We start from the raw sequence: 68,332 nt of genomic DNA, 5'->3' as shown, positions 1-68,332 counted from the left end.
GGGAATTTCGCCCCATCATGAGTCACGATAGAATCCAATCCGTATCTTGTATCCTTGCTAGATTTGATAACAGCAACACTTCTGCACAAAAAAGACGAATAAAGGTTCAGAACAACACAATTCAGTGAGAGGACAACAAGGCCGCTTTTGCGCCAATGCAAGTTGAGATATTAGAATTAGTTCTGAATTTCCTACAGCCATTAAGAGCATAGTAAGTGCACAACTTAAGTAGACGTACCTAGTTGTTGGGTTTGTGACAAACTACGTTGATCTAGTGAATGGGAACTACTTTGTATACAAATGTGTGCACTCTAAGCACTCAACATCCATGCTATATCGGCCCTGTATGTTAGTGCATCTGCCAAGGCGAAGCTGATGGCAGAGTATTTAGATGATAAACTAGCTCCAAATCGTTAACAAAAAAGTTCCATATGCAAAAGAAGACTGGACATCATAAGCTCTCGACATTGACTGAAAATGCAATGACCAAGCATAATCAACCACCAGCCGATAAATTATGCATGAAAGCCCTCATACCTCATGATCTGCAATATTTCCATGAATAAACTTCATGGCTGATACACCCGACCAGTATGGGGAGCAGAAGGGTGGTTCAGCATTATAAGCTCCTTCTCCCTAAGTCAAGTTAATAAGCACCTAAGTCAGGAACAAATCCAATATCCTCCAAGATGCATGTCACTTGTTTAATCATCTCACGTATCTCTCTGGCTGTCTCATGAGAGCGTTCGCCCTTGTGGAAAACATGCATCTTCTCTTTCACTTCAATTCTGCTATAAGCAGGCTCTTTCATCATGCCTGTATTCTTCATTACTTCCCAAACATCTGCAACCTTATCCCATAAACCAAAGGTAGCATAGCCATTAGCTAAGACAACATATTTTCCAGCATTTTCTGGTTCTAATTCTAAGTATCTTTTAGCAGCAATTCTTAAGAGGTCCATGTTTCCATGAGTCCTACAAGCCCCAAGAAGTGACCCCCATATTACTGGGTGCTCAACGTAGGGAGAGTTCAAAACTAACTCATAAGCCTCTGCCAACCTACCAGCACGCCCTAAAATATCCACTATTATGGCATAGTGTTGCCCCCTAGGTTGAATGCCATACTGTTTAGCCATCAAGTTGAAGTATCCCCGACCTTCATCGACCAAACCTCCATGGCTGCATGCAGAAAGTACGGCAAGAAACGTAACATAATTTGGCATAAACCCTTCATCTAGCATCTTTTGAAAGGCATTCAAAACTTCTGTTACTTTACCATGTAGGCCATATCCAGATATCAAAGCAGTCCAAGTCACAACATTTCTCTCCAAAGATCCATCGAATGCTCTGTGTCCATCAGATAGACTACTGCATTTGAAGTACATATCAATGAGTGCACTACTGACTACAACATTTTCCTTTATATGACTCTTTATCATAACAGAATGCGCTCGCTTCCCATGTTCCAATGTTGCTAATGTCGCACACGCTCGAAAAACTGATGCAAAGGTATATTGATCCGGAGTCAAGCCATTGCTTCTCATCTCATAATAAAGATTCAAGCCAACTTCCAAACCACCCTTTTGCACATACCCTGCTATCATGGCATTCCAAGAAATCAAGCTTTTACTGTTTAAATCGCTGAACAATATGTTCGCAGTATTCAGATCTCCAAGCTTAGTGTACAATATCAGCAATTTAGTCGTCATGTATACATCTGGAACATATCCAACAACCACCATTTGGGCATGGACTATCCTTCCATTCTCATATGCTTTTCTGTATATACATTCTTGCACCAGAAGAGCATATGTTGCTGGATCCACCTGAACCCCAGTATTACAGAGGAGCCTGACAGCTTCTGTCAGCCTTCCACGATAACAAAGACCAGTCAATGTTTTATCCAGCTGGAGGAAGTCCTTTCGAGGATCAACCTGTAAGCTGGGAATATCTTGTAAGTGACTACGGCACTCCACAAATGGAACAACATAACAGGAAGATCTTTTGTTTTGGAAATTCTACCACCACATGCGCAGAAGAAAGCATATTGAGCTATTTATGAATAATTCTTCCTCAACATGGACCAGAGACTAGATATATCCCCAGTTCACAATTACGAATTTCAGTGCTTCTCAATGTAGCGCAGATATCTTGTCAAGGACCAAAAGGATTAAATTTCGGTCTTACTTACTTCATTAGATCCTGATGACTAGTACTATCATGGAGGTGATCCCGTGGTAACTGCCACAAGATTTACCATATCTTGTGGCCCTTAATACAGTCACAAATCATCAAAAGTATTCATAGAGTACCTTGTGAAGGTAATTGTCTAAATCTGTCGGAATCCATTGCAAAGAAGATTGCATTGACTGCTGAAAGTTTCCTAACTAAAAGCAAGACAATTAAACACCTCTACATTCCTATATTTCAGAATGCTTTCTCATGTCAGCTTGCTGGGAGATATGCTTTAGCTGATAATCTGAACTATGACCATCCATGGCACAACAATCAGAAAATGAAGGAGCACCTATTTGATAATACCACAGAGTCATATTCATTTGCGTGAATTGGCTATCCTCTTCCCATCCCCTCAATATACCAAAAGGGTAACAGCGCAAAGAAGTACTGAGTCCATCCAAAATCCAACTTTACGGAGAGCACAGTGAGAAACAAGCTAAATAACTGTGTACAAATTTACAAGCAGTAAGATGAAGCCCGTTACAGCTTTAACATTACTAGCCAGTTATACAGAAGCAACCTCAAACATTGATAGCAAGAAAGCTAACAACATTCAACACCACAGCAAATCAATGGCCTAACAACGAACAAAAAATTACACGAACAAAAAAAAGGAGAAAAAGGTTCAATACCTCCCACTGCTGCTCTCTAATTCGACCCTTCGAAGAAGGCTGGTGGTCTTCCCGGCGAACATAGGACCGACGATGACGTGAATCTCGCCGGAAGAAGACGAGCGAGGAGCACCCATTTGCGAGCTCTGATGAAGGCAGCGAACGGGGGGCTTGTCCGAGCATGATTTGGGCCCGAGACTGCGAAAGTTCAAATTTTGAAGAGCGAAGATGGACGATTTAGAGGATGAGAATGAAGAGTGAGGAAGAGAGACGGTGGGTCTGCACAGGTAAGGAGAGAATGCAGCGAAGGTTGGGGAGACGAGAGTCTTCATCCTCAAAACAGATGACATGGGAGCAGAGACTAGAGAGAGAGTGATAAAGAGAGGGGCTTTGGTTTGGTTGTGCTGGAATGTTGTTAGGGTTTTAGGATGGAGGGAAAGCTAAGAACGAGGAGGAAGAAGAAATTCTTCATAAGAGGGGTCGGCAAGATGGACCCATGTTATTAAGAATTGCCCGGACCTGATCGGACCGATAGGGTTGATTCGATTATGAAAGCTATCAATCCGATCTCCGGTTCCTCAAGAAGAAATCGGTGTTCGAGCAATTGATTCTCGATTTTAGGAGGGAACCGGATCGATAGACCGCCCATCCGAACGAAATAATTTTCAATTTCTTTTATTTTTTAAATGCACAACTTAATGCTGACCAAAAATAAAACCTAATATTTCATAAAACTAAGAACAGACTTTACTGTTGAGTGTTGAGGAGCACCATGGACAAGAACTAAGTAAAATCCTGATAGAAATTCTTCCATATCCAAGATGATCTTCCGCACAAAAGTCTCGCCCACAACGAAAAGTGAGCGCTTCATTTATCCTCCTTTTGAGGTTTTTTTTTTTCCCTTTATTAAACAAGTTAAAGTGCGGGAGTTAATAATATTCTTTTACTTTTTGTTTTCGTTTTACCGATTCTATTCGACCACCCATCCGGTTTCAAGAACCTCAAGTCCGGTCCTCGATTCTCAAAATCGAGAATCGGGATCATCGATGTGGTCCCCGATTCTTGAGAAAGCCGGACCAACTCAAACAATGCTTACTTCTAGCGCATAAATCACTCTCTTTCTGACCAAATAAATTTATTATGGATTTTTCCTATTGGAAACGTGATGTATCCACAGTTCTTTCTGGAAAAATTTATCCTCTAAACAATTTATCTTTACACATCGATGATATTATTCCGATAGAGTCGTCACTAACTTTATTTTTAAACTAGCTACTTAGCTCGTGCTTTGGAATGGGGCGTTTGTATATAATATTTGGTTCCAACTTATTAAATGCAACTGTCTATTCAATTCTTTTTAGCGGTAAAATAAAAAATCGAGGCCAACTCTTTTACATTCATTTCAAAAGACATAAGCTGAAGTACACAATATCAGAAAGATCACACGCATAAACTATAAACTATGTTCGTCATCTTTGTCAAAGAAGGTTCTATTTTTGGAAATTTGACCAAAAAAACTATTTTTGGACAAAAAATATCAAATATTTTTCCAATTTCAATTGAGATTAACAATATATCATTCAAAGTAAACTAAAACATTAAACTCACATAGTTTCTAGTATTTTACTATTTAGGTATTCTTTTTCCAAAGTACATGGGAATTGTTTTATGTCGACTATACTCATTTTGTTGAAAGAGGAGGCAAAAGGAAGGAACGCTACTGACGGAAGGGTGAGGGAAAGAACGCCATTTCAGGGTCAAAAATTGGGTCAACACCCTGTACTAAGAAGCAAGAAGAAAATCAAGAGCACAGAGAGTCAAAAGGAGCAAAAGACGGTGTGTTGCAGAAGTTCAAGCTGAAGCAAACTTCAATAGAATCCACAAATCTAAGAAGACAGTACACAGGCTCACCGTAAAGCAGCTCATCAAGGCTCAGAGTATGACTACAAAGGGCATTCATTGCTTGCGACAATCTGTAGTATCAACATCAGTTACATTACCATCACTTCCACCCTTTGCAATACTAGCCAACCCATTAGAAGCTAAGCCCACATCTCCAACTCATCCAACATTAGAATCACACCTCCGCAACTCTTAAGAGGGTCCTAATTGCGAAGCCGCCAACCACTTGAAATCGAGTCGTCAACATCCCTAAACTGAGAAATTCATGTAAGAATCTGCAGGAACTTGCGAGTCCTGTCTTTAAGGAGGAAATATATCTCCCTCTTATAGCAACATAGTTCCCATATACAAAATTGTCCATGCTACACATACAAATTGCCAACAGATAAGACTATTTTGCCAGTTTAACGTATGATCCCCTTATCAATGTTTTTTTTTTTTTTTTTTTTTTTTTTTTTTTTTGCTACGATTGTATTTTCTCTCCTAGAGTTTCATCCTAAACACTAAGTGGAAAAATCAGTTGGACTTGTCGCAGTAGGGTTCCTTAAGAGTCTGCAGAAGTTCGGCATACTGAATCGACAATATACCTTTGCGATCGACCTAAAAATAATATACTCTTCCATGTTCACGAAGATGACCATCCTCTGGCCATAAAAGAAGCATGTTGCTGCATTACTTTGTCTTCCTGTTCCAGCAATAATGGCTGTAATTGTAATATTGATCACCAACCATCCTTCAACGTGCGTTCTTTCTCTAGAATATACATTCCTTCTTTATATTTTTCACTGTCTTCATAAGCTTTCTCCTGGAGATAAATAACAATTGAAAAAGGTTTCAAGGAGAATTCAGCAAAAGAGAAAGAATCATGAGAACAATAATTCCCTTCCAAACGAAGTTTCTGTCCCTCAACAAATTGAAAACAAGAGAAAACTATAGCCCAAGCATGCTTTGCTCTTATTAATGTACTAAGCACATACTTGGACAAATTCAATTTAGCTGAAGTGTCTTTCTTAAAAAGTTGCAAAATCTTGACTTTTGAATGCAATTCGTATTTCTTGAAGTTCAGACAAACTGAGGTACTCTCTTCCTCCACAAGGGCTGGTTTCATGCATAATCAAGTGAGCTAAAGCATCTTAGACCATGACATAGAATAGTAAGTTGAACTCACATATCTCCATCCGAGTAACTGTTGGCAAGAGCTACAATAAATATCATTCACGGTATGTAATCCGCTAGTTAAATGACGTTGTTCCTTGGGTCCAATGGAGATGTTTACCCTGTAATATTGAGCAATAGCACATTACAACATACAATCTGATCCTTTTCAAGACGCAAGTATTCAATCTAAGAATTAGAGTTGAAAGAGCAATTGCCCAAATTGAGCAACAAAATAGTTGGGAGTTCAAGTTAGGATAGGAAGCAAAAACAGGTCAGCAAAGGAAAACGTACTTTTCCTAGTGATGAGAAAAAGATAATAAGCTCCACATACTAAGGTTCCCATTTCGACCAAAAAGAAAGGTTCCCCTGGATAAGCAGCCAGTGAAAGCATTACCAGAGAACCAACTGAACAGCAACAATATTAAACACTAAAACCTCACAGCATGATAATACGACAGCAAAGCTAAAGGCCCATCAAATTAGTTTCTGATAGCAGCACGTAGACATTGAGTCTCCTATACCAAGGCAGTTAACCAGAGAATGGTGGGAACACCATTTCGAGTGAAGTAAGTTATCACTTGCTTTGACATCATTTCCGACACAACACAACACCGAGTCATCTTCCTGTAAATTGTCGCTTGTTTACAGGCTCCACAGAGCTAATGTTCACCAAACGAAAGCCTGCTCCTTCCGAATAACACCAAAGATACTGCCACTTGTTCACACGAACTGGTTCACAGAGAGACGTGGCTGACTTCTTTAATTCTTCAATCACTAATTTCCTTACTAAGAACAGCGAATCTCTCTGCCACACACACTCAAAGACCAATCGGTTATTTACGGACCATCAATTCAAGGCTACCAAAAGCAATTACAAAGAACGATCATCGATTATCAATGTCTCTCGATCATCAGTCAATCATCCCCATCAATCAAAACAACAATCCTTCGAGATTGTCCGGAGTCACAGGCTAATGCTCCAAAACACAAACAACAGTTCAAAATGCATCCTCATATGATCAGCGAAAAGCACACTGAAAGCACAACCAAAAGGTCAAAAAAGTCCGATCTTTGTCAATCACTAACTGAAAAAACAGTGAAACACGAAATGGGAAAACTTCAAATTACATTAAAAAGCTCGTCGATCGAAAGAAATCTGAGAAGGAACTCACACATTTTTCATGAGATAAGCGCGACCATATCGTCCCTGAAAATCCTTGGAAACGATGTCATCGTGAGACGCCGAGTCCACCTTGCAAAACTTGCACTTGTATATCTTTTCTCCGCTCAGGTGTTGTATGTACAGTCGCCCCATTTTTTGGCGGGCACGAATTATCCCGGTTTCGATTCCAATGGAGACGCCTAACCCTAATCCCCAAACCGACGGACTCATACGGAGGCTCCAAATCAAGAAGATGATAACTTTTTATCGATGTGGGAGAATCTTGGATTTTCTTTCCATTTCTCGGTCAAAGGGAGTACCGTGGTCACGCTGGTTCTGGTGCGTGCGTCTGTATTTCACCCTAGGAGCTCCACCAAATGGCATCTCGACACGTGGCATTTTCCATTTTTTCCCCCCAAGATTTGATAGTAAGTGTAAAGATATATTACGCTTTTTCATGTTTGATTCTCCCGTCAAGGCAGATCCTCTCTCGAGATTTTCTTAATTTACTACTGACTTAAACATCGGATGATCTCCATAGATAAAAGTTAGGGAGCTTTCTTCGCTTACGGTGCGCGCGCAGGCCAACCCACTTTGCGATAAGGTTCGAGCCAGCTCGAGAGGGGTCGGAAAAATCCGCACATCTATCGCTTCCCGACGAGAAGTCGCAGACCTACCTTTGAGCCGCAATCAGATCTGTTTCTATGCGAAGAAGACACTTCTAATGAGAGAGCTCCTACATATCCACTGAAGGTGAAAGCTTGAATGGATCCCTGTCTTGTAATAATCCTTCAAAGACAAATAGAGACCGTAGCAACGTCTAGGAGACCACAACAACACCTCAAAATCCACTGTCAAAAACCGGTTTGGAGCCACTTCTTGGGCCGTATCATACGTTATCCTGCACTGGCTGATTCTCTAAATACAGACATTTCTGGGTTTTATGCCCCCATTTAAATCTATTTGCTTTTCAGATGTTAAGAACCCATCTATAAAGGAAGGGACGAAATCCCAAAAATCGAATGGTTTGATTCTCAATTCCAATTTTCGGATACAGAATACATAGGCCGACCCGAAGGACGCATGCACACTCCCATGCACAACATAGCTCAGGAAAAAAGCACAATGGTTGCAGAAGAAATTGGCAGGAATAAAAACTAGAGTGTTCGATGAATAACCAAGAGCGGCAAGTGGCATAGCAATAGCATTTCAGCTCTATACAGAAAAAGAAACCTCTATGTGGAAGAGTGGTGGGACACAGAAAACATAGAATGAAATCTTGATTCTTGAGATATCAACAATAAGTTTCATCTGCTTTGGTCGTCCGGATCAGGAATATTTACATAAGATATTTCCCTCCTCGTCACCTTCAAAGGGAATTACAACCGTCTTCAAGTCGAGCCTCTTCCACAGATCGTATAAAATATGAGCATTTTCTTCCTCGGGTAGCTTCATAGCCTCTTACACAAAGACCCGCTCTTCCAAGTATGGATTCCTCGTTAAGATAAGAAAGCCTAACATGGTATTGAGCAGAAACTGTCCACACGTTAGGCATGATGATTAATGAGGAAACCGTACTTAGAAGAGCAGATCGTTTGCGTAAGAGGCTAGTAAACAACCAGAAGAAGAAAGCCCTCATCATTTTAGACAATCTGTGGGAGAGGCTCGACTTGATGGCAGCTGGAATTTCCTTTCAAGGTAACAAGGAGGGAATTTCTCATACAAAAATTCATCATCCAAACGACAACGACGGATCCACTGTTAGTATGAACTACAGATTGCAGCATACATTACACATCCACCACGGGTCATATACATTCTCTCTCCCCTCATATCTCTGCTTCAACGATCATAAACCCCCCAAAAAAGTGAAAAAAAGAAATCAGTATTTACTGAGCATTTTGAACAGGGGAGGAAGAAGAAATTGTGTGAAATGATAAGGCTAAAGCTTTAAACCTATGTAAAATCCTAACTAGAACAACACCAAGCTTTTCTGGGTGCTGCATCGGTTTCCTGATTACCATCACCCTGTAAAACAACAGTCTTTCCATTACCTATTGATATTGGATCCTGCTTCTTCAGTTCTTGAGAAGCCATGACTTTCCGGCTTAAAATTCTGTGTATCTCTTCAACCACCATCCTGAAAGCAGAAATAACGTTTGAGGAATCAAGGGCTGAAGTTTCCATGAAAAACAACCCTTGAGCTTCCGCCAAGGCTTTTGCTTCAGCAACTGTCACTTCCCTTGCATCCTTAAGATCGGACTTGTTACCAACAAGTATAGTCACAACATTCATGTCGGAATGAGCTGTTAGATAATGAAACCACATTTAATTCTCCATAGTACACGTTAATCCAAGCATTTTTTTCCATAGCCATAATGAATAAGGAAACAGAACAACTTATAGAAACGTACAAAATAATACTTTTAGTTCTCAGTAGTATATACTAATGCAAGCACTCCTTTTTTTCCCCACTCCAGTGACATTGAAAATATGGAAAGAGAACAAATACATGCTATTATGCTCCAAGTGGCATGAGTTGTAACTGATGAAAGGGAACATGTGTTTACTTTAACTGAAAGAGGATAAAAAACAAACAAATAACAATGTCCTAAAAGTAAACTACAATTTATTATCTCTTCACGAAAATGGAATGACATTGATGAAACTAACTAATTTTCTAGAATACTGCTTCAGGATTAGCTCCACAGAAATCAATGGCCATCAATTTCCACCACACACTTTTTCAAAAAGACCATAAACATCCAAACCAATGTACTCAACAACCAGAAACATGTCAAACTTGAAATAGCCCACTTACTGTGAAGTTCATTAAGCCATCTACCAACGCTATCAAATGTTTGGTGTCTGCTAATATCATAGACCAAAAGAGCTCCAACTGCTCCTCTATAATATGCAGATGTAACAGCCCTGAATCTCTCCTGGCCGGCTGTATCCCAAATTTGCGCTTTCACCTCCTTTCCATTGATGTCCATCTTCTGCGTTTGGAATTCTACTCCTATAGTTGACTTTGAATTGGGGTAAAACTCATCCCGGGCAAATCTTGCAAGTAAGTTTGATTTTCCAACAGCTGAATCACCAATAAGAACTATCTTGAACAGGTAATCCTCCGTCTGCCCATCTTCACCACTAAAAGCCATATTTCTCTCGTCACAGTTTGGGTATCTACACAGCCATAACAATCGAGGTGCTCAAAATCATAGTCAAAGCATTTTCCAATCCCAAGAGGAGAGTAAACACTAAATTACCTCAAAAAGGGCAATCGAGGCAGATTAAATAGGAAACTTCCAAGCCAGGCAAGGAATATCCAGGAAAAAGCAGCAAAACATTACTTGAAGCAGCATCAGGAAAGTTGATCTGAGCTCATCTCTAAATGCAAATGTTGGACAAGTGCCCTAGAGTAATATGACTGGCAACTCCACTCAAGTTCCTTCACACCATGCAATACTGCTGGAGGCTTTTAAACAGTCAACTTCAAAGCTGGTCCAAACGGTCAATCTCCTGCAGGAAAATAGCTAATCAGAGTCCACAAAGCCTTGCATTGACAATGATAGAGAAGATAATTGCACCATATGCTCTAAAAGTTTAACAGCAGGAGCTATCCATTGGATGCAAAAACTTTCTGCCACTCTTGATACTCGATGAGTGTAATCCGATCAAAAACAGATCACTAGAGTAAGCTAAAGCTGAACAGAATCAGCATATGACATGCATTTGAGCCTTTCACCAAAACTCCAAGTCTTTCCCCTACTGCAACAGAAACTTCCGGAGTAACAGGCTCTGTTAAACTGATAGACGAGGGTGGCCCCTATTTAATCTTTGAAATTCTTCAAAAATCTGACCATCTCCCTCAAAAGCAAAGGTCAAGAATCCTTAAAATCACGACAACATTCCTCTCCTTAAACGAATGCTTCTTCCTCTCTCTGCTAAACTAGAAAAACTTGGAAATGGCTCTCGATATGGCAGCTTTCGCTACTTGATTACCAGAAAAATCAGCACTTTACTGTAAGTAAGAGCTCGCCGATGTCAAACTTCGCTCGCGACGACAAGTGCAACGCAGATCCCATCAAGCCTGAGGCGAAACTAACACAGCAAGAAAACCAAAACAAAGACCACGCGGAGAGGTTTTGGAGTTTTCAGACAAAAACCCACAAACCAACCAACAATGTCGACTCCGAAACAGCACAAACGGGGGGAAAGACAGAGAATCGACAGATCATCAAAACGGAAGCTGCCACCAACAATGTTGACTCCGAAACAGCACAAACGGGGGGAAAGACAAAGAATGGACAGATCATCGAAACGGAAGCTGCAATCAATCAACACTCGGAAACCCAGAAGAAGGTACCTAATGGGACACCGCAAAAGCATACCGATTACGGAGATCGAGCGCGTCCTCCTCCTCCTCCTCCTCCTCTCTTCTTCCGACCAGTATACGACCGAGTCCCTCTTCGGATCGTCAATGTGGAATCGAAAACGGATCGTTCCGACAATGCGTCGATTGAATCTGGAACGTTAGGGTTTGGACAGACGCGGAGAGAGAGAGCGTGAGAGAGAGTGAGAGACCCCGAATTGACCGAAGGGTGTGATTCGCGTTGCGGTTTCCACCAGATCTGATGGATGCTTCGCTACGACTTGCTTAGTGACCACGTTCCCTCAAGTCCACATTAATGAACAAACCCAGATGTTGGATGTCCTGCTACTTCACTCTCCAATGATTTGGGAAAGAAGCTTTGATCCAATGTCGGAATTTCAATTCACCTTGTCGGTAGTGCTCGTTGCTCCGGCTACGCACCTGTCATACAAAGTACTATAATCGTTATAGTTCAAATTCAATGTCTATCGAGGGCTACTCTTGAATTTGTGACGTCTAATTAGGATTGTTAATATTGGGATCGTCCCTTTTAATAAGTTCGACTAATCTTGATCGGAGTCATCTATGAATGATTCTTTGTTGAGAGAAGCCTACGACTTGATACTGCTAGGGGTGAGCATGGCCGAGTGGGTAGGCTCCGGACCTACACCTTCAACGTTTATCAAGGGCTACTCTTGAATTTGTGACGTCTAATTAGGATTGTTAATATTGGGATCGTCCCTTTTAATAAGTTCGACTAATCTTGACGGAGTCATCTATGAATGATCTTTGTTGAGAGAAGCCACGACTTAATACGCTAGGGAGCAGGCCGAGTGGGTAGGCTCCGGACCTACACCTTCAATGTTTATCAAGGGCTACTCTTGAATTTGTGACGTCTAATTAGGATTGTTAATATTGGGATCCCCCCTCTTTAATAAGTTCGACTAATCTTGATCGGAGTCATCTATGAATGATTCTTTGTTGAGAGAAGCCTACGACTTGATATTGCTAGGGTGAGCATGGCCGAGTGGGTAGGCTCCGGATCTACACCTTAAAACCGATCATATTATAATCGGTTTCAATTTTTTAGAACTTAGAATCTGCCATGTTTGTCCTGGAACTTGTTTTGAAACCTACTTAGTTTTTTCAGTTGGTTCCAAGATCTACTCGAAAACCTATTTTTCTTTTTCTTTTTTCGTTTTTTCAACAAAATAATATGAGTAGTAATAAAATGATTTAAAGTAAAAGATGAATAATAAAACTCAATATTCATCAAAAGTAACAATCCCTAATATAAGTAATAGAAATTACAATTCACCAAAAATAGAGAAGATGAGGCGAGCGAGACTAGATTTTTTTTTTTTTAACAGTAGATAAAAATTGATTTCAAAACCGGTATGATCTCCGATTCCTAGGTACTTAGAATAGAGAATCGGCCCAATTTCAACCGGTTACCAAAATTTAGAACCAAGTCTCGGTCCGAACTTTAACCTAATGTTCAATGTGGTCCATAGACTTTTAGTGCATATTCAATGTAATCCCTAAATTGTATGAAGATATTTGATATAGTCCTTTTATTAATTTAAGAGTAGGGATCACATTGAAAATTTCCATACAATCTATGGATGGATGAAATTGAACATGTACCAACGACTCATAAACTACATTAAACAAATTAAAAATTTGGGGATCACGTTGCACATTGTACTAAAGTTCAGTGATCACATTGCACATTGGGTTAAATTTCAAGAACCACATTGCACAAATTAAAAGTTTGAAGACCACATTGCACACTGGACAAAAGGCTTATGGACCATTTGTGTCATTTTCCACGAAAAAATTCATGACAAAAATCAGAAACCTATGAGTTATATGGAACCATTTTTTTGTGTGTAGATTATTTTGTGTACAATACAACCTTGCTGTAATATTGATACAAAATATTACAATATCTTCTCACGCAATATCTATGTGGGTAATAAAAAAGTGAGAATTTTCAATAATTACTCATTTACAGCATTAAAACTCATTAAAGGTGATTTTTTTTTTAATTGAACAAAACCTTTGGTATGGTATGAGGCAAGCACGAATCATAATGTCAAGTAAAATGAGTAGAGAGTGCAAGAAAGAAAACTTCTTGTATGATATCTATGTCAGCTTCATAGACAATTTATCATATACAAACCTGCGCATTTGGCGGGAAAAAAATGATAAATAGAGTTGTTTTATTGTAACTCACGCAAGTTCATATATGGTGGATTATCTGTCAATTAGGAAATAAAATTCGACCAAAAGAAAATTGGGAAATTATCATTGTATATAAATATATACACACAATAATTCGGACAAATACGCTACTAAATTACAGCACCCGTGGCACTACTAAGATGCAGATCGAGACTAAGTTCCAAGCTAAGGATCACTTGTACATAGAAGCATCTTTTCCACAGTGAAAGATCAAAGATGATGAGGAAAAACGAAAGCCCCGTTTTTCTATACAGAGATCTAAAAGTAAGAATCATCGGAAAGACACCTTGAAGGTTAAATAAGATGGAGTAACCCAAAAATCTGATTTTGTGTGTACGAATCTCTGAATATGAAAAAGTCGTATTCTTTTATATCTAATTCGCTCATTATACATCCATCTAAAAAAAAATAAAAAAGGTTGATACTAGAGGTGAGCAAATCGGACCCACCGAACCGAAAACCGCCCAGACGGACCGGACCGGTAGTCCGGTTCTCGGTTCTAGAGGAGTTTGGTCCGATTCTCAATTCTTAAAATTGGAACCAGTGGCGACCATATCGCCCGGATTGGACCGGTCAATTTTTTATTTTAATTTTTTAAAGGTAACCCTAATGTTTACTTGTTTGGAATTAATTATCTTAACTTACAATCAAACCAAGGCTCATTTAATTAGTCATTATAAGGTAACTTTTCCTTCCTAAAGGAGCTGTCTCTCCGTGAAGAACTTTCTCGTCATATTCCTATAAAGCCAGCTCAAGCGGGTGAAACTAGTATACTCTATTCAATCTTCAACAATTCGGATAACCAATTAGTCCTATCAGTATGGTAGGAATGGTGTCGGAATGGTAAATGTTTTTTTTTTTTGGCATGTTACCGCTCCAATGGAACCGCTCAGGAACCGGGTCGAACCGGTCGGTTTGATCCGGTTTCTAGGATCGTCGGTCGGGTTCCTAGTTCTCGAGGGAAACTGGAATGGATCGGGAACCGATCACCCATAGTTAATATCACGAAAAACTCCAAAAGGGTACATCTGTGATAAATTTATCACAAACTATTTTTTTAACCATTAAAAGCCATAAACCGGTACATTTGTGATAAATTTAGCCTAAACTAATTATTTTTATTATGAAAAATTTCAAATCGGTACATTTGTGATAAATTTACCCTCCATTAAATTGGATTAATATCATGAAAAATTCCAAATTGATATACATGTGACAAACATAGGGTAAAAACCCTAAACTGATATATTCGTAAACTAGCACATGTTATCCAATTCAATAATTTGACGATCAGATTTAACAAAAATCAATGGAGGATAAATTTATCACAAGTATACCAATTTAGGATAAATTTTTCACAAGGGTACTAGTTTAGGATTTTTTTGTGGTCAAAAAAATAGTTTGGGATAAATTTATCATAAATATAACTGTATGGGGTTTTCCAATGGTGAAATTAGAACTATGGCATGCAATAATACAAGAGTAGGGTTCCTTTTTTTTTTTTTTTTTTTGGGGATAACATTGAATGTTGTTTGCATTGAGTAGTAATGAATTGGACCATGCCCTCCTTCCCCGGCTCCCCCCATTTACTTTCTTTGGTCCTTTCTTTGTCAGTGCTTTCAGAAAAGTGGCCCATTCTTTTCATCCTCCAGGGTTTGCTGCTCATACGGAAAGAACACCCATTAAAACCAAACAAGAACAAAAACACACACAGAGAGGGAAAAAAAAAAAGAAATTTAATTCTTTTGGCATCTTTCTTCGACAATATAATCTTTCCTGCGTGATTAATGAGATTTATGAAATAGAGAGTGATGCATGGCTAATGAATCTAAGAAAATTCGGTAACAATAGTTAGCATGCATGTCCACCTGATGCATCTGAGCCGTTGAAATCCTGCATAGGGATCGATATTTCACTTTACAAAAGGGCTCGAGAGGCTCGCCCGTCATTGGGATGAGCTTAGACACAAAGTCTGGTCCGTTGGGTTCGACCTAATCGAGTTTGAAGACATTAAAAGTTAGGCTTGAGTGCCAAAGTTCAGAGGGTTTTGAGTAATTTTACCCTCAAGATGCCGGGTGATATATATTTGTAGACACGCTGCTCTTAGGAAGCAGTGCTGGAGCACCTCCTACTATATTAAAATTAACAGGCTTGGGCATTGAGATTGGCCCGGCTCAACAGGAATTAGAAAATGGGCCTGGAAATTTCAAAATTGTGGGCCGGGCCGGTTCCAAAATGTCTGATGGCTGTGACTACCTAGATTTGGCAAACAAGCCGAAGATAGATCTGCTCTTTGGCCTATCTGGGTTTCATTGGTGATTGAGTTTGACAAAAAGAGGAAATCTATAAATTGCCCCGAATCAAAGACAAATTGTATTGCTCTCTGTCATTTTGCTGCAGGCAAAAAACGCAAAAAGTTGGTAAGATCAATGGTCCTTCAACTTTCACTTTCACTGATTATTGTAAGAAATTCTTAATTGGACAGTAAAAAAAAGTCTAAAACCCCGTGGTTATGTAGAGAAACTCGAATGTTCACGGAATTAAGGATGGAGTGCATAATAATTTGCGCAGCACGGTGCATGAGATGGGGATATGGCAGCTCCGCTAATTGTGGGGCGAGGCAGGAATAGGGGCGGCTCCGCTCCATCCCCGCCCCATTGTCATCCCTACTGATAATTACCTTTACCGAAGATCAAGTTAGGCAATTGTTGTTATCTTCCCACTCTTGCCTTTTCCATCATATAAAAAACCTGCCCTTTTTGAACTTTGAGGGAATATTATTTTTAATGTTACTATAGTCTATATGCATTTGTCAATTTCTAAGATTTATGCTAGTTGCATGTTGCTATTAAGGGCAACTTGATGGAATTCTGAGCCCCACTTAGCACTTTTTTCTTTCGTCTTATTTTCGAAAGGAATCAAAATGAACTCCAACTCCAACGTGGTTTGGAACCCCAGTGGAACGAGGAAAAACAACCAAGGACATAAAATATATATATATATATATATAATTTATTTAGATCTTTTGTGATTAAGTCCACCCGAGTTCAGTCGATAAATCGTAACGCATCGAAATGCCTATCATGTCGCGACTATTGACACGAACTCAATTATAATCTATAGCCAAATCGGAATAGGATTCTATGCCGGCAATGCCACGCCAACATAGTCGTGCCAAATGGATTGAATTGGCACAAATATATGACCAAATTAGCCAACAAAAAAAAGAAGATTTAGGACTAAACCGACACAATTGCAATAGGACAAGTTTTTTTTTTTTGGTAATTTCTCCACTAATTAATGATATTTATAATCTCGTCCGACCAGTCCGGCTCAAGACACACAACCGAAGAGATCGACTATAGTTTCTTGTCTTTTCTTTTCTTTTCTTTTTCTGTTGGTTGTTCCAGAGGAGGATGTGTCTCTATTCCCTACAATGGCCATTTGGTTCGCATTGTACATTTCAATTTATGCGATGTGGCACAAGCATTTTTCCAAGAGTAGATTAGGACAATGCAAGTGGAAAAGGTCCGACTCCACTAAGAAAAACCCTAAGATTCACGTTGGCCGGCGCTCAATGAAGTGGAGTAGGCAGGTTGGTCCAAGTGCTTGTAAAAAGAGTAAAACTTCATCATATCGAATGAGAAAGGTCGTACGTCGGGTCACACCATGCTAAGGACCTAATAAATATATCATTAGAATGCAAATTTTTCTTTGTTTTCAAAATTCTTGTTACGAAACTGAACGAGAGAAGTGTAGCTTTCGATCTACCCGATTTTTCCCATAATTTGAGTAGTCGATTGGATTACTGGGTAATTAGGCCCGATTAATTAGTGTCTTGGGGACAATCGTAGCGGACACCTCTCGTCGAGAGGTCGAAATCCACGACCCATCTTGTTGGTCCAGGTTGTAGTGGGATGGATATGACATCTCGGGGACACGATTCAGATTCGAGGAGAAGAGATCTCGAGACGGAACAGAAGCCTCTTGATGAGGTATCGGATTCTCATAATTGAAATAGTCGAGAGATGAACACTCGTTGTCGAATGTAATTTTCGTTGATTACAGTCACGTGAAATTTCTTCCATGGAAGCTCGAACGTCAAAAGCTTTGGCAGGTAAGAGTCGTTGGAGCTCACCTCTTCTGTTGCAGAGAAAGAAACCGCCATTAGACTTTTATTCCCATGTTTTTAGTCATGGAAAAAGACGTGCCCTTTTTTTTTCCCCTAGCAATAATGACACCTTGTACAATTGAGTACATAATTTTTTTTTTCTTTGGTTCAATCGAGCATCTCGGCTTTTCAACGACGGATTAAAATCAAACTCTATTAAGATCGTGGACAAAAAAAATTGCCAACTTGGATACCGGCATTAAGTAGCCTTAATTTTAATGCCCACGCTGTTAAATAGCCTTTAATGTAACATCTTGAGACATATTGGCATCATTTATGTATATATATATATATATATATATATATTTACATATATATATATATATATAAAGAGCGACTCCAATCGTCCAAAAAGGCACGCACTCCAGCTGCTCATCGCCAATGTCTAATTGGAGATGACACAATCTTTGCTAACTGAGTAATTAAATTTCACTAAGTATGCGAGCTGCGTCGGCAAAATCACATCACATGACAATTCATTTGACTCATGCCACACATTGAGCCAATGAAAAAAGAAATGGAGATACTTAATTGAACACATCTAAAGTTTAGGTAGTTAATTGCAGTACAAATGAAAATTTAGGTATTTACGGTGTCATTACCTTCTTTATGGTGATTAGCAATAGTGAGAAGCTCACAGCACAGCAGATGCCTCAGTTGCCTTTCCACCTTTCTTTTGGTGCGAGGATTTTCCTACAAAAATCTATTAATCAACTGATTTTTCCCCATATCTCTCCACAATCAAAATCTTCTTTCCAAGACTTACTCGACACACAATAACAACGAAAAGAAGCATATTTAAAGAGATGAATCTTCGATTTAGTCTTGCAATCCTTTTAACTAGGAAATCATCAAAACCTTTTGAAACACGTAGTATCAACATTGAACAATAAGTAAATGAGAGTTCTATACTTTTGCAGAACTCAAACAGAGCTTTCCTTGGTGGAAATTTTGAAGGGAAAAAACATAAGAAGTAACTAGCATCGACAAACAAACGGGCTACACCACCATCGTCGGTGAGAATGGACAAGATACATGTGGGATTTGCGGGGATATGAATGGCTATATTTCTGAGAGCGAACTCCAATTCTTCCTCTTTTCATAATCATACTTTCCATAATGAATTTCATATCTTCCGGCATTGCTCTTTTTTCTTGGCAAGAACGAGAGCCTGGATTTTGAAGCCCGGAGGGAAAGAAAGCCTCTAGTGGGGGGACTCCTAAAAGAGTTTAACAGAAAGGCAAATCTTTCGGTTCTAGGTTCGAGTGATGATTCACTAGTAAGAGATCAACGAAAATCAAGCCTATCCTGATAGATAAAAATAATATTTTACGAGAAGCATAAGGCAGCAAAGAAGAAACAAAATGTCTTCAAATAAAGAGGAGCTAAGCCTTGAAAATCTTAATATCCTGATGCCTTTCAAATCTTCCTAACCATTGTTACACTGCAATAATTCTTGCCAAGAAGAATGCCCTTGATGGGTAAAAAATATACCGAAGTTACATTTTTTATTCTTTTCCCGGAATCAGCTAGTGCACGAGAATTTCATATCGCACGGCTTCTAAGTGGTTTCTATTCTTCGTTCGGAAAAAAAGGGGCTTAAAAAAAAAGATCATTTTCATTTTTGTCAACATTTTGTCAGACTGTTGCTGAGCAATTTTTTTGGATGTGAAAAGGACGGACCTCTCTTGAAAACGACGAAAATAATTTGTTCTTAGCGTAACAAAGAAATTTCAAAAAGTTTCCTTGCCAGAAGAGAATTCCAGCCACTCCATCTTCTATGTCGTCATAATGAATCGCACAAGAATTCGTTCGTTAACCAGCACAACCAAAAAGGTGCTTCTTTTCCGGTCCCACGACGCACCAAGAAGCGTCCCTAAACCAAAACCGACACGACCCCCGCAAGGTAAACATTACCAAGCTCTTGAAGAAGAAGAACAAGAAGAACAAGAGGAGAGAAAGAGACATCCATCCATCCATCCGTCCAGCCACCGACACTTCTTCACCACGTCCCACAGTACAAAACACAGAGGACGACGAACGGAACCGCTCGAAAAAAAACTTTAAAAAGCTCGAGACTCGAGGCCGCTGCAGCCGTCCAACAGCGGAGACAACACACGAAAAGCGAGCACACCTGGGTGCCAGCTAAGGGGGGCACCAATAGAGAGACGACAGAGCCGAAAAAGGCCCGAACTTAAATGAAAAGAATGGGGGGTGAAATGGAGTGCGTCCAACATAGTGGTTGGGGGTTCTGGACCGGTTGGTGCGCTACCAAGTTCCCCGCATTTAATACAAGTTTTGACCTTGCAAACCCATAATTCAATCTCTCTCTCTCTCTAGAGAGTGTCATCTTTAGCAAGCTTCTTACCAGAAGAAAACCTAATGGGACCAGCCCTTTCCTTGCAAGCCATAATTCAATCTCCAACCCCACCATCCTTCCATCGCCAGCTTCGCATCCAGATCCATTCATGGACACACCAGAGACCCTTTTCAGATCACAATTCAGCATCGCCATCACATGATAATCAGGCCACTAAGTAGTTCGATTGCCACAAGAAACCCTATTGGGATTATCTGAATTGACATGGGGTCATGGCCAAAGTTTCGATTGGTCCCCCTCTGAGCATCTTGCCTTCTGCAAATTAAGTAGAACGAAAAGAAGTGGGCACCTCTCTCTCTCTCTCTCCCTCCCTCTCCATTTCGTCCAGCCTTTCATCATCATACGAGTCGTTTGCTTTCATTTCGTCCAGCCTTTCAAACTTGGCTACATCATCATCATCATCATCATCATACGTGCTTTCAAGAAAACCCAAGATTCCAGCGATGAGAACGAGATCTCGATCGCATTCTTTATTCCCATACACATTCCAGAAGGAATGCGAAAAAGCATATGCCTATGAGAAGAGAGTCCCGAAGCAAATAGTGATTTACTAATTTCTTTCACTAACCAAGAAGGCGACGGGCATTATGTGTTTTGACGAAGTACAAAGTCATTCATCCCCAGGACAACCCAAAGCAAACACGAGGAAAACGACCCAGAATGAGATCTCTCTCCTTTACAAAAACCCAAAATCCACAAGACAAACATTGTGTTCCCACCCCCAGACCCATCAAAAATACCTGGTCAATAAGATCAATATATATCTAATAGTCAGTCTGGTGCTCGCTCTAGGCTTAAGCTTATAGATTACAAGCTTCCCGTAACTAATGATTTTTTTTCTTCTACAATGATTCCAGCATACCGTCTCCACCATGCTATACAAAAACCACCCAAGAACACTCCCTATTTACACATCACAACAACCAAAAGAACTCTTTGTATAATTACCTCTCCTAACTAGGACAATGGACAAACCTTCAGGGACTCGAAGACGAAGCCTCCTGTCTTGGTTCTCTCAAGTACCCAAGAAGTGTCTCCGCCTGTCCAAGAGGAAAAGAACCCAAAACATGAAAAACTCAATTTCAGCAAAACCCAGTACAGGCATGAAAGTTGAAGATGTTTCTCTTGACCGACACTCAAAAAGCTCAAAACAAGATTTGGAAATTAAATGAAAGGGGTAAAAATTACACGAACGGAGAAGTTAAGACTAAATTCTGCTGTCATTTTAGTCGGATACAGTGAAAAGAAACGGAAGAACATGGACCAAATCATCAGAAAAACCTTTTCTTTTCCCTCATAAAGAACTTGTTAATCGCTCAAGTTTCATTTGGAAAGAGAAGCAAAACATTTATCCTTTGACCCAGTAGCTTAATAATCACTGCTGGCGATATCATCACTTAGAATGTCAACCATGAAGTAATTTCCTAGATTGAACCCACAAAAAAATGGATCTTTTAACCTCAAGCCTAAAAAGAAAGCCATACCTTATGCTTGGCCTTGACACTGCCAGTCTGAGACAGAGCAACAAGAGGAGGAATCCCACCCTCCCTCACAAGCAACCCTCGGTTCCTGACGCTGGCTCCACACAGCTGCAACAGCGTCATCACTGCAAATTCCTTCCCCTTCACCGACCCATCTTCAATCACTTCGACCAGCGCGGCCATCCCATTCTCCTCCACGATCGCCTCCTTCCCTTCCTCGATCCCGGCAAGGCTGCTCAGCACAACCATCGCCTTCTCCGTCATGCCGGTCCCTTGCTCGCCCACCATCAGCACCAACGGCCGTACTGCGCCAGCGCTCACCGCCCGCTCCTTGTTCACCTTGATCGTGCACAGCTTATACAGAGTCGTCAATGCGTCCTTTTTCCCTCTATTGGATCCGCTCAAGAGCAACGACACCAGTGGCGGTATCGAGCCGCAAGCTCCGATGGAGCTCTTGTTCTCTTCGACCAAGGCAAGGCTCAATAATGCACATGCTGCGTTCTGCTTCGAGGTTTCGGTTCCGGTCTTGAGCACGTAGACTAGTGATTTTATCGCGCCTGAGCTTGTGATTAAGACCTTGTTCTGCTCGTGTAGAGAGAGGTTGAGCAGTGCGGTGACCGCGTGCTCTTGAGTCCACGGATCTGTGGACCGGAGCAGAGGTATCAGTGCCGGAATCGCGCCGGATTCCCCGATCAGAGCTCGATTGTCGGCCCTATTCTTTGCAAGCAACCTTGAGGCAAAACCAATTGCAGAAAAATCAGAGCAGCTCAGTTTTGTTTTTTCAACAGTAAACTATCTTAAGCAAATGAAGGAACACTTGGAATCTCTTTAAATTGAAGAAGGCATAACGTGCAATCGTATCTAATACTCCATGAAACCTGAGTTTAGCAGCAGCTGAACGCTTCACGGCCAACGACGGAGACTGCAACCCGTCCACGCAGATCTTTACCGTCGGTTGGAGATCCTCCGGCGAGATGCTTTCGATGATCTCCGTCGAGAAGTTCTCTCTCTGCAGGAACCCTAGGCACGGGGAGAAATCCTCCGGATTCGGATCCGACTCGGCTCCGCCGTCCCCCCGGCCGTTGTTCTCCGACGTCGGCAAACTCGCAAGCCTCTGCAGCTCTCCGGAGATGTCGCTGCTGCACGCCGAGAAGTCACTGAAGGCCTGGGAGAGCTCCAGCAACTCCTCCTCTGTCGCGCTCGAGTTCGACGCATTGGCTGAGGCGGCGGCGGCGCTGCTGTAGCGAGCCGCGAGCTCGCCGAGGCGCATGTCGACGATGGAGTCGGTCAGGTTCTCGGAGACGAACTCCGGCCTGTCGACAGCGGAGCTCGAGAAGGAGCACGTGCTCTCCTTCTGGTACAGGTTGGAGCGGACCGTCCGCATGGAACGGCCCGCGTTGCGGTGGATTTTGGAGGTGGAGGGCGAGAAGTCGCGGGGAGAGGGGAAGCGAGTGGAATTGGAGTGAGAATCTTCGAGAGAAACCATGGCTGGAATGAGACTGCCCCTTCTGCTGCTTCCTCAGTTCCGAGATGAAGGGAGGGTTCTTACGTGAGAAGACACGAGCTTCGTTTCAGAGCTTCAATCGTGGCTCCGAGTTCGTTTTCATGGCGGAGAGAGCAGAGAGGAATAAGAGCTTAGCTGTTGAAGATGATGATGACGACGATTTGATTTTGATTTTTGATTTTTGGAGAGTGGTTTCTGTTGTCTCACGGGTGGCGCTAAAACGACCGGCTGCGTCAGGGTATTGGGTCACAGCTGTGATTAATAATGCGTTTCCATTGGGGGGCCAGGTCTGATCGGACGGTCCCTTGAGGGAGATCAGGGTGACGGATTTAAGAGGAGCTGTCGTTTTTTTTTTTAAGTAGGCCCCAGTTACGAAACCTCATATGCGTTGTCGCTTCTTTTGGCGAACCGATGTTAAGGAGCTGCAATGCTGCATCATAACACTTATGCATCTGGATTTCTTTGCCAGAAGTCAATCTAGCAAGCAAATTTATTTGGTAAAAATTTTATCGAAGTGGAAATTCATTTGGTAAAAAAATCTACTTCTAATAGGATTTTTAAGTTCTGGTAAGATTTTCAATTTCTGATAAAGTTTTTGGCCAACTTTGAGAAGTAAAAAAATTTTATTTCTCCGCTTTAGAATCACTTTTTCGACCACACCGACCTCCGCCCGCCGCCCTCCCCGCCTCCCGCCACCGCCTCGCCCCCCACCACCGGCCATCGAAGATTTTGTTAATAATGTTTTAAAAGTAGAAATTTTCAACTATTCTCGAACGAATTTCTCCGATTAGAAGTCAATCCTGGAACAGAAATAGAAAAATCAACTTCTAGTTAAAAGTTAATTTCCGGTAAAGAAGTGTTACCATGCACGCCCTGAAAGGCCCCCATGAAATGAAATGCAAGGTGAAGTAAAGAGAAGAGCCCAACATGTAATCACCGGCTAATCTTCCTTTTCTTTAGCTCTTAATCACTAGATAATCTTCTATCAATCATATTGATCTTTGTTTTTTACTTAAAAATTAATTTCTTTATTTTTATTTTTAGTCCATTTTTGCAAAAAAAAAGAATAATTTTAAAATATTTTTCTTTAAATATGATCGATTTCATCACTTGCAATAATTAATTATAAAAAAAAATTAATTGTAGACACGTATGTGTAAATATCTTTGTGGGTGATACAAATATTTTTTCGTTTGTTCGTTTTTTGTTAAAAATAAGAGCAATCACTTATATCAAAATATTTTTCAAACTATTCATTTTGTGCGAAAAAAAATTGTGTACGACAATCGGTTTAGAAAAATCCCAAAGATTGATGTGGTTTGAAGCAATAAATAATTTCAGTTGGCCCTTAAGTTTTTGAGTGAAACTGGGTTCAATTAGATATATTTCTATTGAATATATCATACTTCTCTTGCTAGGCTTACAACAAATAATATAGGAACCGATGATTAATTGGTGGCCTACTCTCAATACGTTTTAGCAAGTCCTAGATAGCTGTCGATATTGCATTTACGTGGATATGAAATATTTGTGAATGTCAAACAATTTAATAGCGAACACGAGGCACATTGTTAGGGCCTCAAATGTTCAACTACTAAATAGTTTGTGAGGGTCCCTATCAATTTAAAAGCTAGACGCTTTTTGAATGTCTCGATCGCTTCAGCAAGCTAATAAAGGTGCATGAGCTCTTGGAGAGTCGCACGTGCCAATTTTCACTATATAGCGCGTTTAGCTAGTCTCAAAGCACGCCGATAAATGCCAAGGCACGAATCCCAATGGATATGGAATACGTCGCGTCCCAAATCCTATTTAGGTAGACGATTCGTAATTATCAATTTACGATAGTGGAATTGAGTCTTACAAGAGAGCACACTTCGAGCTTGATCTAGCCGAGGGAATCGAATTCCCCTCGATGAAAACTAGTTACACTGTTGACATTGTCATTTCGAATCCAATTCTTCCTTAAAAAAAAAAAAATATTGTGCCAATACAAATATAAGAAAGTATCACTACTTAGGTAAAACCATGCACCTAGACCTAGGTCATGCACTTTTCACGCAAAAGAACAAAAAACAAAACAAAACAAAAAGAAAAGCAGTGGATCCGGGTTGCGTCTCAGGTCCTTCCTCTTTGATTCTTCTTGGATTTGAGATTAACAATTCTTTAACAATAGTTTAATCCACTAATTCCACTTTAGTTGTTGAGTTAGGTGGCTGCTCCACATTAAAAACACACAAGAGAAATGTGATTGCACAGCCCACTCAAACGTCCTATGATCTTGACTGGATGTGATCAAAATTAAAATATAGGGTTTTATTACATGTCCCACGTACAAAACAGTTCGGATAATCATTGATTATGCAATTAGTAAACGAATTATAATAATTGATTAGGGGGCCATGATGTAATGTGATCCTACACGATGAGCTGTTCACCACATAAGGATTTGAGTCTGGTATGGGACCTGTTCATTGGGTTCAAAAGAGACCGTTTGTCCGATCAACTTAGGCACACCGGCAGAACCAAACAGCATACTGCCGTCTTGTCAAATGTGCAATTTTTCACGTGCTGTGTTAAGAATTTGTTTAGGGTAAGCAATAGCATGATATTCCTCCACGAAGTTATTTAAAAGTCTGACCAACGACTCGACTGCCCGGAATACGTGTTTGTGAAAATCTAGGGTTAGCCAACACCAAGGGTCGAGGAAATGCGGCCAATTGAATTCCACTCGAACTCTAAATTATCTCAATCCAAAATTAGATTTTGGGTTGTGAAACGGGATTGTGTTTCCATTTTCTAACTACCCTCAAGAATGCTTTCCAAGTCATTCGTTTTCTAGTGAAACAAACACAGCCTAAATCCCTAAATAGCATTCCAAAAATGTTGAGAAATGCCGATACCAACTTTCAGAATCATGTCGGCAAGCGGGCCCAAAGTACTTTACAAATGCCGAACCAAACGCACCCACGTCGAGTAAAACCGGCTACGCCCCGTGTTACCACCTTATTGGAGAAAAGTGGATACAATTTTATTGCTTCATTAACCTAAGTTGGATGATTTTGGGTGTGTGAATATGCGATTGTAATGATAAGCTAACGCGTATTTGACAAGCATGATGTCCCGGGCCACTTCGTTCGAAGAAGTGAATGACAAATGGCGTGCTTGAAACATAGCCATATATACCCATTGCCCCTTTTTTTTATCCTTTTGGAAGAAGAATTTGAAAGAATTAATATTTTAGAATAAAGTGGACCACTTTACAAAAAGAAACCCCGCAAAGGGATAGTGGTGCCACTCGGGGTTTTATCCAAAATCTTTTTGCTCTGTTCTTTGTGAGCCTAATCATGATTCTGAAGAGCTAAGCAAGTTCATCAAAGTGCCACGTCCTAAGTGATAAGGTAAGGTAAAAGTTATACAATCTTAAAATCAATATACATACAAAACTTTTCAATGCTCTTTTTTAAAAAATTGAGTGACCGGGTTATATTGAAAAATCGTCAAAAGATCTTAGGAATACATTAATCATATTTTGAATGTTTAGGATCATATTGACGATTGTACAATAGGTTTAGGACTTTTTGGAACATTCTCCTCTAAACCACCAATTTTAGCTTGAGTCACGTGGAATGAAGCGTTGGGTTTTTCGCGGAATCATTTGATGAAAAACCTGAAGGGTGGCCAAATTTGGGTACGAGCTTTTCGGTCAATATTTTTTTTACGAGACAAAAGAAAATTCGGATCAGAATTGCTAGGCAAGTTGAAAGTGGTGCTTTCTTACGAGATAATAAAAAGTTTGGGTTGGAATTGAGACATGATTTAGAGTTGATTATCTTTTTTTTTTTTAGGGAATAAAAAATTTAGATAAGAATCGAGACTCAATTTGAGGCCCATGGTTTTTGAGAGAATCAGATGAAGAAGCAGATTGGGGTTTGTCGGTGCACATCCTTTGTCAATGTATTTTATAAAGTTTTAATTAGGTCATCTGGGGGGCAAATATTTGTGATCTTTTTCGGTCAGTAATGGAAGCTGACACCCGTGTAGACAAGAGGGAAGCTCTAATGTTTGAAAAGGATGTGACCCCCAAAAAAATGTCAGCGGAAAAGCTCAATTTGAACAAACCCCAATTTAACAGTTGGCCCACAAGGTAAACCAGATAATATAATTCTTTTCGGATTTTAATATATTTTTTTAAAGTCATGCTTGTCAAAGTGAGAGAGGGAAAAAGTTCGGATGGACGGTTCAAGAAGATAAGAACAGTTCGTGAGAAGCTGAGTTTGACCAATGTGGTGGTTTCCGACTGATGTGCCAAATCAAGATTTCTTGGTTGACCACGCATTTGGGTTCTTGTTCAACAGATTTCAAGCCACGTTGAATCTGCATCGCCACACGATGCAAACTTTTTCTCCTCAATTTCATACCCACATCCTTTTGGTGCGCCAAATTAGTCTCTTACTCGACAATTTAATTGCCTCCTTACGCTATTAATCTTTGCCAGTTGCTAACCTAGGCCTCTCGTCTAACTTGCGTCCAAAACTCACTTTCTATTCACAACAGCCGAGTCTCGTCAGATGAGTACGTGCTCATTTCGAGCTAGGGATGGCGACTGATCGTAACAAATCGAGTTTTCGACTCACCCGAGTCGAATAGGGTTGTGTTCGGAATGGTTTAGGATTGGAGGACGAATTTGAGGCTGGTGGTCCAGGCCATATAGGTCTGGACCATGCTTGATATTTGGATCAACGTATAACTTCAAATCCAAACTCGACTCTGTGAAATATTAGTATTCTTCTTATATGACTTAATTATATCATTAAATGGATTTACTCAGAACATTGAAAACGAGATACAAATAGTTGGCTTTCGAGAAAGTTTCGGATTTAGTACTAGGGGGACGGATTCAGACATTACTCTGGGCATAGGACTAAAGGTTCATCCCGCTGCCATTCCTAAATTTAACAGCTTAGAGAACTACAAGAGAACGTACCATTTAATAGGAAAAAAAAAGGAGCGATTATTTCATTTTTGAGAAAAACGACGAGACAAAATTAAATTACTCTAACCGCCGATATATTATCATTTTCATAAATTTGACCTCATTTGATATCAATCGAAATCAAATCAGAAATACCAAAAATACAAGAGAGACAGAGAGACAGAGAGCAAGCAAAAATTTGTGAAAGCCCAAAAGCCACCTCAAACAGAGGATGAGCCTATGAGGTTGGAGTGCTTTCCTAATCCCCAAGTATCAAACAACCTACGAAAATGTAGATAGCCCTCCATTATTGTGATAAGTTTTTTCCTATTCAATATTTTCCTTTTCAAGAGATGCTTTTAGCCAAAAATGGTATCCCTTTCTTTTTGATAATTCACAAGGCCAGTGACCGAAAACGAGAGAGGACTGCCGACCAACCTGGGGAGTGATGGGTCGAGTCATGTCCCCATCCCCTGTTTCCGTCACGGAGGGTAAGAGTTGTGAGAAAACATCGTGCAGTGACCATCAGGTGCAGGAACAACCCCACTTCACCTTTCATTGCGTTCTTCCAAATCCTGATCGTCAAACCCAACACATTTCCATCGTTGATCAGCGAACTCAGCCATGACGATTGGGAGATAGCATCCGGGACACGTGCCTGGGTTCTTCTCTAGGTCCTCCATGAAAGCACCTGCCATCTAATCTCCAAAAGAAAAATTGAAGGGGGCAACTTGATTCAATGGGACCAGCTAAGAGATCTTATGGAAACCCCCTTCTTTTCATAGATATTATTTTGTGGGGAATAATTTTACATTTAAGTGCGATTTCGCATCATACAGGAGAGGGGCCCAAGAATTTATGACCACAAAACATCGAGACACCGACCCTGACACTGATCAGTGTTTACGGACCGAGAATAAGGGAAAAAAGCATGGGATCCGATCTCACGCTCGATCCTGTGGTTCAAGTGCAGCGATTTCTCTCACAACTTGAGCTTTGTCTGCCTCGAACTGTTCATCCTCTGTCAAGGGAATAGGGAGAAGTTGTGCAATAAGACTCAGGAGCTTGTTTTGTGATGTGCTGTGTAGAAGAGGAGAGAAAAGAAGGAAGAGCAGCAGCACGCTACCTTTGTCGAATTTGAAATCGGCAAATAAGCGAAGAAGCTTGCTTCGGTTTGCAACAAGTATGCTGATGATTCCAGGAGGCTTATTTTGGTTAGCAGCAAATAGCTGTAAAGATTCAGAGTTGTAGGTGAGCAAGAGACGTGGTGGGTCATTATGCCCGAGTCATAATTTTCGGGTGTGGCCGACGTAAATACCTTGAAGACATGAAATGCTTCCATCTGTATGCTCTTGCTCGATTCCTGCAAAGATGTGCACCATTCATTCATCAAATAGGAAGATGCTGTCATGTCTAAGACTGGGAAATAAAAGCAGAGACTCATATATCCCTCCTAGATTACATAGTTGGTAAAAATGTATTTAAGGAAAAAAAGCATGGATCCCTCTGAAGTTTATTTAAATTGTTCTATTAAGAGTGGATGTGAGCTTCATGTTCTAGAAAGGAATGACTCGTATTTGATTAATCGAAGAAATCTCAAAAGACATATACCCTAAGAAGATTCATGAGAATCATCAAATTGTCCTTCGAGCTCACATAACGCATCATGACAACTGAGTTAGAACGATCCAGCAAAATATCCCCAAGAAGCTGTCAAAATGAGATAATAATTAGCACAGGTAAAAAGATAATATGAACTTGGTCAGGACTGGACGATTAAAGAACAAATAACCCCAACTTAAAGCATCCACAGCATATGAAAAACCTCGAAAATCTTATTAACCAAAGATTACCATTTCTCTCTACATAGACCAACACACATCATGGATCCCAAATGGATAGAAGAAACTTTATTTGGCTAACCCCATGCAAAATCAAAACAAGGGACTTTTTGAAATTTTTTAAGAAAACCTTTCAGCTGATTATGAAACAACACTATACATCTTTCTACCGGATTACACAAATTAAATGCTTCCTCCATCCACACCTAGGGACCAACCAATATCTTGGATTCTCAAAAAACATATGCCCCAAGGACTAACTTCGTGACATGGATTAGGAAAAACTATCTTTCCAGACTAGACAAGACAACCAAGAGCAGATCTCTCAAAGCAATCGATAACCAATCACAGGAAGAAGAAGACAAGAAACACCACCAATGACCAGGCTCACAGAATAATGGTGCCAATCAATTTGCACATCAAAGGCCTAATGACCATAAGGTGAAATAAAATTTGAATTGCATGTTCACATCTAGACAAAAACAGTAGAAGACCTACATGGACCATATAGACATACAAGACCTACAAGTGCTGCCTATACCAGTGATTGAGCCTTTTCCAATCCTCCAGACCTGGTTGTTAGAATGGAAAATGCTTACAACTTTCACATGAAAAGTGGTCAGAGGAATCTTTTCATTCATGGAAAAATGTCCTAGTTGTTGACTTCAAAAATATATTCCAGTAACCATCAAATTTACCTTGATAGCTTGTCTTCTGGTAATGTAATTGGTAGATTGCAATAGCTTGGAGTTGTAATCAGCAAAAAACTGCAAGAAGAAATCAACAGTAAACAAATCAAGTAGCAATTACATAATAGAAAGCCAGAACTCAAAGCAGCAGAAGAAGTGGGAGAAAAGGTCATTCACATTCACATCATCAGAACTCCTGATGGTACGCTCATATGGTTAAAAATGCTACCTTGAGGGGGACTGAATCAAACAGCTGATACTCAAACAATGAACAAGTCATCTGTATACCTCTCTTTAGATCTCGAGAGCACCCATTGAGGAGTGAGTCTAAAACATGGCAAGCACATGTTGCCCAGGTCAGGTAAACGTGTACCAAAGAGAATCACAAAATCAGATGCCTGGTAAGAGTATGTCAAGTGTGCACGCCATAAACAACATCAACACTTCCATTCCACATCTCAATTATTACTACTCATCAAAAGAATAGACATCCTCAAGGTGCTCTTCCATAGAAGGACTGAAATATACTTCTACAACTCCTCCAAAAGCTTAAAGATATAGTAGAACAACAGCCAGCACCATGAAGCCTTGTTTCAGTAGAAGGGGTTGGCTATATGGATCCCCCTTATGCAAATGCACTCTATGTTGTGTTCAAGCTAGAAAGGAAGATAAATAAAATCAAATAAATTACATTGAACAGCAAGAGCTTGCATGTTGATCAGTTAATCCAATAGCAATACATTTAAAGACAAAAAGTACAACTCTAAAGGTACATGCGCGAAAATGAAACAGAGATGAAACTACTCACCCAGTCATAATTTTTGGTCAGAAATTCAGCTACAGTTGATTTATGCCTGGTCAATAGTTCCTGAAACCAAATGCTAAAAAAGGTTCACAGAAGTGCAAGTGTAAGCTCACAGGTCTTGTACAATCATTAGAACAGGCAATAAACAACTAGTCTGAATGGACGAAGCAATTAAATGGCAATGAAAACTACGGATGCGCGCTTGACAGAGAGAGAGAACCAGGTAAAGATTTGACCTTGAATGTTGCAGCAGCATCTGCGGCAATATCAAAATTCGGAAGCTGTATATAGTCAAAAAACTTCTTCACATGCTCGGATTCTAACACGTACCTGAACAATAGTAAGAGAATCTTTGCTAAATCAAGGAAAGATGCCTATATTTCAAGATAAACCATTTTAAGAAAAGTCAGAAATAAATAACATGAAAATCTTGAACATAACAAAAAAGAAAAAAATTGGAAGTTAGCTTCCATCAAATCTATTCAATAGACTTAAGATGAATCAGCCATCATCAGGACATGTGAGGGGATCTAACTCCGGACTCCCGTTGAGTAGCCTAAGAAGTGGACCAAAATCAACAAATTTGAGAAGAAAATTCAATATAAGCATCGCCCTATAGTACAAACTTAAAATCCCATATATGCAACCACTGAGCACCCAAAACATATGATCTATTCTTAGTACCATAGGAAAGTATTGCCAGTTATGCTACTGTTCAACGAGACACACACAGAAATAGATGTTTTACAGGAGTCAGAGAAACTGCTCTAGTTAATCAAAGCAAATGCAAAAATTTTTAGGTCAGAAAACCAATTTCTTCAATTCAATATTCTCATTATTCAAAAGCAGATTACAACTAAAAATAAGCTTACTCTCTCTCTTGGAAAAAGAAAGCATTGCTCATTTCATGAGTAATTTGACCTCAAAATACGCAATGCTGTCCGTAAATCGGCAATGATATGGCTTATTATCACAACTTGAGAGGAGATTAAATTGCTATCAGCAGATGAATAGCATCAACTACTGTAAGTAAATAAGCAAATCCAAGCTTTGCATGCTCACCTTGCAACACTCTGGTGACGTATGCATTCCCTAAGCATTGCACCATAGTGCAGAGCCATTTCTGTGTCATCATAACTAAAGCAAACAATATTTACAAATCAGAGGCTGCTACTGGTGGAGAAAGAGCAAAATGCTGATTGATGGACAAAGCTCAGTAGAGTCCCAAGCAAAAATGAAATAGCAAACTGCTCAAAATAAATGGTTTTGAAGGACTCTACCACTCACCTTCTACTGTAAAAAATATAATAGCTACTGAAACTTCTCCAGAGGTATCCAAACTTACCAACCTAATGGACTAATTCCAGTTATTTCAGAACATAAGGACCACATGGGCATCCACTCAAATAAACTCTCTTGCCAAGATCATATTCTAGGCGAATTGTCCATAGTAAAAGAAATTCCAGTGTGCGGAAAGCTCTAAGCTCGACAGTGTTCATTGTACAGTGACATCTATTGCTATTTCAATGCGAGAAATGGCATAAACACCTAGTTCCACAAACATGTGGAGAGCTTTCTAGCTACAGACATGGCAACAAACAATATGGAAAAGTTTCGAGCACATCGACACTCTTAAGAGTTGGAAAACTTTCTTCGAATAATGAAGCTTATCTAATGAAAAGCACAACCTATTCCTTGAACAAGTAAAGAAGAAAGTAACAACAGAATTAGATTCCCAAAACTCTACAGACTGAAAAGGTAGCTTACCCTGCTACCAGAGTATCCAAAAGATCGAAGTTTGCTTCCAAATAATCAGACGCAATCAATCGTGACTGAACTTGCTGCCTTTGAAGATTTGCGACAATCTGAGTGGCATCTTTTCGAGCCTGCACAAAGTTGTCCATATTGATCACTGCAGAACCAAGACTGCTCGAAATGCATGCTAGAAAAATGTCCCACAAAATTGGCCTCAGAAGCAATACTGAAGGATTCAGGAAAAATTACCTCCAACTTTAACTTTGGAAGGCAATGAATCACCAGCCTCAACGTGTCTTCTCTGAGGAACTCTTGCGTCAACTGTGCACAAGCTTCTGCGACCGGCTCGGATTCACTATCTCCATAGAGAATTGACTTCATCTCCCTTAAATTTCTGTACAACTCATCCATCTGGTGAAAGAATTAATGCATTAAAAAAGCCATCTTCTTAGTGGATAAGATATCCAAGACCTGTGACAACATATTTCATCTACCATTAAGTGTTGCATGTGCAGACTGTGAAGCATCAGGTGGAACTTCGAGTTCAATCCTCACCATAATATGAACAACTTTTTCATTGAAATACAAAACTGGACCTTCCAAGTGTTTTCATGGCAACTCACGTAAAGGCCATCCGACTGATTTCTCATGCTGAAGTAAAACTAGCGAAGGGTAAAGCAGTATAAGCTTCAGCCGAAAAGCTCCTCAAGCCAACAGATGGTGATATGCAAGCTCTCCCACAATTGAAAATCTGAGCTTACGAGAGGCACCGTATGTATGCATAATAAGAATCACAATGGAATATTGACTAAAGGTGAAATACAATGATCCACTCCTTATCAAACATGACTATGCAAGCCCAACATGAACAATGTGAATCGCCGAGAAGATCGCATTCCCCAAAAAAGGCTCTCTAAAGTATCCGAATTCAATCGAAAGATAGAACGAACAAGTGCCCCTCAGCTAACTCTGCTTCAATCAATCGACATCTCTTCACGACAAATTCATCTTGAGCGCCCCGCCATCAGAAGCATCGGATTATTTCAGCTCATACACCACCGAACCGAAATTAGACGACAGGACAAATAGGAAAAAAGGAAAGAAAAGGAAACAAGCCAGACCTTCTCCTCGCGCCTGGTCTCGCGAGGCTCGGCGCCACTATCGACGTAGACGAGGAGCTCCCGCGTCTGCCGGACGACGTCGGCCGGAGTCCGGGGCTTGTTCTTGAAGATCCCCTTCATCTTCGGATCAGGGAGCGGCTGCGGCGGCGTCGGCGTCGGGTGCTGCGGCGAGAGCCGCCGCAGCGCCGCCGACGTGGACCCGCCGCGGGCCTCCGGCGGGCGGGAGATGCAGAGTCCTATTTTGCCTCCCCTCTGCAATCCCCTCCTCCTCCCCACCTCTCTCTCTCTCTCTCCTAGGGTTTCCGTTCACCGTTCGCAGAGCCCGATGTAGGAGAAGAGACAGTGATCGCAGAGAAACACGGGGAGCTCTTTGTTATTTTCATTTTTTTTTTGGTAATTATTGTTATTAGATTTTCATTTATCTAATTTTTAATTATTCATGCGTTTGACGACGGAGACGACCAGTCGCGGGGGGGGATTAAAATATTTTAATATTTTTCTTTAATAAAATCCCAAAACCGACCTGCTTCGTGTTGGGCGCTAAGACGGTTGGTCGTTATTACCTAAGCACGGTCCAGCGGGTGGTGGGATCAGCTGCGGGAGAGTGCATTACCGTACGGCACGTGGCAGATTTTCATTGGACCTGTCATTTGTTGCGGGCTTGACCATAGAAAGAGATTAGCGGAACATGTTTAATTAGGTTTTCATTATCTTCATATCTTGTACTACGTTATGGGATTAGGTGACGTGCAACGTGATTAGAAGGGACCTGAGAACTTATCTTTGAACACCTGTCCGAAATGAAAATCTTAGTAACTGGAGTGTGAGTTCGAAGTGTAATTGTTTCGTTGTAAAGTGTCTAATGACTTTTCGAAATTTCAATCGATATGAAAATTCATAAAGCATGTGAATGGTCCTTTATCAAGTCTTGGATGCGAATTTATGAGAAAAATTAAAGAGACAAGAATTTGACTCTATTATGTTAACGGTTACGCTCCGACAGTTGCATCCGAAACTATTGACTTCGCTATTTATAGCTTGCCTTTTCGATAGTTGCATTCGAGATTGTTTACTAATAATACTTGGGACATTTTAATAAAATTAAGCTATACAATGTTGCTACTTGCATGAATTTATGGCTCACATAAAGTGATTTACTTAGGTGTTATAAGTTATTTTCCAATTAACTAAGGTTCCGTTTGTTCGTGAAAGAACTTTGAAAATATTCTTAAAACTTGTCGGTTGTATGGTTTAAAATAATTAGTCAATGAAAAAAAATTTAATTATAGACAACGATTTATATTCGTTCATTCATTTTCTCATGCGATACAAATAATTATTTTTAAGAAAATATTATCCAAATAATTTATGTTTCGTGAAACAAACGGAAATCTAGTGTTCTAAGCAAATTGAAAGAAACAAAACAACGTCCTTACCTAATCATGACAATAAGCATTCTTTATTTTCTCACACCTCCAGCAAGGAGCTTTTAGGGTTCGTTAGTCTTTTAGACTTTCACTCATTTGGTTCTCTAAAAATGATTTAGTTTAAACAATTTCAAGTGAACGGAAAATCAATGCATAAAATTAGGAAAGTGAATTCTTAAATCAAAGAGATGAAAATACTTTTCGAAATTGCCCATCTCGAATTTTTTAATATTTTAATATTCTTATGTTTTATATTTTGCATTTTTGTAATTGCTTAATTTTTTATTTCTTTGTTCTTTAATTTTTTTTTCTTTTTTTTCTTCCTTTGTCGGTTGCCGAGGCATCGACGGCAGCCAGCAACCGGCTACAGATGTGGGCCAGCGAGCTTGGGGCTCGCTCGTGACCGCCGCTGGCTTGTTTTGTTCTTCACTAATTCACATTAGTTGCCACTAGCAAAAATCTATTATGTATGTTTAATGTAATCGAAGGCCGTATAATCTTGATCGCCGTTGAATCGCTCATCGTAATGATCAGCCAGTAGAGTTAGAGTATGCCGTTAACTACCTAAGTCTCTCCCTTGATCACTCTCCAAAACTACAGGTCGGCGCCATGTTGCGGGCCCCCACCGAACTCCCCGATGGCGATCTCTCTAATCGGATTCGACGAGGCGAGGGCGGACAGAGGGAGGAGGAGGAGGAGGAGGAGGAGAGTGGATGTCTCATTGAGGTGATTTTGCTTTGGGGAGTGCTGGTTGTAACAATGGTGTTTGCTGCTGGTTTTTATCATGGAATGCGGGCAATGGGAAGCCTTATCTTTCTACTTTAGGTAAAGAAACAAATCCGACGTGATAATAGTAAAGCAATAACAAAGTTCATGAGAAGATTAAGTACAACATTAAAATGAAGAATGGATAATGCTGAATCATTTAATAACAAATTTAGATGATAATATTAAAAAAACTCTGGAAGCAATTATGAAGGATTTATTCGATTTAAGTACAACAATTCAGTGGATATTGATCTTTGGACCGAAATATGATTTGGTAGTTATTGGTCCGAGATATAGAAAAGTATTAAGAACAAAAACAAAAGTAGAAAAGTAATGTCTAGTATTCTCTGAATTTTCGATTAATTTTAGGTCAAAATACTGAAAGATATATAGATATTTATATGACGTGGAGTTTACCCCGTGGAAAATTTATCATGAAGTTAATATAGTTTATGATTACGTCAGCTAAAGGTGTTAGAATTTTAATTGGAGGGCCACGTTGAGTGGATTTTTAAAAAGTTTCAAGAACAAAATTGCACATATAAAATTGTTTAGGGCCGGGCATGGCAACATTGCTTCTCTAGAGATCAACTTTTGAAGGGAAGTAAATTTTTTTCATTTCTTCAAGTGGCTTCAAAGCTACTTCTAGAGCACAAAAAAAAAAAAAAAAACTCTAGAAGTAGAAAAATGAAACCGTGTGACTAAATGAATTTTTGCTTCAGAAGTTGCGCATACCAAACGTGCTTCTAGAGCAAAAATTCTACTCTAAAAATATTGCCATACACGGTCTTAGAGACTAGTTTGAACTTTGAAAAAGTAAAATTGAAGGACAACACTTGTTATTATCTCTATGTTTTACACATCTATTTAAGATTCACTTGTGGCCAAAAGTAGTTGACGGTGTTTCTCCATTTGGGTTATTATCTTTTAGTTTCGTTTGAGAAAGGTCAAAGAAGGGCCATTTGTCCGCCATGCAAGACTTTATTTTAAGGATTTTTGGGACTTTGATGGCCAACCTTACAAATAAGTTACAATTTCACACTTGGGATGCGTTTGTTTCACAAAAATTTAAAACTTAATTTTTTTTTTATAAAAAATGATCCATTTTATTGCCGATAAAAATAAATGAATGAAAAATATTTTCATCACTGCAAAAATAATCCGTAATAAATTGTTATTGATAAAGAAAATATTTTTCCGTTGATTAATTTTTTAAGTGACACGTGCTAATTTTTTTTTCAAAAATAATATTTTTCAAATATTAAGTTTTCCGTAAAATAAACGCACGTTGAAATTACACTTTCATATTCATAGTTAATTTGTTTACATGGGGAAGACTTCAATTTCATAAATCATTTCTAATGCATACTGCGGATATAGTGGGGCCCAATTTCTCAGCCCCCTCGGATCAGCTAGGTGATGATTGCTTAAAATTCAATCACATCGTGTCAAATTGAAAAAATAAAAATAAAAATTATTCGAGTATAAACGATTTTCTTTAAGCAAAAATAGGGCATATGAGATATTTTAGAAGTGTGACGTGCATTTATGCATGAGGCAACGAACTTACTTCAGTCAATCAACTAGTGAATAATACATATTAGCAAAACCAAAGCAAACATTATTTTCCTCACTAACTCTCACATTAAGTTTGGACATGCAAATGTGCCTTTTAGACATCTTTCACGGGGCTGAAAGACTTGAGCTGCTTGAAGTGCTCCCACGGCTTCTCCCACACCAACGCCTCGTAATTCTTGACCCCCGCCGGATCCCTCGCCGCGAGGATCAGCCGGTAGTTCGTGCCGGACACGACCTGGGTCTCCCCCTTGATCACGCTCTGGAACTGCAGGTCAGCGCCATGTCGCGGGTCCTTGTTGAACTCGGCGACTGCGAACTCTCCGATCTCCTTGACGTGGGGGTTGCGCACGTCCTTGATCGGGTTCCACTCGCCGATGGCCAGCGCGGAGAGGAGGAGGGCGGCCAGGAGGAGGAGGAGAAGGAGGAGGAGATGGAGTTGACGCCTCATGGTGGCGGTTTTTGCTGATGGTTTGCTTTGGGATTGTTGGGTTCAACTGCTGGTGTTTGTTGCTGGTTTTATGATCGTCGTGGGGAGCGGTCGGCAAACATGAAAACCGTTGTAATATGCCAGTTGTCAGCCATGCAAGGCAGTTTCTCGTTTATCAATGTGCCGACGCCCTTGTAAATTTGCTCACTAGGTGATTTCTAGACTTTTAATTTGTTCAACATGACCCTTAAACTTTAATTCAATGTACAATGTTTGTCCATAAACTTTCAATTTGTTTAGTATGGTCCTTAAACTTTTGTTACAAGTTCAATTTAATCCATGAATTATTTAAAAACGTTCAATATTGTCCTTAAACTTGAATTAATGGAATGACAACATTAAATAGTTTTTATATAGTTTATGGACTATATTAAACATGTACAAAAAATCTAGAGATCACATTGAATAAATTAAAAATTTAGGGACCACACTGTATAATAAGTTAAAGTTCATGGTTCAAATTCACAAACTAAAAATTTAGGAACCTATTGATTATTAGGCTAAAGTTCAAGGGTTGTTTGTGTTATTATCCCGCCAATTATCAATATTAGAAGGGCGTAATTATAAAAACACATACTTATATTTACACAATGGTTGTTACGATGGAGCGTCGGCGTTTCGTAGGATAAATCGAGCGGCGAAATTATGTTTTGCGAGAGACTAATGTGTTCCCACGATAGATATGTAAAATACAAAGATAACGACATGCGTTATCCTTCAACTTTTGTTCAATGTTCAAAGTAGTCTCTGGAACTTTTTTTTTTTTGTGAAATCTAGTTCTTGAGACTTTTAAAAATCCTCTCGATATAGCCTTCCAGTTAAAAAGTCTAACACCCTTAGCTGACGTAAGCGTAGACTACGGTGAACTTGACGTTATACTTGCCATGGCTTACAGGTACAACTTCACGTCGCAGGCACACACATATGTATTTCATTATTTTCACCTAAAAAGAAATAGCAAAAAAAAAAGAAATAAAGATTTGTCGAATTAGGAAAATAACGTAACAATCCACATCATTGTTTTGACCCTATAAATGTTGACGTGGTAGTCCATGTCAAAAAAAAAAAAAAAATGCACAAGACGTGGCGATGCACCGAGAAACATTCGAGTCTCGTCCAACCGTAGCGATTCTAGGATATCATATGAAATCGAAACTTTTATTTCTTGTTCAATTCTCCACCGATGGTAATGATTACTCCGAGCAAAATTGAAATGGAAACTTTTCATACCGAGAAATATTCAAGCCCCGACCGACCACAGTAATTTTATGATCGCGCGTCGAATCACTACTTTTATTTCCCGCTCGATTGGCAAAAGAGAGAGCTAAGTAGCTCTCACCATCGATTTTTTTCGGTATTAAACTCAGCAAATCTCGCCTCTAAAGGACGAAACCTCCCAGTGGTGCAGCCAGGAGAACTCCAGAACCATGGCCTTGTAACACGACAGCGGCTGGGTCATGGTGAGATGAAGGCGGTACTCGGCGATGGAATCGCGGACGCCGACCTGCGTTTCCCCTCTCAGGACGGCTTTCAAAACCAGGCTGGCGTGGCTCCTCCTGTTGAAGTCGGCGACCGTGAATTCGGCCATCGCTTTGACGCGCTCATCATGCACGTCCTTGATCTGCTCCCAAGCTCCGGCAGTGAAACCTCTGCCGATGGCGGCGACGGCCGAGAGAGGGAGGACTGGCGAGGAAGAGGGTTAGGAGGAGGATTTGAGGTCTCATTGCCGATGTTTCTGTGGGTTTTTCTTCTTTAAGATTCACTTGTGGGCAAAAAGAAGTTAATCGTGTTCCTTCTTTCAGAGGACCATCTTTTGTTCCTTCTGGAGATAGGTCAAAGATGGGGCATTTGTCCGCCATGCAAGACTTTTCTTCAAGGAGTTTTGTGACTTTGATGGCCAACCTTGGAAACAAGTTACACTTCCATATAGACATGGCCACGGGCCGATTTGGGCCTGGAACTGGCCCGTGGAATAACTGGAATCGGCCCGGCCTCTCACGGGCCGGTTATAGTTTAAAAAAATTCGGAACTAGCTTGGAATCGGCGGTTCCAAACCACCAAAAAAAAAAAAGGGAATTGGCCCTTGAACCGGCGAGTCCAAACCGGAACCAAGACCGCCCCTTCAAGGGCCGGTTTCTGTTCAAGTATGGCCATGAACCAGAACCAGCGGTTCATGAATAGGAACCGGCAGTTCACGGCTCGTGGCCATGTCTACTTCGATAGCTTACCATGCATTTCTTTCACAAAAAATTCAAAATTCAAAAAATAAAATAAAATAAAAAATACTCGCTTTTATTCCTTACAAAAATAAATGAATAAAAGATAGTTTCGTTACCTACAAAAATAATTAGTCATAAATTATTTTCGATAAGGAGAATATTTTTTATTGACTAATTTTTTTTTTAAGTAATATAACCAATTATTTTACGGAGAATATTCTTCACATCTTGAATTTCCGGCTGAACAAACGCATTCTAAAGCTACACCTTCATGGTAAACTTTATTTTCCTCACTAATTCAACATAAGTTTGGACACGCAAAAGGCCTTTTAGACATCTTCCACAGGGTATAAAAACACGAGCTCCTTGAAGTGCTCCATCGGCTTCTCCCACACCACCCCCGAGTCCTTCGCCAACGAGGACCAGCCGGCAGTATGTGCCGAACACAACCCGGGTCTTACCCCTGATCACGCTGTGGAACTGTAGGTCGGTGCCGTGCCGTGGGTACTTTTTGAACTCGGTGACCGCGAACTCCCCGATCTCCTTGACGTGCAGGTAGTGCACACGTCCTTGATCGGTTTCCACTCGCCAACGGCGATCGCGGAGAGAGGGAGGACGGAGAGGAGGAGGAGATGGAGTTGACGCCTCATTGTGGTGGTTTTTCGCTTGGGAGTGTTGGGTGCAACTGCTGGCGTTCGTCGCTGGTTTTATGATCGTCGTGGGGAGTGGTCGGTCGACATGAAAACCATTGCAATATGCCGTTTGTCAGCTGTGCAAGGCCAATTTATCAATGTGCTGATGCTCTTGAAAAGCATATGCTTTTTCTTCCACAAGACTTTACATATATATAGGCCAAAGATGGGCACATTTTCCAAAAAATTGTCAAAAAAAAAAAAATCATAAACACGCACTCCTTTTTTGCCAATTCAATTTTAATTTTTTTTTAATTTTACTAATTGAGTCCTTAACATTTTCACGTGTTGCCAATTGAATCCTTAACTTATATAAGTTAAACCTTTTTGGGAAAAAGCCACCAAAAACCTTAAACTATGCCCGCCGTGACACATTTACTCCAAACTTTTATTTATGACACAAAAAACCCTAAACTTTAGGATGTGAAATACTCAAACTTGGTTTGTGAACATTTACCCCAAACTTTTTTTGTGACACTAAAAACTCCAAACTTATATTTGTGTGACACTTTTACCTCAAATTTTTGAAATAAATGTGTCGCACGAATATAAGTTTAGGATTTTTGATGTTACAAAAAAATATTTTGGGGTAAATATGTCACACGGGTATAAGTTTAGGGTTTTCAATGTCACAAGAAAAAGTTTGGGGTAAATGTGTCACATGAGTAAAAGTTTGGGATTTTTGGTGTCACAAAAAAACGTTTAGGGTAAATGTGTCACAATTGACATAGTTCAGGGTTTTTGGTGGTTTTTTCCCAACCTTTTTATTAAACCTTTCTATAAGAGTTTTTAATACATACACCGCCAGTGAAATTTAATACTTTCTTCATTGATTCGTTAGTGTTTGGATCAATTCAATTATATAACTATCTTTAAGGGTATGTTTCCATTTTTTTGGTCCGAAGGGTATGTTTCCATTTAACCAATGAAGAAAGTGAAAATCATTTTTCCTCTTGGGCTCCGTTTGTTTATCAAGAAATAAATTATTTAGAAAATATTTACCTAAATTTAATTGCTTGTAGTTGTTACAAAAATGAATAAACCAAAAATGTTACATCGTCCATGAAAATGTTTTGACATAGATTGTCATCGATAATAAAAATATTTTTTACTAACTAATTATTTCAAGCGATAAAAAAAAATAATTTTCACTAACAAGGTCAATGTCAAAACAGCTTTGTACAAATCGGACTCAGGTTAAATGTAACGTAAGCTAGGCGTGAAATATTTAATGGCTCATGTGAAGTGACCTAACATAAATTGGAGTATCGAAACTATCGGGCAAACTTAGGACATGAGTATCTAGTTGTTTTCCCTATAAAAACATGCAAGTACAAATCCAAACTTTCACACGAACAAACGGAGAATTGATTGTATATAGCTACGATGCCTAATGCGAGATATGTCATGATACTAGACTTTTAGATTTCTTGAAAGCAAAATGCAGGAACAAAAAACTACACAGATGGGCAAATTCATAAGCTCGTGGAGAAACTAATTTTACAGTAAATTCTTCCAAAAATGTAAATTGATAACCCATTGTGAAGTTGTATGATGATATAAACTATTTGAGATAAAGGATTACTCAAGCGCAATTGAAATGATAATCTTTCGTACCACGAATCCTTCGAGTCTCAGCCAACCATAGCAATTTGAGGGTGTCACATCGAATCGCAACTTTTATTTCTTGCTCAAATTCTCGACTAACCGTGATGATTACTCTGAAAGTAATTGAAACGAAACTTTTCACACCGAGAAATTATTCAGGTCTCGACCAACCGTAATGATTTAATGATCTCGCGTCGAATCGCAACTTTTATTTCTCGCTCAACTGGCGAAAGAGAGAGCCAAGCAGCTTTTAACATCGATTCTTCCTATTAAACTTGGCAAATTGCGCTTCCAAAATAGAAAAGCTCGTAGTGGGGCAGCCAGGAGAACTCCAGAACTGTGGTCTGGTAACACGACGATGGCTGGGTCATGGCGAGGTCCAGGATATATCTGGTGCCGGCATATTCCTCCTGACTCTTCCCTCCTAGGACGGCTTTCAAAATCAGGTTGGTGTGGTTCTGCCGGTTGAAGTCGGTGACCGCGAACTGGGCGATCTCTTGGATGTGCTGGTCAGTCACGTCCTTGATTGGCTCCCAGGGTTTGTCGGCGACGGCCGAGAGAGGGAGGACGGCGAGGAAGAGGGTTAGGAGGAGGATTTGAGGTCTCATTGCCGGAGTTTTACGGGTTTTTCTTCTTTCACAATTGTAGTTGATGGTTGCTTGTTATCAGACTTGCTGGTTTTATAAGATTACTCGATTGACACCATGGCTCCTCGCAGAGTTATAATGCAAATTTGGTAAACGTAATCGCCTTTCATGACTGTTATTAGATTTGTCGCCATATGTTGTCTTTATGTTTTGGTCAAAGTTTGCATTTCCTATATTTCATCTTGAATGTTCAAACTAGTGCTCAATACTTTCAAAAAATTCATTCAATATGTCCCTTCCGTTAAAACGTCTGACAACGTAAGCTAACGTGACCAAAATTTGCTGTTAAATTTGCAATGCTAGCTCTGACAAAAAAATATATATATATATTGCAATAGTTGTATATTACTATTTCGACACAAAAAAAAAAAAATAAACGATTCTTTTTTTGCGACTTAGGAAACTAAGGTGACAGTTCTCATTATTAATTTGGCCCGACAAATGCTGATGTAGGAGATGGAAGGACTATGAGCGGTATTTTAAAAATTCAGGGATTAGGCTAAATTAAAAAAAAAAAAAATTCAGAAACCACATTGAACATTGAAAAAATGTTCAAGGACCACTCATGTCATTACTTCGAAAATACACAAAATTAGAATTAGGATCGTGTGATCCACGGATTTTCATGTATAATTTAGTGAATATCGAACTTACGTGATAAAAATTTGATGGGTGTTTCATCCTCATATTTTGCAATATCAATTAGAGGTAGCAATACAGGCCACCAACCCATTTTTCAACTCATTTAGAGTGGGCCAGGTTAAATATGGGTCATTAAGATTTTTAAAACAGGTCAAAAATGGGTTTGAAACATCAAAACCTAACTTCGTATGGGTCTAATGTGGGTTTGTATCAGACCCATATTTAACCTGTTTTCGACCATCCATCATAAAGTTCGCTCTCACGGCTCACCGCTCAGTGTTCTTACACAACACACACGCAGCTCCGCAGTGTTGCCTTCGCAACTCAAAAGCACCCGCCACCATCGTGCGCCTCTGTCTCACTCACCTCCGTCGCGCGCCTCCGTCTCGCTCGCTCTGTCGCCCACCTCCATCGCGTCTCTCTTCCCCTCACTCAGGTCTGATCTAAGTAAGCCATCTCCATCTCTTTGTCTTTGTTTTTTTCCTCGTCCGCGTCTTTCAAACGCGAGAAATTGTCTGCGTCTTTCAAAGCGAGGGTCGTCATCTGGGTGAATGTTCTTTCAATTGTGAAAACGTCTGATGACTGAAATTGATTTTGGGCGTTTCTTGGTCACAGGGATTGCTTTAGAGATGTCGGACCCACTGGATCCATTCCTAAGTCCTTGTGAGTAATACAATTCTTATTATTTTAAATTTCTAGAGCAAGTATGTCTTCCTGTCCTTGAATTTCATTTTTGGAGTCATATGTTTGAGGTCAGCTCCGAGAGTTTTCAAAATGTGCTACATGCGTTGCCCTCAAGCCTTCCGAATTTAGTGTTCTACTAGCTTTTCTGGTGATTTATGAGTAATCTCAATCGACGGAGATATCAGCTATAATTCTAGAGCAATGCTTTAGGTAGTAATGGTGTTTCCATGGGGTGATTCTACAAATTTGTTAGTAATGTATTTAGAAAGTTAACAAGGAAACAATGGAATATACTAACCCATTCGAAACATTACCATCGCCAGCTGAAATATTACCACAGGTTCAAAATTTGTGATTTCAACTAACTAATTTTCGGAATACTTGTGATGGTTTGGCTAAACATTATGAGAACCCAATAGAAAGTTCAATGTCCTAAGCACTTATCTTTTCATAGAGCGGAATGAGATAAAAGAGGGGATGTTCCAGTTTAGGATCTACTACGGAGTTCATGAAGATTGGTTTATAACATATGGGAGCAATAGGTTTACCCTCTTAAGATCCATGTGAATTAGTGTTCTTTGATGTAACTTTTAAAGGGGAATGGAAATTGGGGATGTTATATTTTCTTTCAGTTTTTACAACTTGTTCTAATTCACATTTTCTCTCACTAATTAGTTGACTTGTCAAGATCTAAAGGATCTAGAAGAATATTGAACTACAGAACGATCCAAGAGACGTAGAGTTGCATCTTTAGATCATGAGGATGAGAAAGATAACTCTATTTGCTCTAAACGATCGAAAAGATGCACTTTTACTGTATGGTATGAGTTCGAAAAATTTATAGTTGAGGATGGCAAGGAAAATGACAAGTGTAAGTGGTGTGAACAAACTTACATGGCTAGCCATGGGACAAAGAATATGTTACGTCATTTAAAATTAGATACTCGCTATAAGCTACACTTGTTAGAGTTTTGCTATTCGAAGTTGGGCATGGATGATCATGTGGAATTTGTACAGAGCATTCGAGAAAAGCTCTTTATGCTTTTTGATGAATATGTAACCTCGAGAGTTGATCGCTTTACATCTTCAAGCGGTTGAGGTAACATTTCAGCCGAGGATGATCTTGATGAGTATGATGCATTCGAGAGTGTTGCCAATTGAATCCTTAACCTCTATAGGTTAAAACTTTTTATTAAACATTTCTATAAGGGTTTTTAATACGTACACCGGCAGTGAAATTTAATACTTTCGTCATTGATTCATTAGTGTCTGGATCAATTCAATTATACAACTATCTTTAAGGGCATGTTTCCATTTTTTTTTGGTCCAAGGGTATGTTTCCATTTAACCACTGAAGAAAGTGGAAATGATTTTTCCTCTTGAGCTCCGTTTGTTTTTCAAAAAATGAATGATTTAGAAAATATTTACCCGAATTTAATCGCTTGTAGTTGTTACACAAATAAATAAACCAAAAATGTTACATCATCCATGAAAATGTTTGGACATAGATTGTCATCGATAATAAAAATATTTTTTACTAACTAATTATTTCAAGCGATAAAAAAAAAATTCACTAACAAGGTCAATATCAAAACAGCTTTGTACAAATCGGACTTAGGTTAAATGTAGCGTAAGCTAGGCGTGAAATATTTAATGGCTCATGTGAAATGACCTAACATAAATTGGAGTATCGAAACTATCGGGCAAACTTAGGACATGAGTATCTAGTTGTTTTCCCTATAAAAACATACAAGTACAAATCCAAGCTTTCACACGAACAAACGGAGAATTGATTGTATATAGCTACGATGCCTAATGCGAGATACGTCATGATACTAGACTTTTAGATTTCTTGAAAGCAAAATGCAGGAACCAAAAACTACACAGATTGGCAAATTCATAAGCTCGTGGAGAAACTAATTTTAATGACAGATTAAGCGAAATTAAACGACATCTTTCTTGAATACATAATTAATTAATTGATTAATGCCATTTAGGCAAGGATTTCATACATAACACTAGAAAAACAACAAACAAGAATTACTCTCCCCACCATATTTGGTTGTCCTACTAAGTTCCGTTCGAGTTGGAACTTTTGAAGAATAAAATTTGGAGAAAGTAAGAACATCAACGAACCATTGCTGATTTTACGATTTCTGTAAAGGCATCATAGTTTCAAATATCTTGCAATAAAATCTTCGACGTATAAATATTAAATTGATATAAAAAATGCGACCTTTTTTTTATGATCATTTAAACATTTTGAGATTAAGGATTACTCTAAGTGAAATCGAAATGAAACTTTCCATACCAGAAAGCATTCAAATCTCGACCAACGGTGACAATTTTTTTATGATATCAAATCGAAATTGCAACTTATTTCTCAAATGATGAGAGAGAGAGAGAGAGAGAGAGACAGAGAGAGAGAGAGAGAGACAGAGCTATATAGCTCTTCCATCGAATTCTTTGGATTCAACTTAGCAAATCTCGCGTTCGAAGAGCAAAAGCTCTCGGTAGTGCGGGGACTTCTTCTTGTCGAGAACCATGGTCTTGTAACACGGTGACGACAGCTGGTCCACGATGATATGCAGGAGATACTTGGTGGCGGCGCCACTAGTCTGCGTCTCCCCTCTCACGACGTCTTTCAAAATCAGGTTGCTGTGGTGCTTCAAGTTGTAAAAGTTGACCGCGACGTGGGCGATGAATTGGACTTGCGGATCATCGTGCACATCCTTGATCGGCTCCCAGGCTCCGGCAAGGGACTTTCCGCCAATGACCGGGACTGTCGAGAGAGGGAGGACGGTGAGGAAGACCGTTAGGAGTAGGATTTGATGTCTCATCGCCGTTGTTTTACTTGATGATGTTATGTAACAGATGCTTCTTCTTCTTTCAGAATGGAGTTGATGGTTGCTTGTTAGCACATTTGCTAGGATTATATGCATTTTCATTTGTCCTAATATGGAAAAATCATAAGATTACTGCATTGACACCATGGCTCCTCACAGAATTATAATGCAAATTTTGGTAACCGACAATTGCATGTCGTGACTTTCATTTATTCTGTTGCCATATGTCATCTTCATGTTTTGTCAAAATTTGAAATCCTATATTTTATCTTAAATGTCCGAACTAGGGGTGAGCATGGTCCGGGTTGGTGCGGTTCCTTTATATGGAAAAACTGTAAGATATCTAATCGGTTGACATCATCATGGTTAATCGAGTAAAAATGCAAATATGGTAACCAAAGATTGTTTTTTATGACTAAGATTTAATTTATTTCCATTTTTTTAAAATTATCTTTTGCCAAAGTATGCAATCTTATAAATTTTCACGATGGTTAGTGAATGTTCTTGGCCAACCGCAGCGATTTGAGGGTGTCACATCGAATCGCAACTTTTATTTCTTGCTCAAATTCTCGACTAACCGTGACGATTACTCTGAAAGTAATTGAAACGAAACTTTTCACACCGAGAAATTATTCAGGTCTCAACCAACCGTAATGATTTAATGATCTCGCGTCGAATCACAACTTTTATTTCTTGCTCAACTGGCGAAAGAGAGAGCCAAGCAGCTTTTAACATCGATTCTTCGCATTAAGCTTGGCAATTTGCGCTTCCAAAATAGAAAAGCTCGTAGTGGGGCAGCCAGGAGAACTCCAGAACCGTGGTCTGGTAACACGACGATGGCTGGGTCATGGCGAGGTCCAGGATATATCTGGTGCCGGCATATTCCTCCTGACTCTTCCCCCCTAGGACGGCTTTCAAAATCAGGTTGGCGTGGTTTTGCCGGTTGAAGTCGGTGACCGCGAACTGGGCGATCTCTTGGATGTGCTGGTCAGTCACGTCCTTGATTGGCTCCCAGGGTTTGTCGGCGACGGCCGAGAGAGGGAGGACGGCGAGGAAGAGGGTTAGGAGGAGGATTTGAGGTCTCATTGCCGGAGTTTCTGTGGGGGTTTTTCTTCTTTCACTATGGAATTGACGGTGGCTTTGCTTGAGAGGAGACTTGCTGGTTTTATAGGCCTTTTGTTGTGTCCTAATCTGGAAAAATCATAAGATTTCTCGATTGACAACGTGGCTCCTCGCAGACTCATAATGCAAATTTGGTAACCTACAATCGGTTTTTCATGACTGTTATTAAATTTGTTTCCATATGTTTTTTTTTTGGGGGGTAAAGAAATTTGTTGCCATATGTTTTTTTTTTTTTTGGGGGGTAAAGAAATTTGTTGCCATATGTTTGTCATTATGTTTTGTCAAAGTTTGCAATTTCCTATATTTTATCTCGAACGTTCAAATTTTGTCCTTAGACTTCAAAAAATTCGCTCAATATATCTCTTCGGTTAAAAACTAGCATTTTGTCCGTTGAATAAAAAGATATTTTCGCGTGAACCGTCGAATCGGATTAACATAGGACTGGAATACTTAATGATTTTAATTCATGAAGACATAATCTCACTTGGCGAGACTTGAAACGATACTTGACTTTTACATCCCTTGAGAGAAAGATGCAAGAACAATAACCACACTGATCGGCAAAATTATAGTCTCATTGACAGAAAAGTTCGGAAAGTAATTATAACGAGAGATTAAGCCGGATTAAACAACATATTTCTTTAACACGCAATTATTTAATCGAAATCCTTCAAAATGAGAATTGTTATCGAATGATTTTTTTTCTTTTTTGGTCGAAATCGATACCGAATGTGGATTTGAACTTTTTGAGATGAGCAAAATGGAAATAAAACTTTGCGTACCGGAAAACATTCGTATCCCAATCAACCGCGACGAATTTATGGTATCACACCGAATCACAACTTTTATTCCTCGTTCGATTAGCAACAAAAGAGAGAGATAAATAGCTTTTACATCGATTTCCTTTGTGTTCGACTCAGCAAGTATCGCCCTCGAAGGACAAAAGCTCCAAGGGCTGCTTCCCTGGCTTCTCTAGTACGAGGGCCGCGTAACACGGCGACGATGGCTGGGCCACGAGGAGATGCAGGAAATACTTGGTGCCGTGATCGGCTTGAGTCTCCCCTCTTCTGATGTCTTTGAAAACGAGCTGGGCGTGGTGCTTGCTGTTGAATGCGCCGACCGCGAACCGGCCGATCGCCTGGACGTGCGGATCGTGCACGTCCTTGATCGGCTCCCAGGCTCCGGCCGCAGGCTTCCGGCTGACGGTGGCGATGGCCGCGAGAGGGAGGACGGCGAGGAAGATCGTTAGGAGGAGGATCATTTGAGGTCTCATTGTAGTTGTTTTTCGCTTGATGATGGTGCGTTTTGTGTAATTGAGGGTTGCCTGTGTGCAGATTTGATGGGTTTATAGACTTATTTTGCTCCAAATATGGAAACATCGTACGATACGTACTGGATTGACACCATAGGCTCCTTGAAGAGCGAAAATGCAAATTTGGTAACCGAAGATCCTTTTTTGTCGTATGACTATGTTTTATATTTATTGCCATATTTCATATTTATCATTTTGCCAAAGTTTGCGATCCTATATCTTTGGTTGTGTTTGGTTGATGTAAGTCGGGATATGATATGCTTTATCATATCCTATGTTTGACAGCTGTACATGATAAGATAAAGGGGGATAACGCCATGTTAAAAAAATTACAAAGAAGGGAGCGGGATAGATTAGGATATAATTTCTCAAGAGGAAAACTTGAGGAGAACTAGATTTTTCCCACGACCAATGTTTCCTTGCCGATCCGGGCCGTCTATTTTTTTTTTTTTGTGGGGGGGGCACCTCCCCGGTGGCAACGACCGTCAAGTGTGGTCGCCTCTCCGGCGATGCCATGCTGGGGTCTCCCATATCAAAGTTGGATATCTCCACGGCCTTGTTCTTTAATTGATTATTTGGCGTGATATGAGATTGCATTCCTCGTTCTTTAACAGCTTGAATCTTTCCTACATTCGAAAGATGTCTCGACATGTTATGAAGAAACTGATGTTGATCATCGACTTTCAAAAGGGTCTTAACATTCAAAAGGGCTCTCTCGGACTACATGCATGAGTGCCTATTCAACTTGCAAAAAGAGGTCAAATAATTAAATTGTTCAATATTTATTTACTCACTTGACAAGACAACTAGCAAGACGAGCGAGTCATTCTCAAATGATTTGACTTCAAATCATGACCCCCGATTCTACGGGGTCTGCTTCATCGATGTTATGTCCAAATTCAGATGGTATAAATCTCGGCTCAACAATAACTCAAATGCAGTCTTTACGATGATTTCATGAATGTTCATGAATAATATCAGTTGGCTGGCGACGGATTCAAGTGGGATGGTCCTTGTTTTTCAAGAAAGTTGCAATTGGATCTTGAGAAGTGGCTCAACCTCCTGCCAGAATTTTGGCTGTCTGTAAATTAGGAAGTTTCCTATGTGTTTTGCGCGACTTTGATTCCACGTGAGATATGTAAAATACGGGGATAATAACACGTGTCGTCCCTAAATTTTTCTTCAAAGTTCAATATGGTGTATGAATTTCTGTTTTGTTCAATCTAGTTCTTAAACGTTTCAAAAATCCGCCGAATGTAACTCTTCCATTAAAAATTCTGACACCTTTAATTAAAGTAATCATAATTAATGTCAACTTGACGGTGCCGTGCTAACACCCACATGGCTTCCAAGTAACCTCTAACTCCACATCGTATTTGCCGGATAAACCTATTATATGACTGTTAATTCAATTCTAAATTTTTCAATTTTGCTCATATAGTCACAAAATTATTGATAATTTTTCGACGTTATCCATCCAGCCAATTTAGATTGGAAATCACCGATGCAATGGTCTAGTCAGCGCACGATTGGCGGCTCACCCGGACGATTTTAAGTAAAACAACATTTATTCCTCATTCGAATAGCAGAAAAGAGAGCTCAATAGCTTTCACATCGATTTCCTTAGTAAACTCAGCAAAATTCTCCCTCGAAGCACAAAAGCTCCAAGGGCTGCCGCCCCGGCTTCTCCCATACAATGGCCACGTAACACGGCGACGATGGCTGGGCCATGAGGAGACACAGTGAGTACTTGGTGCCGCGGTCAGCCTGAGTCCACCCTTCTATGATGTCTTTGAGAACCAGGTGAGTGTGGTTCTTGCCGTTGAATGCGCTGATCGCAAACCGGCCGATCGCCGGGACGTGCGGTGCACGGCCTTAGGCCCCCGGCTGACGGTGGCGATGGACGCGAGAGGGGGAAGATCGTTAGGTCAAGGATCATTTGAGGTCTCATTGTAGTTGTTTTTCACTTGATGATGGTGCGTTTGTGTATTTGAGGGTTGCCTGTGAGCAGATTTGATGGGTTTATAAGCTTATTTTGCTTCACATATGGAAACATCATAGGATACATACTGGATTGACGGCACCTAGTAAAATTTGGTAACCGAAGAGCTTTTTTTTTGTCTCCTTATGACTACTATTTTGTCTTTATTGTCACATTTTATATTTTTTTTATGATGATTTCATAAATGTTCGTGAACAGTATTAGTTGGCTAGCGACGGATTCAAGTGGGATGGGATGTCCCTGCTACACACATAAATATATACACACACGATGAATTGTATCACTAAAGATGCTTTGTTTTTATTTGTCTTTGTTCAACTTTAGAATCAATGAGGTAGGTCGAAAGAGATAAACGTCTAGGGTATCGTTTTCATTATATTTTCTTCATTCATCATCTATTTTATTGGTCAATAAATTCAAGAAAATATCTTTGAAGATGCTTTCTGTTCATCCAGCATTAAGTTCTAGTTTTAATTTAGTAAGCGGTAGGCATTTGAGGATGACAAGTTAATAAACTGATTCTAATAGGTCGAATATAGCCCTTGCTACACGATTTAAGTCGTGAACAAACTTTCGAAGGATTCGTGCTGTGTTTGTGTAATTACGATACAGCTCGTAGGAAGAGATTTCATCTCTTAAACATCGTAGTGGGTCTATGCTGATTGGCTAGCTAATGTCGGACTTTCTAGTTACATGCGATACGAATTAGTCATGACTCGACCTTATTGTTCTGTAGCGATGCGCGAGAGGGAATTGCTAGAGCTGATTTACCTTCCTGTTCATATTTGCTTATGTGAGAAAAGCTAACATGAAATTCGTCGTCTAATGTACGTGGCGGAATTTCTCTCCACTCTTCTAACTGGGGGTCACGAGTCACAAGTTGTCGACACCATTTACATTTCGAATTGCCTGCATATAATATGAGTGATGTCCATGATCGCAAGTTGTGATCTACCAATCCGAAGAGTGGTTGACTGAAGCTTTCACCAACCTTGCTCGAAGGAAAGCACGATAACGAATATATAGTTTTGAAGCTTTCTTTTGCCACTTCCAGTTAAGTGGTCATTATGTAATAATCATCAGAATCTGGGGACAGGACATGGATCCACCCATTGCCTAAAATATACAATATTTGCAATCCAATTTTTTATTTTTTTGGGAAGTACGATATCAAAATTTGAGACGATTCTGAGCGGGCGGTGTGCTCGATCACCTAACTCCAAGATGAGTGCATTTGGTTCAGCTTGCCAAAAAGATTTTAGGCCAAATACGGTCACAAAGAACCGTGCATGATGCACATTTTGTAAGAGTAGATTTGGATCCTAATTTATATAAAGTGGATTACGACGGTATAAATGAGGAGAGTGGTGCTTCCAATAATGATGCAACATCCAACACGGCAAAGGTACATGATCAAATAGCTACAAGTTTAGAAAATAGTGAAGAATGTTTGTAATTTTTAAGGATGATGAATTCCTTTCCTTGGGACATATGTTACCAGTTTACTGCAATGAAAGTGCTCTTTTTTTTAAATTGAGATAGAGTCCACTTTGATGTGAAATTTTTCCATTTTTAATTTTAAAAAGAAAATAAATTTTAATTTTTTTAATTTACAAATTTGTTAGTACATATCTTTAACATTGTCAACAACATTTGAATTAAAAATATGCACACATTCTATTTTCAATTTTGAACAATTTAAAAATTAAATAAAGCTTAAATTAATCACCCAAATATTTCTAACAAACCGCTTTTCTCTCAAAGTTGCTTCTCAATTTATCAAATAGTCTTTGCATTTCCCTATAACCGATTAGGAAAGCAGAATCATACGTAGCCTATGTATAATTGAAATTTTGTGTAACTTTTATATGACCGGTGAATTTGGCTAAACATGTAAAAACGACTATCATTATGTCATCATCAGAGAAAGTCTCTCAACTAAGTCAACCAACGGGAGATAGCAATCTCGCTAAATTAATATGACCAAGACCGTTCGTTTTGCGAAAAATAACTTTTAAGAAAATATTTTCTAAATTTTTTGGCATTCGGTTCACGGAATATAAATGAGTCAAGGAAAATATTTTCAACTCATGGAAAAAGAACATTCAAAAGTGGAGAAAATAGTTTCCTCTTTTGAAAAGGTGAAAATATTAATTTTCAATTTTTTAAATTTTTACTTTCTCTTTTCTTTTCTTCTTTTTTGTTCTTTTCCGTTCTTCTTGAAATTTTGTATAACCTTTATATGACGCGGGTGAATTTGGCTAAACATTGAAAAGCGAGGTGAGGAAGAAGGGAAAAGAAAAAGAAGAAAAGAGAAAAAAAAAATTGAATTCATTAAAAAAAGAAAAAAGGAAAAGAAAATAAAAAGAAAAAAAGTAAAAGTAACCAAAAGCAAAAATTATTAAAAGGTGTAGATAGCTGAAATTTAAAATGAACAAAAAAATATTTTCCAAAAACATCTCATTTTCCAAGAAATGAATGGAGCCTTAAACATAGCAAACTTGCCAACATGTGTGCAGTCTTTCTAGCAAAGGGATTAGGGATAAGACCGAAGAATACGGAGTTCAATTCTCGTAAACACCCGCATGTACGGGCGTAAGTGAGAGGAGTGAGACCGATGACCCCCCCACCCCCTCAAAAAAAAAAAAAAAAAAAAAAGCGTATCATACTTACCTGTATAGCTAATTGAGAAGGTAAAAATGCAATTCCGTCTAAACGAAACGCGTGGTTTAATCGGCGATGAGATCGATTTTTACTAAAATCCCAAGTTAAAATCGACTAACCAAATTAGTATTCCATAGTAACAAGCTTCCAAAGTTCTGATTTTTTCTTTTCAAGTCATAAGTTAGCAAATTTTACCGCGACATTCACATGTCGATATATGTCTTAAGATAAGAAGAAGACGGGAGCATACGTTCATAATGGACCGATTAATAACGGATATGCTTCGTGATATTCATGTTACATGTCCACATCACGGGGACACTGCGGATTCCAACGTTTGGACCTTTTCCTTGCTGCATCAACCTTTGGCTTAAAAAAAAAAAAAAAAAACCCCCAAGTCTTTTTACCACTAAAAAAACAAAAATAAAAAAGACTTTATCCACCTTTAATTATGTCGAATTTCTTGAAAAAGAAGAAGATGAATTCATACTTATTGAATTGTTACCATTTTCAAGCAATCCCAACAACGTGACATCCGATAATTACCCTCTCGTTCATGGTGGTCCATACATACGTCGAGAAATTACTTAATTTAATTACGAGAACAGAAAATCGTTAGGACGGACTCGAAAATCGAGTTCAATAACAAATCGATTTTCTCCAATTGTATATCATTAAGCGTAGCCGCTCGACCTTTTTAACCCTATAGAAGTTCGCCTAATTAGGTATGCATAAAACTTATCTGGAACTTCGACTTCCATCACAACGCGAAAAGGAAAAAGAAAATGGATCCCACGTCACCTTATATGGTAAAATATTTTCATTCTTTTAATGTAGCTATAGATTAATTTTGCATTAAGAAGCGGCAAATTAAAAGTAATTAGGAATGTATTTTTAAAAAAAAAAAAAAAGAAGAAAAGAAGAAAAAAGGGGGCTCATGAAAAGTTCGTGTGGCGTCCTTCACCGAAACCTCCCCCGATTTTAATTTTTTTGGGGCTTTGATTTCTTCTTTAGCGTAAGATGACAGTCTAACTCTCTCACCCCCACCCTTCCCACCATCCATGACTCTGCTGCTGCTGCTTTCACAGAGCCGAACTCTCTCTCTCTCTCTCTCTCTCTCTTTCGCACTCGCCGAATCGCTTCTCTCTCTTCCACCGCCGACTCCGATCGCCGCCTTTCTCTCTCTTCCTGCCGCTCCGTTTCGCTCGCTCTCTGTTTCTTGGACTCTCGCTCTCTCTCGGTGGGGTGCGCCCGCCCTCGCTCGGTCGGTAGCGTTCTTGGTCCTTCTTTTAGCTCCTCGGCGGCGGCGCCTTCTCCCGATCAGTGAAATCCTAGGGTTTTAGAGCCCGGCGATCCCCCGCCCCTTCTCCCCCACCTTGACATACCCGCCGCGGCGACCGACGTCCACGGCGGCGCGTGGGCCGTTGATGTCTTCGCTCGCCGATCCCAACCCCGCGAACGACAGCCGCCGACTCGCCTCCGCCGCCGCGAAGCGCAAGTTGGACGATTATGCCCCTACGGCCTCCGACGACGACGACTTCGCCGCCGATTTACTCAGCATTCGGATGCGAAAGGACGAGCTGTTCTCCGTGCAGCACCCCGCGTTCGCCCCCGCCAGCAGCTCCAGCTCCGGGAGGGTCCCGTGGCCCCTGACGCACTCTCCGCTGCCCCCCGCTCGGCTGGCCTTCGCCTCGAGGCTCCAGTTCTTCGTGAGGATGATTTCGGAGGGCAAGACCTTGGTCTTCCAGGCTAATTCGAGCGATACGGTGCAATCGATACACGACCGGATTCAAGTGATCACTGGAATTCCCGTCAGTGAGCAGAGGCTGATTTATAGAGGGAAGCAGCTACAGTGCGAGAAGTCTTTGGCCGAGTGCGCAATCCAAAATGATGCGGGCCTGCATCTAGTCGGTCGAATGCGGAGCACGGGGCACCCGCAGGCTTGGCAAATCATTGACGACATGATTTCGCTTGTTTGCCGTCTTTGTAAAGGTGAAACCGTGCCCTATGCTCTTAAAACTATTAAAACTAGGATATCGGAGTACTTGTCCATGACTCCTAAGGATGATGGTGATCCAGCTACTGGGCATCTTCAGATATTTATGTCATCCTCTGCGCCTGCGGCGCTTGTTATGCTCTACATCTCGTCAATTAGGGGTAACAAGGAATGCGCCGATGACTCGATTAGGCATTTCCTTGATTCATGTATAAATGAGTTGCCAAAGTCTTTGCGATCACGCTGCGCACCCATAGTGCTGGAGTTTTGCAAGTTGCTCAGGAGATCATCTTCTGATGACTCTTTGTACTTATCTTGCCGGAGTAGTCTTGGGTCGATGTTGGAGCTTATTAAGGTTTCATGGATAGTGGAACACACCGAAAGTGTGAAGAGAGCGATTTCAATACCAGAGATATTCCCTTTTGTTAGTGAGTTGGCAGATAGGTTGTCCAAAGATTTGGAATTGTCCCTTTATTCATCAGCGAGTGTGGGGACTTGGAGCGACGTCCTTGATTTCACGATGTTCTTGCGCCCTTTGCGAACTGCAATTGCTGGACATAAGGGTTTTAAGCATCCAATCTCTTTGCCTTTGAAAAAGAAACATCATGATGTTCTGATGTGTACGGAAGAGGTCGAATTACTTTATCAAATCTTCGAGGAAATGGTACAGAAGATGATTAAGTGCCTTATCGGAATTGAGGAGCGTTTATCTGCAAAGGTAGGTGGGGAAATTGATATTGCACATCCAGGGTGGTCTCGCTATCTTACTATTTTGAAAGAACTGAACGCCATTTCAAAACTTTATCTGGGTTCTGAAGAACGTTTTTGGACAATTTTGAGCACGAGGAAGCGGGCATTGTGTATGCTAGTTGTCCGTTATGCGAAGCGCAATGATGATCACAAATGGCTTCTTGAACACAAAGATATCATGGATTTTGAGTCTAGGAGGCACTTAGTGATGATGATGTTCCCTGAAGTGAAAGAAGACTTTGAAGAACAACATGAGATGCTGATTGACAGGTCTCAGTTATTGTCAGAATCGTTTGAGTATATAGCTAATGCAGAAGCTGAATCTTTGCATGGGGGTATATTTATGGAATTTAAAAATGAGGAAGCAACTGGTCCTGGTGTCTTGCGTGAATGGTTTGTTCTGGTTTGCCAAGCTATTTTCAATCAAGAAAATCCTCTTTTTGTAGCATGTCCAAATGATCGCAGAAGGTTCTACCCAAATCCAGGTAATATTGCATGGCAATATATGTGATTTTGTTTAAGAATGCTGGTTGTTGTCCTTAGGTTTTGTAAAAGCAAAAAAGGTGGATTATGGATGGCTTATCATGTTGATACATTGTATGGATATTGGGTTTAGAGTTTTCCGTATAATTGGCAGTTATAGCTACAGCATGTAGAGTGAATGAGTGGGTTGGTAGCTTTAACGGTCCTGTTTGTTTTCCACCAAACCAGAATCAGAACCAAGAGTTTCGGATTAGAAAAGTTGAACAAATAGCACGTATGGATAGATGAGCTGCCCAAATACAGTCAGTTAGGTTCAATACAAAGGTTTAACCCATTTTCTTTGCCTTCCTACTATTGCTCATTTGATATTTCTGTCTCTGGTTTTTCTTGCTTCTCCTGCAACTTTTTGAGAAACAAGCACCCCTAATTGTGTGCATGCCCGCGCGCGTGCGCGAGAGAGAGAGAGAGAGAGAGAGAGATAGAGAGAGACGATTGGCCAGAGATTGTGTCACTGAATGAGTGCTAACTATTGAATGAGCTCAGGTGGCTAATAATTCAAAGATGATGATAAATAGGTTTAAAAGTCTTTTCTTGTAGGAAGAAAAGGAAGGCTAAACAGTTAATCTGAAGGTGATGGTAGATCACGATATTGGGCTTTTGAGGAATGGGAAGTGGGGGTCAACTCTGCCAAGTAGATAAGTAAAATTTTAAAGATTACCTTTCCAAAAAGGACAAAGGGCAAATGGTAAAGATAGTTAAAAAATTCAAACCAAATGGGTCAATCAGTCAAGTTTTGGTCTTCGTTTATTTGACACTTTGTGACCTGAAACCAATCTATTGGAACTGGATAAAATGAATTTGGTGTACAAGGCCATAGTTTAATGAAAACTTTATCGGTTTGGTTTTGGAAGTATGGGCTTTTAGGCAACCTGGTAATTTGGCATGTTGAACACCTTCTGTTTGCAGAACATACAATTATTCTTTCCAACAAAGATAATGTCTCAAAGAACTAGATACAAAATGGAGTGAAACGTCATAGTATGGATCATATGGCTGCATGTTGTCAGTTAAGCTGTTGGTTTTATTGTTGTACAACGATAAATATTGATTGAAGTAATTGGGGGTTGTGTCAGCCGGAAAGTCGACATCACAAAAGCAAGATTGTTCCAGTGGGTAGAGTGTTGAGTCTTACTACTATTATTACCTATTAGGAATTCGGGGTTGTTTACTTGGAATCTTTGGTTGGAATGACCTTGAAGTCTTTACTAAATTGCATGCTAGATGTAGAGTATACAAATCTCATGCAAATAAGAGGAAATTACAAAACCCCTTGAACTTTAGAGTGGCACACAATTGCCCCTTAACTTTCAACTGCAATATATTGCTCTCCTAAATTTCATTTTGTGATAGCCGTTAATCCTCCATTATGATTTCAGTTAGCATGTGCAATGCACACAACTTTTTAGGAGTAAAAGTGTATTTTCATCTCATTTTTTCTTACAGGAATCTCTCTTATACCCTTGGTTTTGTAAAAGCTGAAAAAATAAAAAAATAGATAAAAAAAAATCAACCAAAAATTTAAATATCGGAAAGATAAATATCAATAGTATTTTTAAAAATACAAATCGTTAAGAATGCATAATGAGTATTAAATTTTTTGTCAATTGACCATTTTGTTATTGAGGCATTTTCCCTCTTTACTTAAATCATGTTTCTTTTTCTTAAAATATTTTATCAGTTCTCTTAATATTTTCATCAACGAATCCTTGGTTAGAATGGTTGAAAGTTTAGGAACAAAATTGTACTACTCCTAATGATCTCAGAACGATGAATCAAAATTGTAGATCTACTGAATATTGAATTTGGATTTGATATGTTCACTTCTCTTTTTCATGTGGCTGCTTGTTCTTCGTCTCTTTGGGAATTTTTTATGCTTTGTGCCTACCATGGATTTAATCCGTGCAGGTGTGGGTGCGTAAAAAGTTTCTTAGGGGAGTTGCTGGGCTGTGGACAGTTATTAAAAAAATATGATACTTGAGAGATCTGCTTGTGTGGTGGTCACCTTGCCCTTCTGTTATTACTGTTCTGTTACCTTCGTTCTAAATCTCTTATCAGTATCGACAATCAACAATTGAGTGTTTGGCAATTTGAATGTTTAAAGATGATTTATTTCATCTTGCCCTCTGTCATTACGTATAAGTCCTCTGTTTGACGTTAGTGATGATGATTACCTGAGTTCTGTTGTTTTACTGGTATGCAGCATCTACGGTGGAACCCTTGCACCTCAAGTATTTCAACTTCTCTGGTCGAATGATAGGCTTAGCTCTGATGCATAAAGTACAAGTAGGGATTGTTTTGGATCGGGTATTTTTCTTGCAATTAGGTGGATACTCTATTTCTCTGGAAGACATAAGAGATGCAGATCCTTACATGTATAATAGCTGCAAGAAGATCCTGGAAATGGATGCTGAATTTATTGATTCTGATGCTTTAGGACTAACATTCGTCAGAGAAGTTGAGGAGTTGGGATTGAGGAGAGTTGTGGAACTCTGCGATGGTGGAAAGGGCATGGTGGTTAATAGCAAGAATAGAAATGATTATGTCGATCTTCTTATAAAACATCGGTTTGTTACCTCAATCTCTCAACAGGTAGCGCATTTTGCACAAGGTTTTGGTGATATTCTTAGCGACTTGAGGTTGCAGAAGTTCTTTTTTCAAAGTTTAGAGCTTGAAGATATTGATCAAATGCTACATGGGAGTGAGAATGATATTTCTGTTGAAGATTGGAAGGCACATACCGAGTACAATGGTTACAAAGCTAGTGATCCTCAGATAGTCTGGTTTTGGAAGGTATGTGCCTGTGTTTGTGAATTTTATCATATAGTTTGTCACCTTTTGAGTCAATAATCTCTCTCTGCATATGGCAGTTTGTTTGAATGTTATCTGGTTTGTCCCTTTATTATCTTTTGGGCAAATACAAAAATAAAAAATAAAAAAAATAAATAAAAATAGAAAACCAAAATATGTCCACTGTGATAGAAATACCCGGAAGTTTTTTTTTTTCTTTTATGTCAACAAAGACTCTAAACTATGCCGCTAACACACAATTTCCCCCAACTTTTTTTTTGTGTCATGAAAAAACCCGAACTTATGCATGTATGACATATATACCCTCTATTTCAGTTCCATCTAGGGTATATATGTCACACTGGTATAAGTTCGGGCTTTTTTCATGACATAAAATAAGTTTGGGGCATTTGTGTCACAGCAGCGTAGTTTATGGCTTTTAGAGACACAAGAAAAGGTTCGGGGCATTTGTGTCATAGTGGGCATAGTATAGCTGTGGGCCTGCGGCACCTCATATTCTGTTGCCATATTATGTAAAATTTTGGATCTCAAAGATGGAGCTGGACTTGGATCCTAACTTGAAAGGGATATTGCTATGAGTAAATTCCTTTAGACATTAAGCCTAAAGCTTACAGGTGGCATTGTTGGGTTCTTTTAAGCATCACGAGTAGCATAATTCTATTGATGCAATTCAGAAGCAAAGAATGGCTTAAATTCAGTCAAATGCATTAAACAGTAGTTTCTTAATTGAAAGAACATCAAATTTATGAGTTCTGCTAAAATCGGACTCTAAGTAGAAACATGACAGCTCGAATTTGAGTTAAAGTAGAACTAGTAAATTTACTAAAATCCTAGCGGACCTCTAATTTCACAAGGTTACTGATAAAAACTTAGCTAGCTAAAACATGCCATCAGCCATGCATAGTCAAAATGCTCCATCTTCTTGGGACTTGAGTAGATATGTTCATTAAACATAATTAGCTTGTCTATTTTGTGACTGCGTCATTTCTGCCCATTGGAGATGAACTTGGCTTGATTTTGGAAGTGGTCAATTATTAGCTTCATACAATTTATTCTTAATCGTCATTAATTTGCAGCTGGAACCAAAAGTTGGTCAGTCTGAGCATGCTCTGGGAAAATTACTGAATGAAACTTCTTGTTTAAAAACCCTTGTACTATTTATGTATCACAAAATCAATCTACTCAAATTTGCTTAGACGTTCACCACCACATGGTTGCAAACCTCTCTTCTTCTGTCCAACATAATCTTAGAGGAACATTTTAAGCCATGTGATCAAGTTCTCCGAACCAGAAGCATGTGTTGTCCTGCTAGATGATACGGTTATCACTTGCTCATGTCCTTAGTCATCTTGCTTATGAATGGTAAGCTAGCCAAGTCCTCCCGCAAGTGCAAGGAACAATTTCATGGTACCCATCTTTATAGTAAGCAACAACCAATAATTATTAATTAAGTAAGAAGCATTCTTATGGTAGCATGCGTTGTATTTACGTGACTAGGTTTGCAGGTGTGTGCTTCTGAAATATAATCTGTACAGATGCTCTCTTGACTATCTCAAGCATGAAAATGGTTCTCTCCGTTTCTTACTCTGGACTCTGCAGGGAGGAAAGATTGCGTTGCTGTAAATGGCAACAGATTTTTATTTTAAAATAAGAAAAATGAAAATTCCTGAGGTCTAAGCTCTATGACTCGACCACACAACATGCATGCCGGGGCTAGTTGCCACAGGCGATACATTATGGGCAGGTTGGGACTGCTGGATGCATAATGTGTTTCTACTCTAGTTTGGGTTTTAAGTTGCAGTTTTCTTTGGGTTGTAGAAAGTTTCCTCCAATAACACTCTGCTCGTTGTAATTTAGAGCTGAATTATCATCGAGGAGTAGTGATGAGATGCAATTTTGCATCACAGGATCGAAATATAGGTTCCGGAGATGCCTCATTACTGTTGGTGAACGGTTCTTTATATAGATTGAGACCTAGTTAGTTTTCTTATTGACATAAGTTCTCTTCACTAACTGTATATGTTGTAAGGGAAACCATATTCATTCTGCATTACTTTCTCTTCAATTTCATATCCTTCAGTAAATCCATGCAGATTGTTGGTGAAATGTCACCGCAGCAAAAAAAGAATATTCTTTTCTTCTGGACCTCAGTGAAGTATCTGCCCGTGGAGGGTTTTCGGGGTTTGGCATCTCGCCTTTACATATACAAGTCCACGGAGCACCTGAGCCGCCTACCATCATCCCATACATGCTTTTACCGTCTGTGCTTCCCGCCTTATGCCAGCATGGCCATAATGCAACAGCGCCTTTCCATCATCGCTCAAGAGCATGTGGGCTGCAGCTTTGGTACTTGGTGACAATTCAGTTTCATCATCATTTTGGGTAGGAAAAGTCCTTAATTGCACATAGAAGATTCAGATCTATCAACTTGTACAGAGTATAGGGCATCATAACCATCTGATCTATCATTGGACACTTATAGAGGGTGTTGTAGATATCATGTCTCGTCTGTCGTCTTCTGTTGTTGAGGTCTTTGTGCCCCTCTTTTAACTGTCCATACATATATTTATAGATGCAGGGTATAAATAAAGTTTATGCAGGATGAAAGGGAAACTCCACCCTTTGTGGGACTTCATTTTTCTGGGAAAGATGGTTGCTTTGCATTGACATGTAGATATGCAGAAAGATCGACTGTAATACACCTCTCTCTCTCTCTCTCTCTCTCTCTCTCTTTCAAGCACACACAAGCGCGCTTGCGCAAACATGCTTAGTATGGTTTGTCTCTGGATGTATCTGTGGAAATGAATTCAGTAGTTTGATGGAGGCGACTGGGGAAGTTAACCCTTGGCTGAAATTTTTCATCATTGATCATATATGTATAGACCGTAGTTCAATGTATGCAGTTATGCACCATATCTATTGCATAGGGCTAGGTACATACAATGATTCAAGGCTTAGACAATCAAACCTCTGATAGCTCGCTTCAGAAGATCTGCCTTCTTATCCCTTGTGAGGGAGAAAAAGAGTTTTGGGGTAAAACACAATAAAATTGGGCAGAGCCGCGGAGATACATAAACACGAATCATCTCGGGTTTTGGCTTGTACATTACCTGTTGAGCTTTGACTATGTTTCGATGTTCTTCGTATTTTCTTCCATGTTGCCCGATCCTAAAGCATGACAAACAGAGGTTAAGGGAGGAAGCTAGTTCGGGGGGAGAAGTGCCAAAAAGGTTTTAAACTTATTGTATTGGTACCAATTTGGTTCTAAATATTTTTGTGGTGTCCGGTCTGTCCTAAATTTATTGCATTGGTATCAATTCAGTCTTAAACGTTTTGCATTGGTGCTAACATAATCATAAACCTTTTATTGGTACTCGTTTAATTCTAAATTTTTTGCATTGATGTCAATTTAATTTTAAATTTTTTGTATTTGTGTCAATTGAGTCAATTCAATCAATTTTGATGGGAAATTACCGACGTGAAGTCGATTGTCCTAGTAACATGGCTGGGTTAGAAATTATTGACATGGACCATATCTAACGAGGGTGTTGCGGCCCTTGTTGGCCACAGCAAAGGCTTGCGGGTCCTCGACCCTTGCTTGTGGCCAGCAGGGGTAGATCGGGGACCCTTGCAGCCCCCCAATAAAAAGAAAAGGTGAGAGGAAAAAAAAAAAAAGAAGAAGAAAAGAAAGATTATTAAAAATAATGATATAAAAAAAATGTCTATGTCAGCATTAGTAGTGTCACGTAGGACAATCGAAGTTCATATCGGGGATTTTCGATCAAAATTGACCGGATTGACTCAATTAGTATAAATATAAAATATTTAGGGCTGAATTGGCATTAATGTAATAGGTTGAGGATTTTTTTTTTTCCTTTTTATCTCGACACGTTCAAAGGGGCTTTGCCAAATGCAATGTCTGCGCACCTGCTCGACGTCAAAGAAAAGTCGCACATAAAAGAAGTCATATAGAAATGAGGCGCCAATCAATCCCAATGCTTTTTATTCAAGCGTGGCATGGATTTGGCCCCCATCTGCCCTGCCGTCTGCCTACCATGGGCAGAGAAAACAAGAGACTCTAGAGAAAGTAAAGTGGGATTGGCATTCTTCTTTAGCAATCAATGGAATCTCTCTCTGTGGATCCTGTCCACCTTCCTTTTTCCTTAATACTGGATGAGTGACAAGCCAATCAATTCCAGATGCCACACCAATTGCTCGTGCAAGATCCCCGGTCCTCTCTTAGAGCTAAATTAAGGGGTCTCGGCATCCGCTAAAAGCTCGAAGCTGCCTCAATCAGTCCCGGTGGCCGAGAAGCGCGGCGGCGTGATTGTTCTATTCTCTCTAGATGAGAATAGAACTAGAAGAAGAGCAGACAAGAAACGATTATTGAAATGGCTATGTTATGCTGGGTAAAAGTTATGCCCCCCTTCACGCTATTCTTAAACGAAGTTCGACGAAACCCCGTGTTCGAATCACAACATCTTCTGCTCGAAATCACTTTAGAGGTCGCCCTCGATCTTCCTAGATGGAACCTCACAAATTTGCTTTCAAAATCGACACAAGATAAGGCATCCTAGGGAGCATAATGTCATGGGAAACTAGGTGCTTGTTGGGAAAACGGGAAAAGAAAACAAAACAACTAGGAGAAGTAAGAAGAAGAAGAAGAAGAAATAGCAAATTTTCATTATTCATATCTCATCACACATCGCTAGTAACCATATGAACCCTCTTGGAGCACCAACATCGCAATCTCCCTTCACTGCAATCCTCCAACCATCAACCCCCAAAAAAACACCCGTCGCCTCAAATAAATCAATGAACAGCCTTCTTGCGGCAGAGGTAGACGCTGACGTGGCTCCACGTGGGCATTTTCTGATTCTAGACCCGATCAAACAACCATAAGTACCACAACCTCGTCTGGTCCATATTTAAACATAGGAAGAAGCTAAACCAAGAAAAACATAATGAGCAAAACCTTACCAACTTAGACATGCAAACCTAGAAACTCAAGAACCCCATCATAACTAAAAGAGCGAAAACACCACCACATTCACTTATCTCTCTCTCCCTTCTTGAATAATAGTGATGATATCTACTCAACTTCCTCAAATGCAACTTGAGTGCCAGATCATTCTTACTGCGCGGCCGCCCGTGCTTCTGCCTCGGCCGTCGCAGCAGGGGCGTCCTCTTCAGCAGGAGCAGCTGGCGCAACCTCCTCGGCAGGAGCGGCGTCCTTGGCCGGAGCAGCAGGAGCGTCCTCCTTGGCAGGTGCAGCGGGCGCGTCCTCTTCAGCAGGAGCTACTGGCGCGTCCTCCTCAGCAGGAGCGGCTGGTGCGCCCTCCTCGGCTGGAGAGGCCGGCGCTTCCACCTCGGCAGGAGCAGCAGGCGCTTCCACCTCGGAAGACGCAGCCGGTGGCTCGGTGACATCCAATTCCCTGGTGGTCTGCTCAGCAGCAGCTGGCTCTGTTGGCTCTTCAGCCTTGGTTTCCTCCACAACTTCCTTGGTTTCGCCTTCCGCCGGCGTCTTGGACTCTTCTGTGGGAATTGGCTCCTCGGCAGCCGGGCCATCGACCACGGCTTGCTCGGTTGCGACCGGGGAGTCCACTTCTTCCGCGGGTGCTTCCTCGGTCTTTGTCACCTCAGGTGCCTTATCCTCAGGCAATGTTGTAGCTGGTGCAACCTGTAATTAAATGATCATCAATCAGATTTCCAAATCTATACTTCTGCAGGTATAAAAACAATGGAATAACAGATTAAATATCATCTCAGTCAAAGTACGCTAGGATGTTTTGATCTGCGCTATTCTTTATGCATGATATGTAGTCCTAGTGTCCCATAAAACATGCAAGAAAAAGGATTCAAGATAGGCAAGCTAAGTTTATTTTCCTTCCTTTGTTCTTCTCTCTTTCTTGTGCAAAGATATGATCAGCTAGACTGATGACAAGTTAATGGAAATCTCATGGCATGAACATCCATATGGTCTGATGGATTCTGATTTATGAGATCTAAAGATCATTCGAAGTCGTGTGCACCGAGTACACACCTAACACAAGAGATCAGCCAAAACATTTTTTTTTTTTATAGAGTTGGCTGAACTCTCAGCTAAGAACATATATATGCTCATCAATGATCGTCAAAGGCCATATCTACTGATTTCAACTTACTCTATGGACAAACGGGGGCGATCAAGCTACTGAAATGCAAACAACATAAGATTTGAGAACTACCGAATCACCCAAGGTCCAAAAAATTTGCTAGAAACTTCCGACAAAGTTGATGAAACTAAGGATCCAGTGGATCATCATCAGCAAACATATCAACAGAGAGTAGATCAACCCATATTTTGCTTGGAGTTTCATCCCTTGAAGATGGGCCAAACCCCCATAAGCTAAAAAGCAAAATAGTTGCATGTATACCTCAACAGTGGCCATCTGGAAATGAAAAAGCAAGCTTGAAGGAATGAGCAGAGAGAAAAAGTTGATGGTATCAGAGAATGAATGTGTTGGGCAAATGAGAGCTGGTTTTTGTGCTGCTTAGTGAGGAGATGACCAGCTTGAGAGGGGTATATATAGTGCCTCAAATGACTAATTTCACATAAATAAATTGATGAGAGAGAGAGCTGGCTCATGAGGGCATGAAGAATCTTGCCCTATTGATGCACCATGCTACTGACACCAATCCATGGACATTACAGGATGTCTAGTTGTAAATGTTTTCACTTTTCACCTAAAGTATTATTTTTCTGATGAGGGTTTTCATTTTGATAGTATTTAATGACAATGAACTTTGGGAAAAGGAAGAAAATCCCAAATGGTAGTGGCCAAAATTTCATATCAGCAATCAGCATCATAGATCTCTTTTTTTTTTCTCCTCCTTTAGTGGGTTTCTATCTGTGTGTTGTGCATTGGTCTGGTAGGACACTGAACCATCATGCTCTCATGTTCAAGGATTTTCATTAGCTTAGCAAAATCAAGCTGCTGCTAATCTTTTTTCCTTAAACCAATCTGGTGAAATTGAAACCCTACCTGGATTTGCATATTTGTTTTGAAGTTATATACTCTTTTTTTTTTATATGAAATGAAGATTTTCGTTCCGACCAAAAAAAAAAAAAGGGAAAACCTCACTT

At 39.9% G+C, this 68,332-nt stretch overlaps 13 protein-coding genes across 15 annotated transcripts in view; 2 read left to right on the top strand and 11 right to left on the bottom strand.

The window, feature by feature from the left end:
• Positions 1-3,316, bottom strand: part of LOC115742944 (thymidine kinase a-like) — a 4,285-nt gene extending 969 nt beyond the window's left edge. Inside the window, exons 1-2 of the mRNA XM_030677499.2 lie at positions 2,870-3,316; positions 1-81 (exon numbers count right to left, since the gene is read on the bottom strand). The exon at positions 1-81 is cut by the window's left edge and continues 64 nt beyond it. Coding sequence (XP_030533359.2) covers positions 1-81; positions 2,870-3,198 — 410 coding nt within the window. The 5' untranslated portion in view covers positions 3,199-3,316. The remainder of the gene's footprint in view (positions 82-2,869) is intronic.
• A 1,473-nt stretch (positions 3,317-4,789) lies between these two features.
• Positions 4,790-7,360, bottom strand: LOC115742948 (putative yippee-like protein Os10g0369500). Its single transcript, XM_030677509.2, has 3 exons — positions 7,081-7,360; positions 5,919-6,027; positions 4,790-5,555 (listed from the first exon to the last, which is right to left on the bottom strand). The coding sequence occupies exons 1-3, from the start codon at positions 7,299-7,301 to the stop codon at positions 5,472-5,474; spliced, it is 414 nt and encodes a 137-aa protein (XP_030533369.1). The 5' UTR covers positions 7,302-7,360; the 3' UTR covers positions 4,790-5,471.
• Positions 7,361-8,337: 977 nt separating this feature from the next.
• Positions 8,338-11,822, bottom strand: LOC115742946 (ras-related protein RABA5a). 3 transcript variants are annotated; one of them, XM_030677504.2, is made up of 4 exons: positions 11,465-11,822; positions 10,320-10,592; positions 9,892-10,273; positions 8,338-9,376 (listed from the first exon to the last, which is right to left on the bottom strand). In XM_030677504.2, the coding sequence occupies exons 3-4, from the start codon at positions 10,229-10,231 to the stop codon at positions 9,039-9,041; spliced, it is 678 nt and encodes a 225-aa protein (XP_030533364.2). In that variant the 5' UTR covers positions 10,232-10,273; positions 10,320-10,592; positions 11,465-11,822; the 3' UTR covers positions 8,338-9,038. The 3 variants fall into 3 exon arrangements, with proteins under 3 accessions (XP_030533364.2, XP_048141316.1, XP_048141317.1); XM_048285359.1 differs by having other exon boundaries at positions 9,892-10,274; positions 10,327-10,592; XM_048285360.1 differs by having other exon boundaries at positions 9,892-10,256; positions 10,340-10,592.
• Positions 11,823-20,758: 8,936 nt separating this feature from the next.
• On the bottom strand, positions 20,759-23,384 carry LOC115742945 (U-box domain-containing protein 4). The gene is made up of 3 exons (XM_030677500.2): positions 22,603-23,384; positions 21,728-22,454; positions 20,759-21,283 (listed from the first exon to the last, which is right to left on the bottom strand). Exons 1-3 carry the CDS (start codon positions 23,208-23,210, stop codon positions 21,221-21,223), a joined length of 1,398 nt encoding a protein of 465 aa, XP_030533360.2. The 5' UTR covers positions 23,211-23,384; the 3' UTR covers positions 20,759-21,220.
• A 5,579-nt stretch (positions 23,385-28,963) lies between these two features.
• Positions 28,964-34,769, bottom strand: LOC115742986 (putative MO25-like protein At5g47540). Its single transcript, XM_030677558.2, has 11 exons — positions 34,412-34,769; positions 33,540-33,701; positions 33,303-33,421; positions 32,598-32,672; positions 31,772-31,865; positions 31,539-31,598; positions 30,740-30,808; positions 29,812-29,910; positions 29,519-29,563; positions 29,327-29,429; positions 28,964-29,221 (listed from the first exon to the last, which is right to left on the bottom strand). Exons 1-11 carry the CDS (start codon positions 34,529-34,531, stop codon positions 29,145-29,147), a joined length of 1,023 nt encoding a protein of 340 aa, XP_030533418.2. The 5' UTR covers positions 34,532-34,769; the 3' UTR covers positions 28,964-29,144.
• Positions 34,770-38,212: 3,443 nt separating this feature from the next.
• LOC115732725 (cysteine proteinase inhibitor 1-like) lies at positions 38,213-38,682 on the bottom strand. Its single transcript, XM_030663410.2, has one exon. The coding sequence runs from the start codon at positions 38,630-38,632 to the stop codon at positions 38,279-38,281; it is 354 nt and encodes a 117-aa protein (XP_030519270.2). The 5' UTR covers positions 38,633-38,682; the 3' UTR covers positions 38,213-38,278.
• A 4,777-nt stretch (positions 38,683-43,459) lies between these two features.
• On the bottom strand, positions 43,460-43,798 carry LOC125316488 (cysteine proteinase inhibitor 5-like). Its single transcript, XM_048284838.1, has one exon. It carries the CDS (start codon positions 43,796-43,798, stop codon positions 43,460-43,462), a length of 339 nt encoding a protein of 112 aa, XP_048140795.1.
• An 878-nt stretch (positions 43,799-44,676) lies between these two features.
• Positions 44,677-45,960, top strand: LOC125316487. Its single transcript, XM_048284837.1, has 3 exons — positions 44,677-44,926; positions 45,095-45,142; positions 45,839-45,960. The coding sequence occupies exons 1-3, from the start codon at positions 44,677-44,679 to the stop codon at positions 45,901-45,903; spliced, it is 363 nt and encodes a 120-aa protein (XP_048140794.1). The 3' UTR covers positions 45,904-45,960.
• A 1,680-nt stretch (positions 45,961-47,640) lies between these two features.
• Positions 47,641-48,003, bottom strand: LOC115733688. Its single transcript, XM_030664318.1, has one exon. It carries the CDS (start codon positions 48,001-48,003, stop codon positions 47,641-47,643), a length of 363 nt encoding a protein of 120 aa, XP_030520178.1.
• A 753-nt stretch (positions 48,004-48,756) lies between these two features.
• Positions 48,757-49,095, bottom strand: LOC125316486 (cysteine proteinase inhibitor 5-like). Its single transcript, XM_048284835.1, has one exon. The coding sequence runs from the start codon at positions 49,093-49,095 to the stop codon at positions 48,757-48,759; it is 339 nt and encodes a 112-aa protein (XP_048140792.1).
• A 952-nt stretch (positions 49,096-50,047) lies between these two features.
• Positions 50,048-50,431, bottom strand: LOC125316485 (cysteine proteinase inhibitor 5-like). The gene has a single exon (XM_048284834.1). It carries the CDS (start codon positions 50,402-50,404, stop codon positions 50,048-50,050), a length of 357 nt encoding a protein of 118 aa, XP_048140791.1. The 5' UTR covers positions 50,405-50,431.
• A 5,782-nt stretch (positions 50,432-56,213) lies between these two features.
• Positions 56,214-63,927, top strand: LOC115742859 (E3 ubiquitin-protein ligase UPL5). Its single transcript, XM_030677367.2, has 3 exons — positions 56,214-58,340; positions 60,599-61,188; positions 63,300-63,927. The coding sequence occupies exons 1-3, from the start codon at positions 56,537-56,539 to the stop codon at positions 63,561-63,563; spliced, it is 2,658 nt and encodes an 885-aa protein (XP_030533227.1). The 5' UTR covers positions 56,214-56,536; the 3' UTR covers positions 63,564-63,927.
• A 1,932-nt stretch (positions 63,928-65,859) lies between these two features.
• LOC115742966 (fibrous sheath CABYR-binding protein-like) lies at positions 65,860-67,781 on the bottom strand. The gene is made up of 2 exons (XM_030677533.2): positions 67,623-67,781; positions 65,860-66,886 (listed from the first exon to the last, which is right to left on the bottom strand). The coding sequence occupies exons 1-2, from the start codon at positions 67,635-67,637 to the stop codon at positions 66,341-66,343; spliced, it is 561 nt and encodes a 186-aa protein (XP_030533393.1). The 5' UTR covers positions 67,638-67,781; the 3' UTR covers positions 65,860-66,340.
• Between the last annotated feature and the right edge of the window lie 551 nt (positions 67,782-68,332).

This window comes from Rhodamnia argentea, chromosome 9, assembly GCF_020921035.1.
Source record: "Rhodamnia argentea isolate NSW1041297 chromosome 9, ASM2092103v1, whole genome shotgun sequence".
Lineage (NCBI taxonomy): Eukaryota > Viridiplantae > Streptophyta > Magnoliopsida > Myrtales > Myrtaceae > Rhodamnia > Rhodamnia argentea.
This window is presented reverse-complemented; position numbering and strand designations above follow the sequence as displayed.

Excerpts from the sequence above, each read along its gene's own strand:
- LOC115742946 (XM_030677504.2), bottom strand. The coding sequence starts at position 10,231 with ATGGCTTTTAGTGGTGAAGATGGGCAGACGGAGGATTACCTGTTCAAG. Across the intron at positions 9,377-9,891 it reads ATGGCTTAATGAACTTCACA|CTCATTCCGACATGAATGTT; the intron begins GTAAGTGGGCTA and ends ATTATCTAACAG.
- LOC125316488 (XM_048284838.1), bottom strand. The coding sequence starts at position 43,798 with ATGAGACCTCAAATCCTCCTCCTAACCCTCTTCCTCGCCGTCCTCCCT.
- LOC125316485 (XM_048284834.1), bottom strand. The coding sequence starts at position 50,404 with ATGAGACCTCAAATGATCCTCCTCCTAACGATCTTCCTCGCCGTCCTC.
- LOC125316487 (XM_048284837.1), top strand. The coding sequence starts at position 44,677 with ATGTGGGTTTGTATCAGACCCATATTTAACCTGTTTTCGACCATCCAT. Across the intron at positions 44,927-45,094 it reads CTCACTCAGGTCTGATCTAA|GGATTGCTTTAGAGATGTCG; the intron begins GTAAGCCATCTC and ends TCTTGGTCACAG. Across the intron at positions 45,143-45,838 it reads GGATCCATTCCTAAGTCCTT|TTGACTTGTCAAGATCTAAA; the intron begins GTGAGTAATACA and ends CTCACTAATTAG.
- LOC125316486 (XM_048284835.1), bottom strand. The coding sequence starts at position 49,095 with ATGAGACCTCAAATCCTCCTCCTAACCCTCTTCCTCGCCGTCCTCCCT.
- LOC115732725 (XM_030663410.2), bottom strand. The coding sequence starts at position 38,632 with ATGAGGCGTCAACTCCATCTCCTCCTCCTTCTCCTCCTCCTCCTGGCC.
- LOC115742986 (XM_030677558.2), bottom strand. The coding sequence starts at position 34,531 with ATGAAGGGGATCTTCAAGAACAAGCCCCGGACTCCGGCCGACGTCGTC. Across the intron at positions 33,422-33,539 it reads TTCCAAAGTTAAAGTTGGAG|GCTCGAAAAGATGCCACTCA; the intron begins GTAATTTTTCCT and ends AACTTTGTGCAG. Across the intron at positions 31,866-32,597 it reads CGTCACCAGAGTGTTGCAAG|GTACGTGTTAGAATCCGAGC; the intron begins GTGAGCATGCAA and ends ACTATTGTTCAG.
- LOC115742945 (XM_030677500.2), bottom strand. The coding sequence starts at position 23,210 with ATGGTTTCTCTCGAAGATTCTCACTCCAATTCCACTCGCTTCCCCTCT. Across the intron at positions 22,455-22,602 it reads TCAGCTGCTGCTAAACTCAG|GTTGCTTGCAAAGAATAGGG; the intron begins GTTTCATGGAGT and ends TTTTGCCTCAAG. Across the intron at positions 21,284-21,727 it reads GTGTCAAGGCCAAGCATAAG|GCGGAGACACTTCTTGGGTA; the intron begins GTATGGCTTTCT and ends CCTCTTGGACAG.
- LOC115742859 (XM_030677367.2), top strand. The coding sequence starts at position 56,537 with ATGTCTTCGCTCGCCGATCCCAACCCCGCGAACGACAGCCGCCGACTC. Across the intron at positions 58,341-60,598 it reads AAGGTTCTACCCAAATCCAG|CATCTACGGTGGAACCCTTG; the intron begins GTAATATTGCAT and ends ACTGGTATGCAG. Across the intron at positions 61,189-63,299 it reads AGATAGTCTGGTTTTGGAAG|ATTGTTGGTGAAATGTCACC; the intron begins GTATGTGCCTGT and ends AAATCCATGCAG.
- LOC115742948 (XM_030677509.2), bottom strand. The coding sequence starts at position 7,301 with ATGAGTCCGTCGGTTTGGGGATTAGGGTTAGGCGTCTCCATTGGAATC. Across the intron at positions 6,028-7,080 it reads GCTTATCTCATGAAAAATGT|GGTAAACATCTCCATTGGAC; the intron begins GTGAGTTCCTTC and ends TCAATATTACAG. Across the intron at positions 5,556-5,918 it reads AGTTACTCGGATGGAGATAT|GAGAAAGCTTATGAAGACAG; the intron begins GTGAGTTCAACT and ends ATTTATCTCCAG.
- LOC115733688 (XM_030664318.1), bottom strand. The coding sequence starts at position 48,003 with ATGAGACATCAAATCCTACTCCTAACGGTCTTCCTCACCGTCCTCCCT.